The sequence below is a fragment of the Salmo trutta genome, chromosome 12 (genome assembly GCF_901001165.1).
Source record: "Salmo trutta chromosome 12, fSalTru1.1, whole genome shotgun sequence".
NCBI classification, from domain to species: Eukaryota; Metazoa; Chordata; class Actinopteri; order Salmoniformes; family Salmonidae; genus Salmo; species Salmo trutta.
The window spans coordinates 42267288-42328235 of NC_042968.1; the positions used below are offsets into that span (position 1 = coordinate 42267288).

General features: G+C 43.6%; 3 protein-coding genes across 4 annotated transcripts in view; 1 reads left to right on the forward strand and 2 right to left on the reverse strand.

Annotated features, from left to right (window-relative positions):
- Nucleotides 1-418, forward strand: part of LOC115203569 (transient receptor potential cation channel subfamily M member 1) — a 52229-nt gene extending 51811 nt beyond the window's left edge. The window contains exon 28 of the mRNA XM_029768348.1: nt 1-418. This exon is cut by the window's left edge and continues 1539 nt beyond it. The gene's annotated coding sequence lies outside the window, so the exon portion shown is untranslated.
- Nucleotides 419-26025: 25607 nt separating this feature from the next.
- On the reverse strand, nt 26026-48818 carry LOC115203570 (ras-related protein Rab-8B). Its single transcript, XM_029768349.1, has 8 exons — nt 48511-48818; nt 36550-36610; nt 34222-34282; nt 31243-31320; nt 29276-29365; nt 28293-28358; nt 28110-28160; nt 26026-27945 (listed from the first exon to the last, which is right to left on the reverse strand). The coding sequence occupies exons 1-8, from the start codon at nt 48632-48634 to the stop codon at nt 27853-27855; spliced, it is 624 nt and encodes a 207-aa protein (XP_029624209.1). The 5' UTR covers nt 48635-48818; the 3' UTR covers nt 26026-27852.
- A 441-nt stretch (nt 48819-49259) lies between these two features.
- LOC115203571 (isocitrate dehydrogenase [NAD] subunit alpha, mitochondrial) lies at nt 49260-60131 on the reverse strand. Of its 2 annotated transcripts, none has more exons than XM_029768352.1 (11): nt 60041-60131; nt 59646-59681; nt 59390-59473; nt 59095-59209; nt 57348-57535; nt 53978-54111; nt 53517-53619; nt 52155-52219; nt 51855-51939; nt 51430-51582; nt 49260-49890 (listed from the first exon to the last, which is right to left on the reverse strand). In XM_029768352.1, the coding sequence occupies exons 1-11, from the start codon at nt 60065-60067 to the stop codon at nt 49807-49809; spliced, it is 1074 nt and encodes a 357-aa protein (XP_029624212.1). In that variant the 5' UTR covers nt 60068-60131; the 3' UTR covers nt 49260-49806. The 2 variants fall into 2 exon arrangements, with proteins under 2 accessions (XP_029624212.1, XP_029624211.1); XM_029768351.1 differs by having other exon boundaries at nt 59628-59681.
- Between the last annotated feature and the right edge of the window lie 817 nt (nt 60132-60948).

Consider the following 60948-nt stretch of genomic DNA (forward strand, 5'->3'; position numbering starts at 1 on the left):
GTGTGCTGGAGCTGAGCAGTACTGAACTACTGTCTGAGACCCAGCAACGTTGCATATCTTGGTTTTTCCAATTCATTCCAGTTGATGGGGACAGCTTTGAGCGAGCGAATGGCGAAAGTGCAACGATTATTGAGTTGTTGTTAAATTTTGATTTAGATGTTTTTAAATCTTTATTGTATTAAATGTATTTCATGTAACATAACATTGCAGATACAGACAGCCATCTGATAAAGATAAGGGATATTTGTATTAATCTAAAATGGAAATCATTACACAAACAAGGTAAGAGACAAGGCATAGTTTTTCCAAACGTTTGCTTGATCCTTAAAAATGGGTAAAAAGGGACAGTTATAATGACCTCTGTGTAACACAGATTGAATAACATTGAATTCTGAAATAAAAAATGTAATTATTTGAATTACCCGTGTGTTGATTATCAGCATGTTGGTCTATCTGTGAGTTAAACTGTTGTAACAGCGCCCTCTATAGCTCAGCTGAGGAAAACAAAGGACCTTATTACGTCAACAATCCACATGGGAAGAACATACAGCAGGGATGGTCAGCTCCAGTCCTCGGGGCCTGATTTATGACACACTTTTGCCCCAGTCCAAGCTGGTGAACCAGACTCTAAGAATCTAATAATCGTGGGTCGCGTTCCCCTATCCAGGTGTTGTAATATCTGATATGTGTCAGCAATGTCTGAGCTGGGGAACACAGCCAAAGTCTGCGGTTTAGAATGCAATTAGTTGAGTCAAGGCTCAGATCCACAAAGCATCTCAGAAAAGGCCTATGAATCCTGTTAAAACCTGTTTTAAGACAACAACAACAACAAACTCCCAGCTCAGAGTAGGTTTTAGGATGTTAAGACACTGCTCAGAGTAGGTTTTAGGATGATGTTAAGACACTGCTCAGAGTAGGTTTTAGGATGTTAAGACACTGCTCAGAGTAGGTTTTAGGATGATGTTAAGACACTGCTCAGAGTAGGTTTTAGGATGTTAAGACACTGCTCAGAGTAGATTTTAGGATGTTAAGACACAGCTCAGAGTAGGTTTTAGGACGTTAAGACACAGCTCAGAGTAGGTTTTAGGATGTTAAGACACTGCTCAGGGTAGGTTTTAGGATGTTAAGACACTGCTCAGAGTAGGTTTTAGGATGTTAAGACACTGTTCAGAGTAGGTTTTAGGGTGATGTTAAGACACTGCTCAGAGTAGGTTTTAGGATGTTAAGACACTGCTCAGAGTAGGTTTTAGGATGTTAAGACACTGCTCAGAGTAGGTTTTAGGATGATAAGACACTGCTCAGAGTAGGTTTTAGGATGTTCAGACACTGCTCAGAGTAGGTTTTAGGATGTTAAGACACTGCTCAGAGTAGGTTTTAGAATGATGTTAAGACACAGCTCAGAGTAGGTTTTAGGATGTTAAGACACTGCTCAGAGTAGGTTTTAGGATGATGATAAGACACTGCTCAGAGTAGGTTTTAGGATGTTAAGACACTGTTCGGAGTAGGTTTTAGGATGTTAAGACACTGCTCAGAGTAGGTTTTAGGATGTTAAGACACTGCTCAGAGTAGGTTTTAGGATGTTAAGACACTGCTCAGAGTAGGTTTTAGGATGATGATAAGACACTGCTCAGAGTAGGTTTTAGGATGATGTTAAGACACTGCTCAGAGTAGGTTTTAGGGTGATGTTAAGACACTGCTCAGAGTAGGTTTTAGGATGTTAAGACACTGTTCAGATTAGGTTTTAGGATTTTAAGACACTGCTCAGAGTAGGTTTTACGATGTTAAGACACTGCTCAGAGTAGGTTTTAGGATGATGTTAAGACACTGCTCAGAGTAGGTTTTAGGATGTTAAGACACTTCTCAGAGTAGGTTTTAGGATGTTAAGACTGCTCAGAGTAGGTTTTAGGATGTTAAGACACTGCTCAGAGTAGGTTTTAGGATGTTAAGACACTGCTCAGAGTAGGTTTTAGGATGTTAAGACACTGCTCAGAGTAGGTTTTAGGGTGATGTTAAGACACTGCTCAGAGTAGGTTTTAGGATGTTAAGACACTGCTCAGAGTAGGTTTTAGGGTGATGTTAAGACACTGCTCAGAGTAGGTTTTAGGATGATAAGACACTGCTCAGAGTAGGTTTTAGGATGATAAGACACTGCTCAGAGTAGGTTTTAGGATGATAAGACACTGCTCAGACTCTGAGCCAGGAGTAAAATCAATTCATAAAGTTGATCGCAGCTGGTAATCACGACAGTTTGAGGTACTGCCAAGGAAAGATAGTGATGACGCTCATTGACATTGTTGCAAACGATGGGAAATAACCAATCACGATGAGGTATCGCCAGCTGTGAATTCTATTGGTGCGTTCAAGACAACTGGGAACTCTAAGGCACTGCATCTCAGTGCTAGAGCCGTCACTGCAGTACCTGGTTCAAATCCAGGCTGCATCACATCCGGCCGTGATTGGGAATCCAATTGGGTGGGGCACAATTGGCCCAGCGTCGTCCGGTTTTGGCCGGGGTAGGCCGTCATTGTAAAATAAGAATTTGTTCTTAACTGACTTTCCCTAGTTAAATAAAGGTTACACATTAAAAATGTTGGAAAGTCGGAGCTCTAGAAAGAGACCCGAGTTCCCGAGTTGGAAGTCCGCGTTGGACGACCGCTGCAACCTATTTTTCCCAGTCGGAGATCGTTTTGTCCAAGGTCAAAGTTGTTTTGAACAAGCACATTTCAGACAACAACAGTGAACGTGACTTGTAATATTTCAAGGTTTTATGTCACCTGCACAAGTACAGTGAAATGCCTTGTTTTCAAACTCAAAACCCAACAATGCAGTAATCAATAAGAATGTATTACAAGAATACTATATACAGAATCAGATAATACCATACTATATACAGGGTCAGATAATACCATACTATATACAGGGTCAGATAATACCATACTATATACAGGGTCAGTTAATACCATACTATATACAGGGTCAGTTAATACCATACTATATACAGGGTCAGTTAATACCATACTATATACAGGATCAGTTAATACCATACTATACACAGGGTCAGATAATACCATACTATATACAGGGTCAGTTAATACCATACTATACACAGGGTCAGATAATACCATACTATATACAGGATCAGATAATACCATACTATATACAGGATCAGTTAAATCCATACTATATACAGGATCAGATAATACCATACTATATACAGGATCAGTTAAATCCATACTATATACAGGATCAGTTAATACCATACTATATACAGGGTCAGTTAATACCATACTATATACAGGATCAGTTAATACCATACTATATACAGTTAATACCATACTATATACAGGATCAGTTAATACCATACTATATACAGTTAATACCATACTATATACAGTTAATACCATACTATATACAGGATCAGTTAATACCATACTATATACAGGATCAGTTAATACCATACTATATACAGTTAATACCATACTATATACAGGATCAGTTAATACCATACTATATACAGTTAATACCATACTATATACAGGATCAGTTAATACCATACTATATACAGTTAATACCATACTATATACAGGATCAGTTAATACCATACTATATACAGGGTCAGTTAATACCATACTATATACAGGATCAGTTAATACCATACTATATACAGGGTCAGATAATACCATACTATATACAGGGTCAGTTAATACCATACTATATACAGGATCAGTTAATACCATACTATATACAGGATCAGTTAATACCATACTATATACAGGGCCAGTTAATACCATACTATATACAGGATCAGTTAATACCATACTATATACAGGATCAGTTAATACCATACTATATACAGTTAATACCATACTATATACAGGATCAGTTAATACCATACTATATACAGTTAATACCATACTATATACAGGGTCAGTTAATACCATACTATATACAGGGTCAGTTAATACCATACTATATACAGTTAATACCATACTATATACAGTTAATACCATACTATATACAGATAATACCATACTATATACAGGATCAGTTAATACCATACTATACACAGGGTCAGATAATACCATACTATATACAGGATCAGATAATACCATACTATATACAGGATCAGTTAAATCCATACTATATACAGGATCAGATAATACCATACTATATACAGGATCAGTTAATACCATACTATATACAGGGTCAGTTAATACCATACTATATACAGTTAATACCATACTATATACAGATAATACCATACTATATACAGGGTCAGTTAATACCATACTATATACAGTTAATACCATACTATATACAGGGTCAGTTAATACCATACTATATACAGTTAATACCATACTATATACAGGGTCAGTTAATACCATACTATATACAGGATCAGTTACTACCATACTATATACAGTTAATACCATACTATATACAGGGTCAGTTAATACCATACTATATACAGTTAATACCATACTATATACAGGGTCAGTTAATACCATACTATATACAGTTAATACCATACTATATACAGGGTCAGTTAATACCATACTATATACAGTTAATACAATACTATATACAGGGTCAGTTAATACCATACTATATACAGTTAATACCATACTATATACAGGATCAGTTAATACCATACTATATACAGGGTCAGTTAATACCATACTATATACAGGGTCAGTTAATACCATACTATATACAGTTAATACCATACTATATACAGGGTCAGTTAATACCATACTATATACAGGGTCAGTTAATACCATACTATATACAGGATCAGTTAATACCATACTATATACAGGATCAGTTAATACCATACTATATACAGGGTCAGTTAATACCATACTATATACAGGATCAGTTAATACCATACTATATACAGGATCAGTTAATACCATACTATATACAGGATCAGTTAATACCATAATATATACAGGATCAGATAATACCATACTATATACAGGGTCAGTTAATACCATACTATATACAGTTAATACCATACTATATACAGGGTCAGTTAATACCATACTATATACAGGATCAGTTAATACTATACTATATACAGGGTCAGTTAATACCATACTATATACAGGGTCAGTTAATACCATACTATATACAGGATCAGTTAATACCATACTATATACAGGATCAGTTAATACCATACTATATACAGGATCAGTTAATACCATACTATATACAGTTAATACCATACTATATACAGGGTCAGTTAATACCATACTATATACAGGATCAGTTAATACCATACTATATACAGGATCAGTTAATACCATACTATATACAGTTAATACCATACTAGATACAGGGTCAGATAATACCATACTATATACAGGATCAGATAATACCATACTATACACAGGGTCAGTTAATACCATACTATATACAGGATCAGTTAATACCATACTATATACAGGGTCAGTTAATACCATACTATATACAGGATCAGTTAATACCATAATATATACAGGATCAGATAATACCATACTATATACAGGGTCAGTTAATACCATACTATATACAGGATCAGTTAATACCATACTATATACAGGATCAGTTAATACCATACTATATACAGGATCAGTTAATACCATACTATATACAGTTAATACCATACTATATACAGGGTCAGTTAATACCATACTATATACAGGATCAGTTAATACCATAATATATACAGGATCAGTTAATACCATACTATATACAGGATCAGTTAATACCATACTATATACAGTTAATACCATACTATATACAGTTAATACCATACTATATACAGGGTCAGTTAATACCATACTATATACAGGGTCAGTTAATACCATACTATATACAGGGTCAGATAATACCATACTATATACAGGATCAGTTAATACCATACTATATACAGGGTCAGTTAATACCATACTATATACAGGGTCAGATAATACCATACTATATACAGGATCAGTTAATACCATACTATATACAGGATCAGATAATACCATACTATATACAGGATCAGATAATACCATACTATATACAGGATCAGATAATACCATACTATATACACGATCAGATAATACCATACTATATACAGGATCAGATATCACGATACTATATACAGGGTCAGTTAATACCATACTATATACAGGGTCAGATAATACCATACTATATACAGGATCAGTTAATACCATACTATATACAGGATCAGATAATACCATACTATATACAGGATCAGTTAAATCCATACTATATACACGATCAGATAATACCATACTATATACAGGATCAGATATCACGATACTATATACAGGGTCAGTTAATACCATACTATATACAGGGTCAGATAATACCATACTATATACAGGATCAGTTAATACCATACTATATACAGGATCAGTTAATACCATACTATATACAGGATCAGTTAATACCATACTATATACAGGATCAGTTAATACCATACTATATACAGGATCAGTTAATACCATACTATATACAGGATCAGTTAATACCATACTATATACAGGATCAGTTAATACCATACTGTATACAGGATCAGTTAATACCATACTATATACAGGATCAGTTAATACCATACTATATACAGGGTCAGTTAATACCATACTATATACAGGATCAGTTAATACCATACTATATACAGGATCAGTTAATACCATACTATATACAGGGTCAGTTAATACCATAATATATACAGGATCAGTTAATACCATACTATATACAGGATCAGTTAATACCATACTATATACAGGGTCAGTTAATACCATACTATATACAGGATCAGTTAATACCATACTATATACAGGATCAGTTAATACCATACTATATACAGGGTCAGTTAATACTATATACAGGATCAGTTAATACCATACTATATACAGGATCAGTTAAATCCATACTATATACAGGATCAGTTAATACCATACTATATACAGGATCAGTTAATACCATACTATATACAGGATCAGTTAATACCATACTATATACAGGGTCAGATAATACCATACTATATACAGGATCAGTTAATACCATACTATATACAGGATCAGTTAATACCATACTATATACAGGGTCAGTTAATACTATATACAGGATCAGTTAATACCATACTATATACAGGATCAGTTAAATCCATACTATATACAGGATCAGTTAATACCATACTATATACAGGATCAGTTAATACCATACTATATACAGGGTCAGTTAATACCATACTATATACAGGGTCAGTTAATACCATACTATATACAGGATCAGATAATACCATACTATATACATGGTCAGTTAATACCATACTATATACAGTTAATACCATACTATATACAGGATCAGATAATACCATACTATATACAGGGTCAGTTAATACCATACTATATACAGTTAATACCATACTATATACAGGATCAGTTAATACCATACTATATACAGGATCAGTTAATACCATACTATATACAGTTAATACCATACTATATACAGGATCAGTTAATACCATACTATATACAGGATCAGTTAATACCATACTATATACAGGATCAGTTAATACCATACTATATACAGGGTCAGTTAATACCATACTATATACAGGATCAGTTAATACCATACTATATACAGGATCAGTTAATACCATACTATATACAGGGCCAGTTAATACCATACTATATACAGGATCAGTTAATACCATACTATATACAGGATCAGTTAATACCATACTATATACAGTTAATACCATACTATATACAGGATCAGTTAATACCATACTATATACAGTTAATACCATACTATATACAGGGTCAGTTAATACCATACTATATACAGGGTCAGTTAATACCATACTATATACAGTTAATACCATACTATATACAGTTAATACCATACTATATACAGATAATACCATACTATATACAGGATCAGTTAATACCATACTATACACAGGGTCAGATAATACCATACTATATACAGGATCAGATAATACCATACTATATACAGGATCAGTTAAATCCATACTATATACAGGATCAGATAATACCATACTATATACAGGATCAGTTAATACCATACTATATACAGGGTCAGTTAATACCATACTATATACAGTTAATACCATACTATATACAGATAATACCATACTATATACAGGGTCAGTTAATACCATACTATATACAGTTAATACCATACTATATACAGGGTCAGTTAATACCATACTATATACAGTTAATACCATACTATATACAGGGTCAGTTAATACCATACTATATACAGGATCAGTTACTACCATACTATATACAGTTAATACCATACTATATACAGGGTCAGTTAATACCATACTATATACAGTTAATACCATACTATATACAGGGTCAGTTAATACCATACTATATACAGTTAATACCATACTATATACAGGGTCAGTTAATACCATACTATATACAGTTAATACCATACTATATACAGGGTCAGTTAATACCATACTATATACAGGATCAGTTAATACTATACTATATACAGGGTCAGTTAATACCATACTATATACAGGGTCAGTTAATACCATACTATATACAGTTAATACCATACTAGATACAGGGTCAGATAATACCATAATATATACAGGATCAGATAATACCATACTATATACAGGGTCAGATAATACCATAATATATACAGGATCAGATAATACCATACTATATACAGGATCAGATAATACCATACTATACACAGGGTCAGTTAATACCATACTATATACAGGATCAGTTAATACCATACTATATACAGGGTCAGTTAATACCATACTATATACAGGATCAGTTAATACCATAATATATACAGGATCAGATAATACCATACTATATACAGGGTCAGTTAATACCATACTATATACAGGATCAGTTAATACCATACTATATACAGGATCAGTTAATACCATACTATATACAGGATCAGTTAATACCATACTATATACAGTTAATACCATACTATATACAGGGTCAGTTAATACCATACTATATACAGGATCAGTTAATACCATAATATATACAGGATCAGTTAATACCATACTATATACAGGATCAGTTAATACCATACTATATACAGTTAATACCATACTATATACAGTTAATACCATACTATATACAGGGTCAGTTAATACCATACTATATACAGGGTCAGTTAATACCATACTATATACAGGGTCAGTTAATACCATACTATATACAGGATCAGATAATACCATACTATATACAGGATCAGATAATACCATACTATATACAGGATCAGATAATACCATACTATATACACGATCAGATAATACCATACTATATACAGGATCAGATATCACGATACTATATACAGGGTCAGTTAATACCATACTATATACAGGGTCAGATAATACCATACTATATACAGGATCAGTTAATACCATACTATATACAGGATCAGATAATACCATACTATATACAGGATCAGTTAAATCCATACTATATACACGATCAGATAATACCATACTATATACAGGATCAGATATCACGATACTATATACAGGGTCAGTTAATACCATACTATATACAGGGTCAGATAATACCATACTATATACAGGATCAGTTAATACCATACTATATACAGGATCAGTTAATACCATACTATATACAGGATCAGTTAATACCATACTATATACAGGATCAGTTAATACCATACTATATACAGGATCAGTTAATACCATACTATATACAGGATCAGTTAATACCATACTATATACAGGATCAGTTAATACCATACTATATACAGGATCAGTTAATACCATACTATACAGGATCAGTTAATACCATACTATATACAGGGTCAGTTAATACCATACTATATACAGGATCAGTTAATACCATACTATATACAGGATCAGTTAATACCATACTATATACAGGGTCAGTTAATACCATAATATATACAGGATCAGTTAATACCATACTATATACAGGATCAGTTAATACCATACTATATACAGGGTCAGTTAATACCATACTATATACAGGATCAGTTAATACCATACTATATACAGGATCAGTTAATACCATACTATATACAGGGTCAGTTAATACTATATACAGGATCAGTTAATACCATACTATATACAGGATCAGTTAAATCCATACTATATACAGGATCAGTTAATACCATACTATATACAGGATCAGTTAATACCATACTATATACAGGATCAGTTAATACCATACTATATACAGGGTCAGATAATACCATACTATATACAGGATCAGTTAATACCATACTATATACAGGATCAGTTAATACCATACTATATACAGGGTCAGTTAATACTATATACAGGATCAGTTAATACCATACTATATACAGGATCAGTTAAATCCATACTATATACAGGATCAGTTAATACCATACTATATACAGGATCAGTTAATACCATACTATATACAGGGTCAGTTAATACCATACTATATACAGGGTCAGTTAATACCATACTATATACAGGATCAGTTAATACCATACTATATACAGTTAATACCATACTATATACAGGATCAGTTAATACCATACTATATACAGGGTCAGTTAATACCATACTATATACAGTTAATACCATACTATATACAGGATCAGTTAATACCATACTATATACAGGATCAGATAATACCATACTATATACATGGTCAGTTAATACCATACTATATACAGTTAATACCATACTATATACAGGATCAGATATTACCATACTATATACAGGGTCAGTTAATACCATACTATATACAGTTAATACCATACTATATACAGGATCAGTTAATACCATACTATATACAGGGTCAGATAATACCATACTATATACAGGATCAGTTAATACCATACTATATACAGGATCAGTTAATACCATACTATATACAGTTAATACCATACTATATACAGGATCAGTTAATACCATACTATATACAGGATCAGTTAATACCATACTATATACAGGATCAGTTAATACCATACTATATACAGGGTCAGATAATACCATACTATATACAGGATCAGTTAATACCATACTATATACAGGGTCAGATAATACCATACTATATACAGGGTCAGTTAATACCATACTATATACAGGATCAGTTAATACCATACTATATACAGGGTCAGATAATACCATTGTCACGTCCTGGCCAGTATAAGGGTTAATTAGTATTGTAGTTTGGTCAGGACGTGGCAGAGGGTATTCGTTTTATGGTATTCGGGGTGGTGTGTTTGTTGTAGGGGATTTGATTTGTGTATTCCGGGGTTTTTGGGCACTGTTCCTTGTTATGTATGTCTATGATTGATCTAGCCGTTGTATGTCTATGTGTGGTCATTTGGGGTTGGGACTCTCAATTGAAGGCAGGTGTTGTCCATTTGCCTTTGATTGAGAGTCCCATATATTAGGGTGTGTTTGTATGTGTCTTTTGTGGGAGATTGTTGTGTGCACTGCGTTTGTTTGAGCCTGCCACACTGTTGCCGTTGTGAGTATTGTTTATTGTTGTTGTTTTTTCAAGTGGATACCTTACATGTTTTTATCAGTAATAAACATGAGTGTCCGCATTCCCGCTGCATTTTGGTCCTCCTTTCCTCAACACGACGAAGATCGTGACAACCATACTATATACAGGGTCAGTTAATACCATACTATATACAGGGTCAGTTAATACCATACTATATACAGGATCAGTTAATACCATACTATATACAGGATCAGTTAATACCATACTATATACAGGATCAGTTAATACCTTACTATATACAGGATCAGTTAATACCATACTATATACAGGATCAGTTAATACCATACTATATACAGGATCAGTTAATACCATACTATATACAGGGTCAGTTAATACCATACTATATACAGGATCAGTTAATACCATACTATATACAGGATCAGTTAATACCATACTATATACAGGGTCAGTTAATACCAAACTATATACAGGACCAGTTAATACCATACTATATACAGGATCAGTTAATACCATACTATATACAGGATCAGTTAATACCATAATATATACAGGGTCAGTTAATACCATACTATATACAGGATCAGTTAATACCATACTATATACAGGGTCAGTTAATACCATACTACACTGCTCAAAAAAATAAAGGGAACACTTCTTGGGGCTATGTGGGACGTTAACACCATCGAGTACCGCCTGCACAAGATAGACAGACAGGTACGACACAGATAACACCATCGAGTACCGCCTGCACAAGATAGACAGACGGGTACGACACAGATAACACCATCGAGTACCGCCTGCACAAGATAGACAGACAGGTACGACACAGATAACACCATCGAGTACCGCCTGCTCAAGATAGACAGACGGGTACGACACAGATAACACCATCGAGTACCGCCTGCACAAGATAGACAGACGGGTACGACACAGATAACACCATCGAGTACCGCCTGCACAAGATAGACAGACCCGTACGACACAGATAACACCATCGAGTACCGCCTGCACAAGATAGACAGATGGGTACGACACAGGTAACACCATCGAGGACCGCCTGCACAAGATAGACAGACGGGTACGAGAGGCAGCACACCAGAGCGACTGACAGCTGATGGTCGTCCTATCGCCTCGTGTTTTGTTAATTTCCCGTGGATTCTTCATGTTTGCCGCTGTTCATTAACTTCCAGCGGGTGATGACTAACACACCGTGGCCACCAGCTGCTTTTAGACGTTCCTCTTCCTGGTGTCTTCTCTACAAGACATTATCAAGCTCTCTGCCCTGCTGCTTTTAGACGTTCCTCTTCCTGGTGTCTTCTCTACAAGACATTATCAGGCTCTCTGCCCTGCTGCTTTTAGACGTTCCTCTTCGTGGGGTCTTCTCTACAAGACATTATCAGGCTCTCTGCCCTGCTGCTTTTAGACGTTCCTCTTCGTGGGGTCTTCTCTACAAGACATTATCAGGCTCTCTGTCCTGCTGCTTTTCATTTCAGAGAAACTCAGCAGGCCTCTCCTCCACTCTGAAACTTGAGTGAGATAGATATATATATAGATATATATAGATAGATATATTGAATAATATATTGATATACACTGTTCAAAAAAATAAAGGGAACACTAAAATAACACATCCTAGATCTGAATGAATGAAATAAATAATCTTATTAAATACTTTTTTCTTTACATAGTTGAATGTGCTGACAACAAAATCACACAAAAATAATCAATGGAAATCCAATTTATCAACCCATGGAGGTCTGGATTTGGAGTCACACTCAAAATTAAAGTGGAAAACCACACTACAGGCTGATCCCACTTTGATGTAATGTCCTTAAAACAAGTCAAAATGAGGCTCAGTAGTGTGTGTGGCCTCCACATGCCTGTATGACCTCCCTACAACGCCTGGGCATGCTCCTGATGAGGTGGCGGATGGTCTCCTGAGGGATCTCCTCCCAGACCTGGACTAAAGCATCCGCCAACTCCTGGACAGTCTTTGGTGCAACGTGGCGTTGGTGGATGGAGCGAGACATGATGTCCCAGATGTGCTCAATTGGATTCAGGTCTGGGGAACGGGCGGGCCAGTCCATAGCATCAATGCCTTCCTCTTGCAGGAACTGCTGACACACTCCAGCCACATGAGGTCTAGCATTGTCTTGCATTAGGAGGAACCCAGGGCCAACCGCACCAGCATATGGTCTCACAAGGGGTCTGAGGATCTCATCTCGGTACCTAATGGCAGTCAGGCTACCTCTGGCGAGCACATGGAGGGCTGTGCGGCCCCCCAAAGAAATGCCACCCCACACCATGACTGACCCACCGCCAAACCGGTCATGCTGGAGGATGTTGCAGGCAGCAGAACGTTCTCCACGGCGTCTCCAGACTCTGTCACGTCTATCACATGTGCTCAGTGTGAACCTGCTTTCATCTGTGAAGAGCACAGGGCGCCAGTGGCGAATTTGCCAATCTTGGTGTTCTCTGGCAAATGCCAAACGTCCTGCACAGTGTTGGGCTGTAAGCACAACCCCCACCTGTGGACGTCAGGCCCTCATACCACCCTCATGGAGTCTGTTTCTGACCATTTGAGCAGACACATGCACATTTGTGGCCTGCTGGAGGTCATTTTGATTTTCCCCCACCTCTTTAAGGAATACCTGGGATAGGATAAAGTAATCCTTCTAACCCCCCCCCCCCCCAAAAGATTTAGATGCACTATTGTAAAGTGGTTGTTCCACTGGATATCATAAGGTGAATGCACCAATCTGTAAGTCGCTCTGGATAAGAGCGTCTGCTAAATGACTTAAATGTAAATGTAAATTTTGCAGGGCTCTGGCAGTGCTCCTCCTGCTCCTCCTTGCACAAAGGCGGAGGTAGCGGTCCTGCTGCTGGGTTGTTGCCCTCCTACGGCCTCCTCCACGTCTCCTGATGTACTGGCCTGTCTCCTGGTAGCGCCTCCATGCTCTGGACACTACGCTGACAGACACAGCAAACCTTCTTGCCACAGCTCGCATTGATGTGCCATCCTGGATGAGCTGCACTACCTGAGCCACTTGTGTGGGTTGTAGACTCCGTCTCATGCTACCACTAGAGTGAAAGCACCGCCAGCATTCAAAAGTGACCAAAACATCAGCCAGGAAGCATATGAACTGAGAAGTGGTCTGTGGTCACCACCTGCAGAACCACTCCTTTATTGGGGGTGTCTTGCTAATTGCCTATAATTTCCACCTGTTGTCTATTCCATTTGCACAACAGCATGTGAAATTTATTGTCAATCAGTGTTGCTTCCTAAGTGGACAGTTTGATTTCACAGAAGTGTGATTGACTTGGAGTTACATTGTGTTGTTTAAGTGTTCCCTTTATTTTTTTGAGCAGTGTATATTCAGGATCAGTTAATACCAAACTATATACAGGGTCAGTTAATACCATACTATATACAGGGTCAGTTAATACCATACTATATACAGTTAATACCATACTATATACAGGACCAGTTAATACCATACTATATACAGGGTCAGTTAATACCATACTATATACAGGGTCAGTTAATACCATACTATATACAGTTAATACCATACTATATACAGTTAATACCATACTATATACAGGGTCAGTTAATACCATACTATATACAGTTAATACCATACTATATACAGGATCAGTTAATACCATACTATATATAGGACCAGTTAATACCATACTATATACAGGGTTGGTTAATACCATACTATATACAGGGTCGGTTAATATGCAAATAGTAATGATGTAATAATGAGTAGCCATTTGATTTGACGTTCAGAAGTCTTGGGGGTAAAAGCTGTTTAGAAGCCGCTCGGATCTAGACTTGGCGCTCCAGTACTGCTTGCCGTGGGGTAGTAGAGAGGACAGTCTACAACTAGGGTGGCTGGAGTCTTTGACAATTTTTAGGGCCTTCCTCTGACACCGCCTGGTGTCAGGCCCTGTATGGCAGGAAGCTTGGCCCCGGTGATGTACTGACCGCCAGGCACTACCCTCTGTAGTGCCTGGCGGTCGGATCCCGAGCAGTTGCCATACCAGTCAGTGATGCAACCCGTCAAGATGCTCTCAATGGTGCAGCTGTAAAACCTTTTGAGGATCTGAGGACCCATGCCAAATCTTTTCAGTCTCCTGAGGGGGAATAGGTTTTGTCGTGCCCTCTTCACGACTGTCTTGGTGTGCTTGGACCATGTTAGTTTGTTAGTGATGTGGACACCAAGGAACTTGAAGCTCTCGACCTGCTCCACTACATCCCCGTCGATGAGAATGGGGGCGTGGTCGGTCCTCCTTTCCCTTTAGTCCACAATCATCTCCTTTGTCTTGATCACGTTGAGGGATAAGTTGTTATTCTGGCACCACCCGGCCAGGTCTCTGACCTCCCTCTTATAGGTTGTCTCATCGTTGTCGGTGATCAGGTCTACCGCTGTTGTGTCATCAGCAAACTTAATGATGGTGTTGGAGTTGTGCCTGGCTGTGCAGTCATGGGTGAACAGGGAGTACAGGAGACTGCTGAGAACGCACCCTTCCGTGGCCATGCACGCCTCCAACTCAATCATCAAGTTTGCAGACGACACTACAGTGGTAGGCTTGATTACCAACAACGACGAGACAGCCTACAGGGAGGAGGTGAGGGCCCTCGGAGTGTGGTGTCAGGAAAATAACCTCACACTCAATGTCAACAAAACAAAGGAGATGATTGTGGACTTCAGGAAACAGCAGAGGGAGCAGCCCCCTATCCACATCGATGGGACAGTAGTGGAGAGGGTAGAAAGTTAAGTTCCCCGGCGTACACATCACGGACAAACTGAAATGTTCCACCCACACAGACAGCGTGGTGAAGAAGGCGCAGCAGCGCCTCTTCAACCTCAGGAGGCTGTAGAAATTCGGTTTGTCACCAAAAACACTCACAAACTTTTACAGATGCACAATCGAGAGCATCTTTTGGGGCTGTATCACCGCCTGGTACGGCAACTGCTCCACCCACAACCGTAAGGCTCTCCAGAGGGTAGTAAGGTCTGCACAACAAATCACCGGGGGCAAACTACCTGCCCTCCAGGACACCTTCACCACCCGATGTCACAGGAAGGCCAAAAAGATCATCAAGGACAGCAACCACCCGAGCCACTGCCTGTTCACCCCGCTATCATCCAGAAGGCGAGGTCAGTACAGGTGCATCAATGCTGGGACCGAGAGACTGAAAAACAGCTTCTATCTCAAGGCCGTGTGGTGGTTAATTTCTTAACTATCAAATAAGGAGAGACAAACTTACCACACAAGTCAGAGTTATACTTAAACTACATCTTTAATAATAAGAGCATTGCAATTGTCACGTTCTGACCAGTATGAGGGTTATTTTGTTAGTGTAGGCTGGTCACGACGTGGCAGAGGGTATTTGGTTTATGTGGTTCGGGGTGTGTGTATTATATAGAGGGTAGTTGATTTATGTATTCCGGGGTTTTTTGGTCACTGCTCTATGTTAGTCTATTTCTATGTTCTTTCTAGTTAGTCTGTTTCTATGTTTAGTTAATTGGGGTGTGGACTCTCAATTGAAGGCAGGTGTTGTCTAGTTGCCTTTGATTGAGAGTCCTATATATTAGGGTGTGTTTGTAAATTGTGGGAGGTTGTTTCTTGTTTTGCGTGTGTGAGCCTGACAAGACTGTTTTGTTGTTCGTGAGTTCTTCATTTTTGTTATTTTGGTGTTTTCTTATTTAAAAATAAATTTACAAGATGAGCATCCACATTCCTGCTGCGTTTTGGTCCTCCATTCCCGACGACAACCGTTACAGCAATAGCAATGACTTTCAACGATTCACCATTTCAAATGATCCGTTGAGAGTGATAAAACAAAAGTACAAAAGGTCTTTTATAGCCAAGATTCACCCCTTTCAACCTATATGACAAACAACAGATACATAGAATGGTCACAAGGTTAAGATTTGAATGAAAGATATCTATAATACATAGCAGACAGCATCTGCTGTCAACAGTTTTCATTGTAGAGACCAGTGTCTGGTCCTCCTACTCCAAACTAGAACCATCTCTCCCTGGTACGGTATAGAACAGAAACATTAACTCATGTTCTCTGGAATGCTCTTTAGGTTTTATCACCCAAAGACATCGTAAATCTCCTCTGTCACCTCCTCTGTCTCATAGAGGCCCTCCTCAGTAGAACACACACACAATAGTTAACAGAATACTCTATTCTGTCGAATAAAACAACCCTTATAATGCAATACAAGCATTATAACATAATCTTGCAATTTCCCTGACAGGCATCAGACTGTTAAACAGCCATCACTAACACTGAGTGGCTGCTGCCAACATACTGACTCAACTCTAGCCACTTTAATAATGGAAAAACTTATGTAATAAATGTATCACTGGCCACTTTAAACAATGCCACTTTATATAATGTTTACATACCCTACATTACTCATCTCATATGTATATACTGTACTCTATACCATCTACTGCATCTTGCCTATGCCATTCGGCCATCACTCATTTATATATTTATATGTACATATTCATATTCATTCCTTTACACTTGTGTGTACAAGGTAGATGTTGTGGAATTGTTAGGTTAGATTAGTTGTAAGATATTACTGCATGGTCGGAACTAGAAGCATCAAGCATTTCGCTACACTCGCATTAACATCTGCTAACCATGTGTATGTGACAAATAAAATTGGATTTGATTTGATTTCTTGGGCACAGAGATTATGGTGGTCTGCTTGAAACATGTTGGTATTACAGACTCAGACAGGGAGAGGTTGAAAATGTCAGTGAAGTCACTTGCCAGTTGGTCAGCACATGCTCGGAATACACATCCTGGTAATCTGAAACTCAAAGCGGCTGCGGAGAGTGTGATCACACAGTCGTCCGGAACAGCTGATGCTCTCATGCATGTTTCAATGTTACTTGCCTCGAAGCTAGAAGTTATTTAGCTTCTGGTTGGGGTATGTACGTACAGTCACTGTGGGGACGATGTCCTCAATGGACTTATTGATAAAGCCAGTGACTGATGTGGTGTACTCCTCAATGCCATTAGAAGAATCCCGGAACATATTCCAGTCTGTGCTGCAAAACAGTCCTGTAGTTTAGCATCTTCTTCATCTGACCATTTTTTTATAGACCAAGTCACTGGTGCTTCCTGCTTTAATTATTGCTTGTAAGCAGGAATCAGGAGGATAGAGTTATGGTCAGATTTGCCAAATGGAGGGCGAGGGAGAGCTTTGTACACGTCTCTGTGTGTGGAGTGGTCTAGAATTATTTTCCCTCTGGTTGCACATTTAACATGCTGATAGAAATGAGGTAAAACTGATTTAAGTTTCCGTGCATTAAAGTCCCCGGCCACTAGGAGCGCTGCCTCTGGATGAGCGTTTTCCTTTTTGCTTATGGTGGTATACAGCACATTGAGAGTGCTTTTAGGGCCAGCATCGGGCTGTGGTGGTATGTAGAAAATGGAAACTCTCTAGGTAGATAGTGTGGTCTACAGCTTATCATGAGATACTCTACCTCAGGCGAGCAAAACCTCGAGACTTCCTTAGATATCGTGCACCAGCTGTTGTTCACATATATGTATAGGCCCCGCCCCGTGTCTTACCAGAGGCTGCTGTTCTGTCCTGCCGACGGAGTGTATAACCTGCCAGCTGTATTTTCTTAATGTCGTCGTTCAGCCACGACTCGGTGAAAGTAGGTAGGATATACGTGCTTTCAGTTCCTCCCATTTATTTTCCAGCGATTAAACATTAGCTAGCAGGACAGAAGGCAAGGGCAGATTAGCCACTTGTCGCCTGATCCTCTTTTTCCACTAAATCTCCGTTTCCTTCTCCAGCGAATCACGGAGATCTTGGCCTGGTCGGGTGTCTGTGGTAGTATATCCCTCCTGTCCGACTCATTGAAGAAGAACATCCAGTATCATATTAACAATGTGCACGGATACTGGAGTGATGGAGGTAGATATGTACAGGGGTGTGGTGACTAGGCAACAGGATGTCAGATAAACACACTAGCAGCAGCTTGTACAGTTGAAGTCGGAAGTTTACATACACCTTAGCCAAATACATTTAAACTCAGTTTTTCACAATTCCTGACATTAAATCCTAGTAAAAATTCCCTGTCTTAGGTCAGTTAGGATCACCACTTTATTTTAAGAATGTGAAATGTCAGAATAATAATAGAGAATGATTTATTTCAGCACATTCCCAGTGGGTCAGAAGTTTACATACACTCAATTAGTATTTGGTAGCACTGCCTTTAAATTGTTTCACTTGGGTCAAATGTTTCGGGTAGCCTTCCACAAGCTTCCCACAATAAGTTGGGTTAATTATGACCCATTCCTCCTGACAGAGCTGGTGTAACTGAGTCAGGTTTGTAGGCCTCCTTGCTCGCACACACTTTTTCAGTTCTGCCCACTAATTTTCTATGGGATTGAGGTCAGGGCTTTGTGATGGCCACTCCAATACCTTGACTTTGTTGTCCTTAAGCAATTTTCCCACAACTTTGGAAGTATGCTTGGGGTCATTGTCCATTTGGAAAACCCATTTGCGACCAAGCTTTAACTTCCTGACTGATGTCTTGAGATGTTGCTTCAATATATCCACATAATTTTCCTGCCTCATGATGCCATCTATATTGTGAAGGGCACCAGTCCCTCCTGCAGCAAAGCACCCCCACAACATGATGCTGCCACCCCGTGCTTCACGGTTGGGGTGGTGTTCTTCGGCTTGCAAGCTTCCCCCTTTTTCCTCCAAACATAACGATGGTCATCATGGCCAAACAGTTGTATTTTTGTTTCATCAGACCAAAGGACATTTCCCCAAAAAGTACGATCTCTGTCCCCATGTGCAGTTGCAAACCATAGTCTGGCTTTTTAATGGCGGTTTTGGAGCAGTGGCTTCTTCCTTGCTGAGCGGCCTTTCAGGTTACGTCGATATAGGACTCGTTTTACTGTGGATATTGATACTTTTGGACCTGTTTCCTCCAGCATCTTCATAAGGTCCTTTGCTGTTGTTCTGGGATTGATTTGCACTTTTCGCACCAAAGTACGTTCATCTCTAGGAGACAGAACTCGTCTCCTTCCTGAGCGGTATGATGGCTTCGTGGTCCCATGGTGTTTATACTTGCGTACTATTGTTTGTACAGATGAACGTGGTACCTTCAGGCATTTGGAAATTGCTCCCAAGGATGAAACAGACTTGTGGAGGTCTACAATGTTTTTTCTGAGGTCTTGGCTGATTTCTTTTGATTTTCCCATGATGTCAAGCAAAGAGGCACTGAGTTTGAAGGTAGGTCTTGAAATACATCCACAGGTACACCTCCAATTGACTCAAATTATGTCAATTAGCCTATCAGAAGCTTCTAAAGCCATGACATCATTTTCTGGAATTTTCCAACCTGTTTAACGGCATTCAACTTAGTGTAAGCAAACTTCTGACCCACTGGAATTGTGATAGTAAATTATAAGTGAAATAATCTGTCTGTAAACAATTGTTGGAAAATTTACTTGTGTCATGCACAAAGTAGATGTCCTAACCGACTTGCCAAAACTATAGTTTGTTAACAAGACATTTGTGAAGTGGTTAAAAAACAAGTTTTAATGACTCCAACCTAAGTGTATGTAAACTTCCCACTTCAACTGTATGTCTGATAAGGAAGGAAACAAAAAAACACCCACACTGGATAAAAAAAAAGACAAAAGTAATTTAATTTTTATACAATATCAGTTCACACTGATCAGATCGATATGTTACAGAGTTGACAAAAGTAGCCGGAAGACAAGTTAACAAGCTGCTTGTACAAAGTATGTTGATATGGAGAAAAGCCAAATTTAAACATGTCTTTCGGATCTTAAGAGAAAGAACGCCAAAACAAAATGGAGGAACGCTTTCATTGTTACACCAATGTGATAGAAAATATTCTAGAATGTCTGCATACATCTGTATTTCCAGACGTGATGCTACATGCTACATTCCCATGAGAATTCATGTCCCTCACCATCACTGCATTGCAACAACAGCTCTATCAAACATATCCACTACATGTGTAACTCAAGCCGTCACGCATCGTTCCACAAAAACAAGTGATTATTATACCGTCAGTCTCTGCCCCCGTCGTCTCAATACACAGGTTACGCTGTATGACTTTTAATTACAATTCTTCATCATTTTAAAGTAACTGTCCAGTATGTCTATGAAATATGACCTATAAAATGTATTAGTTTTCCTTAAAAAAAATGGGTAATTAAGTATGTTGAAAAGCAGCTTTTCTGTTTGGAACGGTGTGGGCGTAACCCCAACAACAGAACGGTGTGGGCGTAACCCCAACAACAGAACGGTGTGGGCGTAACCCCAACAACAGAACGGTGTGGGCGTAACCCCAACAACAGAACGGTGTGGGCGTAACCCCAACAACAGAACGGTGGACGTAACCCCAACAACAGAACGGTGGACGTAACCCCAACAACAGAACGGTGGACGTAACCCCAACAACAGAACGGTGGACGTAACCCCAACAACAGAACGGTGGACGTAACCCCAACAACAGAACGGTGGACGTAACCCCAACAACAGAACGGTGGACGTAACCCCAACAACAGAACGGTGTGGGCGTAACCCCAACAACAGAACGGTGGACGTAACCCCAACAACAGAACGGTGGACGTAACCCCAACAACAGAACGGTGGACGTAACCCCAACAACAGAACGGTGGACGTAACCCCAACAACAGAACGGTGTGCGTAACCACAACAACAGAACGGTGGGCGTAACCCCAACAACAGAACGGTGGACGTAACCCCAACAACAGAACGGTGGACGTAACCCCAACAACAGAACGGTGGACGTAACCCCAACAACAGAACGGTGGACGTAACCCCAACAACAGAACGGTGGACGTAACCCCAACAACAGAACGGTGGACGTAACCCCAACAACAGAACGGTGTGGGCGTAACCCCAACAACAGAACGGTGGACGTAACCCCAACAACAGAACGGTGGACGTAACCCCAACAACAGAACGGTGGACGTAACCCCAACAACAGAACGGTGGACGTAACCCCAACAACAGAACGGTGGACGTAACCCCAACAACAGAACGGTGGACGTAACCCCAACAACAGAACGGTGTGCGTAACCACAACAACAGAACGGTGGGCGTAACCCCAACAACAGAACGGTGGACGTAACCCCAACAACAGAACGGTGGACGTAACCCCAACAACAGAACGGTGGACGTAACCCCAACAACAGAACGGTGGACGTAACCCCAACAACAGAACGGTGGACGTAACCCCAACAACAGAACGGTGTGGGCGTAACCCCAACAACAGAACGGTGGACGTAACCCCAACAACAGAACGGTGGACGTAACCCCAACAACAGAACGGTGGACGTAACCCCAACAACAGAACGGTGGACGTAACCCCAACAACAGAACGGTGGACGTAACCCCAACAACAGAACGGTGGACGTAACCCCAACAACAGAACGGTGGACGTAACCCCAACAACAGAACGGTGGACGTAACCCCAACAACAGAACGAGTCAACATTATTTGGATATGAATTAACAGAACATGAACATTTTAAAAAGTGAGTTTTTCACTGGACAGTTACTTTAAATAAGAATGGTTTTGACCATTGAAATAAGAATGGTTTTGACCATTGAAATAAGAACGGTTTTGACCAATCAACCATGACCATCACACACACAACAGATCTGTGTTGAAAACGGATTGGAGTTGCTTTCTTCAGTCTTTACATGGAGTGGTACATTCATTTACCTTCAATACACACAATCATCATCAACTACTGACACTTCACATGAAATATGGATTTGTTAGAAGCACCTTTTATCAGAACACACACACACACACACACACACACACACACACAGAGAGAGAGAGAGAGGAGATAAAGTGCAGCAGATCAGACAGACAGACAGACAGACAGACAGACAGACAGACAGACAGACAAAGTGCAGCAGATCAGAATAATACAACCAGTAAGAACAAGAAGTAACAATAGAGAGCAGATATAAGGATATTAATATGAACTGTAAAAAGTATCCTAATCAACATGTTCTTTTGGGGGGGGGGCGATAATAAGAGCTAATATAATGAAACATGTAGAAAGTGGTATACCTTGTGGTTTCACAAAGCATGCTGGGAGTAACGCCAGTGTCCAATGTCTTATAGGACACTGTACAAAAATATAATACCATTAACAACATTTGCATGAAAAGGAACCAACGATAGAACTCAAGAGGTTTTTGCTTGTTGCTACTTTTTAAAAGCACTGGTATGAGTCAGTATCTGCTACCGTGGTGGTTGTATGAGTCAGTATCTGCTACAGTGGTGATTGTGGTGGTTGTATGAGTCAGTATCTTCTACCGTGGTGATTGTATGAGTCAGTATCTGCTACCGTGGTGGTTGTATGAGTCAGTATCTGCTACAGTGGTGATTGTGGTGGTTGTATGAGTCAGTATCTTCTACCGTGGTGATTGTATGAGTCAGTATCTGCTACTGTGGTGATTGTGGTGGTTGTATGAGTCAGTATCTGCTACTGTGGTGGTTGTATGAGTCGGTATCTGCTACCGTGGTGATTGTGGTGGTGGTATGAGTCAGTATCTTCTACCGTGGTGGTTGTGGTGGTTGTATGAGTCAGTATCTTCTACCGTGGTCGTTGTATGAGTCAGTATCTGCTACCGTGGTGGTTGTATGAGTCAGTATCCTCTACCGTGGTGGTTGTGGTCGTTGTATGAGTCAGTATCTTCTACCGTGGTGGTTGTGGTCATTGTATGAGTCAGTCTCTTCTACCGTGGTGGTTGTATGAGTCAGTATCTGCTACCGTGGTGGTTGTGGTCATTGTATGAGTCAGTATCTACTACCGTGGTGGTTGTGGTGGTTGTATGAGTCAGTCTCTGCTACCGTGGTGGTTGTGGTGGTTGTATGAGTCAATATCTTCTACCGTGGTGGTTGTGGTCGTTGTATGAGTCAGTATCTTCTACCGTGGTGGTTGTATGAGTCATTATCTGCTACCGTGGTGGTTGTATGAGTCAGTATCCTCTACCGTGGTGGTTGTATGAGTCAGTATCTGCTACCGTGGTGGTTGTGGTCATTGTATGAGTCAGTATCTTCTACCGTGGTGGTTGTATGAGTCAGTATCTGCTACCGTGGTGGTTGTGGTGGTTGTATGAGTCAGTATCTTCTACCGTGGTGGTTGTGGTCGTTGTATGAGTCAGTATCTTCTACTGTGGTCGTTGTATGAGTCAGTATCTCCTACCGTGGTGGTTGTATGAGTCAGTATCTTCTACCGTGGTGGTTGTGGTCGTTGTATGAGTCAGTATCTTCTACCGTGGTGGTTGTATGAGTCAGTATCTGCTACCGTGGTGGTTGTGGTCATTGTATGAGTCAGTATCTTCTACCGTGGTGGTTGTATGAGTCAGTATCTGCTACCGTGGTGGTTGTGGTCATTGTATGAGTCAGTATCTTCTACCGTGGTGGTTGTATGAGTCAGTATCTTCTACCATGGTGGTTGTATGAGTCAGTATCTGCTACCGTGGTGGTTGTGGTCGTTGTATGAGTCAGTATCTCCTACCGTGGTGGTTGTATGAGTCAGTATCTGCTACCGTGGTGGTTGTGGTGGTTGTATGAGTCAGTATCTTCTACCGTGGTGGTTGTATGAGTCAGTATCTGCTACCGTGGTGGTTGTGGTGGTTGTATGAGTCAGTATCTTCTACTGTGGTCGTTGTATGAGTCAGTATCTCCTACCGTGGTGGTTGTATGAGTCAGTATCTTCTACCGTGGTGGTTGTGGTCGTTGTATGAGTCAGTATCTTCTACCGTGGTGGTTGTATGAGTCAGTATCTGCTACCGTGGTGGTTGTGGTCATTGTATGAGTCAGTATCTTCTACCGTGGTGGTTGTATGAGTCAGTATCTGCTACCGTGGTGGTTGTGGTCATTGTATGAGTCAGTATCTTCTACCGTGGTGGTTGTATGAGTCAGTATCTTCTACCATGGTGGTTGTATGAGTCAGTATCTGCTACCGTGGTGGTTGTGGTCGTTGTATGAGTCAGTATCTCCTACCGTGGTGGTTGTATGAGTCAGTATCTGCTACCGTGGTGGTTGTGGTGGTCGTTGTATGAGTCAGTATCTTCTACCGTGGTGGTTGTATGAGTCAGTATCTGCTACCGTGGTGGTTGTGGTGGTGGTATGAGTCAGTATCTTCTACCGTGGTGGTTGTGGTCATTGTATGAGTCAGTATCTTCTACCGTGGTGGTTGTGGTCATTGTATGAGTCAGTATCTGCTACCATGGTGATTGTGGTCGTTGTATGAGTCAGTGGCTGCTACCATGGTGGCTGTGGTAGTTTCTTCAGAAAGGTCTGTCAACTCAAAACAGTGCTGCAAACTGAGGGCCGTTTTCAGTGAATGGAATGAAAGAAAGTCTGAACTTCAAAACACACAACAACAACAATAACATTCAAGGCTTTAAAAAGACACTTAAAGCACAGAGGCTGCTCAGTGGTTTTAAGTTGAGTAGAGGCTGCTCAGTGGTTTTAAGTTGAGTAGAGGCTGCTCAGTGGTTTTAAGTTGAGTAGAGGCTGCTCAGTGGTTTTAAGTTGAGTAGAGGCTGCTCAGTGGTTTAAATTTGGAGTAATTGAGAAACCTCCTTCTGTAAGCGCATGACTAAGTGACAACAGAAAAACTAGTCATTCATTACGTCCGATTGAGTGAAGCCAATTCTGAGACCGTCATCAGTTGAAGTGCCAAGCAATGAGCATCCTTTAACTCTTTAGAGTGGTTTTGAAGAGTGGTTTTGAAGAGTGGTGCTGGAGAGTGGATCTAAAGAGCGGTTCTGAATCTAGCCTTTAGTGCTCTGGACAAGGGATGCACCGTCGAATGACTGCAGTGTCCTTTTTGACAGAGGCGGTGTTTTAACAATCATTGAAACATCCATAACGATCTCCAGTGCGATTACATAAAGATTATATAAAACTAAAAGACAAAAAAAAAAAAAAAGACATTGGTGAAACAACCACCACAATGAAGTCATCAGCTTTGGTAGAATATTAAACAACAGTTACATTTTGCTTCCTAGTGTGGGCAGAACATACAGTACAACACTCTCGTTTCTCTTCATCTCTCCCTGCAGACATGTTCATTCATGACTTTAAAAAGTCAACGTGACGATAACCTGTGATTTTCAGTTGACGATATTCTTCTCTTAGTAGCAAACCAACCGAGATCCACGGCAAACAACTCTTCCAATCCTTCAGGTGTGTCAATCTTTTTATCGCAGAAAGATAGGTAGGTAGGTAGGTAGAAAGACAAGACACTCGACAAAAGAAAAAGTTAACTGTGCATCAAGAGAATACAGGAAAAGGCAGCTTCATCTAAATAGGAAGCTGACAAACAACGAAGCGTTTCCAGGGGTGGGTCAAAGAACACAGAAGACAGGGTTCAACTGTCAATCAGAGCTGTTGGGGGAGAAATGCACTGCATCCAAAATGCCACTCTATTCCCTATATAGTGCACTACTTTTGACCAGGGCCTGTATAATAGGGCTCTGGTGAAGAGTAGTGCACTATATGGTGAAAAGGGTTCCATTTGGGACGCATCCCTATACAATCTCCTTTGGGGAAGGGGGGGGGGCAGTTAGGACAACAATTGGGGGCATTCCTTCTTCTTTTCAGAATTGTTTTGGTTCTCTAACGTGTCATTTTTTAAATGGGATGGCGAGTCGCTTTCCTCTGTAGCCTACAGAATAGCCAGCCAGCTCAGCAGCAATAAGTAGCCTAGCCAGGCCAAGACCCAGGCCAAGACCCAGTTTTGGGTGTGGAGGAGTGCTAGGTAGGTAGCCTGGTACCAGGCCTGGTGAGGGGTGGGGGGTGTGCTAAGTAGGTAGCCTGGTACCCAGGCATGGTGAGGGGTTGGAGGAGTGCTAGGTAGGTAGCCTGGTACCAGGCCTGGTGAGGGGTTGGGGGTATGCTAGGTAGGTAGCCTGGTACCAGGCCTGGTGAGGGGTGGGGGGTGTGCTAGGTAGGTAGCCTGGTACCCAGGCATGGTGAGGGGTTGGAGGAGTGCTAGGTAGGTAGCCTGGTACCCAGGCATGGTGAGGGGTTGGAGGAGTGCTAGGTAGGTAGCCTGGTACCAGGCCTGGTGAGGGGTTGGAGGAGTGCTAGGTAGGTAGCCTGGTACCAGGCCTGGTGAGGGGTTGGGGGTGTATTCTGCTCAGCTCTGTGGGGAAGCAGCAGGGAAGGTAAAGGCTGTACCAGTCCATGGAACGGAGAGGATGGATCCACTAGAACAGTGAACACCTGAAGAAGCTGCTCTTCTTTGACCGGTTCTCTGTGATCTTGACCGGCCCACCGCCTCCTGGAGGACTGTTGTCGTTCTAAAGCGGGGGGGGGGGGGGGGGGGGGGGTTGGGTCAATGGGTCAATTACCACTCTTAACATCCCATTGCTGCCAACAACTGTTGGAACTTACATTCTGGATAAGTATGCATTGTACATCATATCATATGTGCATCATCTGCTAAACAACAACATAAACTCACTATTTTTCTGTTGAGTCTCGTCATTATGTCTCTTCCCAGTGTGAAAAAGGACTGTTTCAAAAAGAAACAAAAAATGTATACTTCAGGAACATGTTTATTAGAGAAAAATGTTCTGTTTCAATGAAAAAGACTGAGAGAAGAATTAAAAATGGGTATAAATGAATAGTATTGAACAGAACGCACCTCTTCCACATTCAGGCTGGATTTGGCGCTTGTTTCTAAGAACTTGATGCCATAATCAATCGCCAACTGTGACAAATAAAACAGAGAAACATTAGGAGAACAATTCATGTTAATAATTCATGTTACAGATGTACTTTTTTTAAATCAACAGCAGCCCCCCCCCCCATGCAACACATTCCAAGAGGCATAGCACAGAACGTAAAAGTGATGTTACCTTTCTGTTACAAAAGGAATTGTACTACATCATGAAGGGAGAACTGGGCTGGCTATGACAAACATAGATCATACTGTATATTATGAGTATTGTCAAACATACAACAGGGAATACATTTACACCAAAGATACTATGAAGAGCAGTGTGGGGGTTTCACCAAAGATACTATGAAGAGCAGTGTGGGGGTTTCACCAAAGATACTATGAAGAGCATGTGTGGGGGTTTCACCAAAGATACTATGAAGAGCAGTGTGGGGGTTTCACCAAAGATACTATGAAGAGCATGTGTGGGGGTTTCACCAAAGATACTATGAAGAGCAGTGTGGGGGTTTCACCAAAGATACTATGAAGAGCAGTGTGGGGGTTTCACCAAAGATACAATGAAGAGCAGTGTGGAGGTTTCACCAAAGATACTATGAAGAGCAGTGTGGGGGTTTCACCAAAGATACTATGAAGAGCATGTGTGGGGGTTTCACCAAAGATACTATGAAGAGCAGTGTGGGGGTTTCACCAAAGATACTATGAAGAGCAGTGTGGGGGTTTCACCAAAGATACTATGAAGAGCAGTGTGGGGGTTTCACCAAAGATACTATGAAGAGCAGTGTGGGGGTTTCACCAAAGATACTATGAAGAGCAGTGTGGGGGTTTCACTTTTCTCGGGAACGTTATCACATTGTTTCCAACGCACCCTGCAACAAGACATCTCAGACTCGCCAGTGCTTATTTGAAACACACAGAGACCTTGAAAGCCTGAACTCTGACCTCCATACCTTTTCTCCTCGTTCTTTTGACACCTGTCTTTTGTCATTCATGTCACACTTGTTTCCTAGGATCATCCTCTCCACGTCAGAGGAGGCATGCTACAGACAGAGGAGAAGAAGACTGATTATTGCTACAGACAGAATGAGAGAAGACTGATTATTGCTACAGACAGAGGAGGAGAAGACTGATTATTGCTACAGACAGAGGAGGAGGAGAAGACTGATTATTGCTACAGACAGAGGAGGAGGAGACTGATTATTGCTACAGACAGAATGAGAGAAGACTGATTATTGCTACAGACAGAGGAGGAGAAGACTGATTATTGCTACAGACAGAGGAGGAGGAGAAGACTGATTATTGCTACAGACAGAATGAGAGAAGACTGATTATTGCTACAGACAGAGGAGGAGGAGACTGATTATTGCTACAGACAGAATGAGAAGACTGATTATTGCTACAGACAGAGGAGGAGAAGACTGATTATTGCTACAGACAGAGGAGGAGGAGAAGACTGATTATTGCTACAGACAGAGGAGAAGACTGTTTATTGCTACAGACAGAGGAGGAGAAGACTGATTATTGCTACAGACAGAATGAGAAGACTGATTATTGCTACAGACAGAGGAGGAGAAGACTGATTATTGCTACAGACAGAGGAGGAGGAGAAGACTGATTATTGCTACAGACAGAGGAGAAGACTGTTTATTGCTACAGACAGAGGAGGAGAAGACTGATTATTGCTACAGACAGAATGAGAGAAGACTGATTATTGCTACAGACAGAATGAGAGAAGACTGATTATTGCTACAGACAGAGGAGGAGGAGACTGATTATTGCTACAGACAGAGGAGAAGAAGACTGATTATTGCTACAGACAGAGGAGGAGGAGAAGACTGATTATTGCTACAGACAGAGGAGAAAACTGATTATTGCTACAGACAGAGGAGGAGTAGACTGATTATTGCTACAGACAGAGGAGGAGAAGACTGATTATTGCTACAGACAGAGGATACATCACTGTCTGTTTCTTACAGTTTCTTTGATCCTTGTAGACTGTAGATCATGTTCATCATACAGTCATAAGACGCAGCAACGTGCTTTCACCAGAACATGGCAGCAAAGTTCATAGAAATGGAACGGGTGTGAAACTGTCTGTGTGCGTATTAGTGCGTGCCAGTGCATGCCAGTGCGTGCCAGTACGTGCCAGTGCGTGCCAGTACGTGTTAGTGCGTGCCAGTGCGTGCTAGTGCGTGCCAGTGTGTGCCAGTGTGTGCCAGTGTGTGCCAGTACGTGCCAGTGCGTGCCAGTACGTGCCAGTGCATGCCAGTGAGTGCCAGTGCGTGCCAGTACGTGCCAGTGCGTGCCAGTGCGTGCCAGTGCGTGCCAGTACGTGCCAGTACGTGTTAGTGCGTGCCAGTACGTGCCAGTGCGTGCCAGTGCGTGCCAGTACGTGCCAGTGCATGCCAGTGCGTGCCAGTGAGTGCCAGTGCGTGCCAGTGCGTGCCAGTGAGTGCCAGTGCGTGCCAGTGCGTGCCAGTACGTGCCAGTGCGTGCCAGTGCGTGCCAGTGCGTGCCAGTGCGTGCCAGTGCGTGCCAGTGAGTGCCAGTGCGTGCCAGTGTGTGCCAGTGCGTGCCAGTGTGTGCCAGTGCTTGCCAGTGTGTGCCAGTGCGTGCCAGTGTGTGTGAAAATGCTTGCTTAGTACTTCAGTTTAGCTCAATCATTTTGTAATGTCCCTTTAAGTCAGTTGAAATGGTTCTACCTGCTGCGGTAGCTTCATACCTGATTGTTTTTAGGCTACCTGCTGTGGTAGCTTCACACCTGATTGTTTTTAGGCTACCTGCTGCGGTAGCTTCACACCTGATTGTTTTCAGGCTACCTGCTGCGGTAGCTTCACACCTGATTGTTTTTAGGCTACCTGCTGCGGTAGCTTCACACCTGATTGTTTTCAGGCTACCTGCTGCGGTAGCTTCATACCTCTTCAATGTTCCTGATCCAGTTCTTGATGTTCTCGAAGGACTTCTCGTTAGTGATGTCATACACTAGCATGATACCCTGTTGGACAAAGGACAGGAAGTGACGTCAGAGGAAGTGACACGCCGTGACATTAACAGGAAAAGACCCAACCTAGCGCCATTCCAGTCATGACCCAGTGAAATGTCTGTGTGTCTGTGCTGTAGTCAAGTAAGGGGCATGAGTCATTACAAGCATGAAGCCCTTATAAACCCAGAATACTCTGCCTCAGTAAAATAATAATAGGTTGTTTACATACAAAGTTGACATATATAGAACCTGGTTAGTAAGCAAAACATAACAACAGTACATTTCCTAAACGGATACACAGCAATGAATAAAGTGACTATTCTACCAGAACTATGAGGCAGTGGAACTGACCACAGTATCAACTCCAAAATATAGATTTGCTACTGCTCGACTAAAGAAACATCCTGTCTACCAACATCCTGTCTACCAACAGCCTGTCTACCAACATCCTGTCTACCAACAGCCTGTCTACCAACAGCCTGTTTACCAACATCCTGTCTACCAACATCCTGTCTACCAACATCCTGTCTACCAACAGCCTGTCTACCAACAGCCTGTCTACCAACATCCTGTCTACCAACATCCTGTCTACCAACACTACCAACATCCTGTCTACCAACAGCCTGTCTACCAACATCCTGTCTACCAACATCCTGTCTACCAACAGCCTGTCTACCAACATCCTGTCACACACACACACACACACACACACACACACACACACACACACACACACGGCCCTCCATGGTAACACGCACACGGCCCTCCTTAGTAACACACACACACGGCCCTCCATAGTAACACAAACAGCCCTCCATAGTAACACACACAGCCCTCCATAGTAACACAAACAGCCCTCCATAGTAACACAAACAGCCCTCCATAGTAACACAAACAGCCCTCCATAGTAACACACACAGCCCTCCATAGTAACACACACAGCCCTCCATAGTAACACAAACAGCCCTCCATAGTAACACAAACAGCCCTCCATAGTAACACACACAGCCCTCCATAGTAACACAAACAGCCCTCCATAGTAACACAAACAGCCCTCCATAGTAACACACACAGCCCTCCATAGTAACACAAACAGCCCTCCATAGTAACACACACAGCCCTCCATATTATCACAAACAGCCCTCCATAGTAACACAAACAGCCCTCCATAGTAACACACACAGCCCTCCATAGTAACACACACAGCCCTCCATAGTAACACAAACAGCCCTCCATAGTAACACAAACAGCCCTCCATAGTAACACAAACAGCCCTCCATAGTAACACACACAGCCCTCCATAGTAACACAAACAGCCCTCCATAGTAACACACACAGCCCTCCATAGTAACACAAACAGCCCTCCATAGTAACACACACAGCCCTCCATAATAACACAAACAGCCCTCCATAGTAACACACACAGCCCTCCATAGTAACACACACAGCCCTCCATAGTAACACAAACAGCCCTCCATAGTAACACAAACAGCCCTCCATAGTAACACACACAGCCCTCCATAGTAACACAAACAGCCCTCCATAGTAACACAAACAGCCCTCCATAGTAACACACACAGCCCTCCATAGTAACACAAACAGCCCTCCATAGTAACACACACAGCCCTCCATATTATCACAAACAGCCCTCCATAGTAACACAAACAGCCCTCCATAGTAACACACACAGCCCTCCATAGTAACACACACAGCCCTCCATAGTAACACAAACAGCCCTCCATAGTAACACAAACAGCCCTCCATAGTAACACACACAGCCCTCCATAGTAACACAAACAGCCCTCCATAGTAACACACACAGCCCTCCATAGTAACACAAACAGCCCTCCATAGTAACACACACAGCCCTCCATAATAACACAAACAGCCCTCCATAGTAACACACACAGCCCTCCATAGTAACACACACAGCCCTCCATAGTAACACAAACAGCCCTCCATAGTAACACAAACAGCCCTCCATAGTAACACACACAGCCCTCCATAGTAACACAAACAGCCCTCCATAGTAACACACACAGCCCTCCATAGTAACACAAACAGCCCTCTATAGTAACACACACAGCCCTCCATAGTAACACACACATCCCTCCATAGTAACACAAACAGCCCTCCATAGTAACACAAACAGCCCTCCATAGTAACACACACAGCCCTCCATTGTAACACAAACAGCCCTCCATAGTAACACAAACAGCCCTCCATAGTAACACACACAGCCCTCCATAGTAACACACACAGCCCTCCATAGTAACACACACAGCCCTCCATAGTAACACACACAGCCCTCCATAGTAACACAAACAGCCCTCCATAGTAACACAAACAGCCCTCCATAGTAACACACACAGCCCTCCATAGTAACACAAACAGCCCTCCATAGTAACACAAACAGCCCTCCATAGTAACACACACAGCCCTCCATAGTAACACAAACAGCCCTCCATAGTAACACACACAGCCCTCCATAGTAACACAAACAGCCCTCCATAGTAACACAAACAGCCCTCCATAGTAACAACACCATCAGCCCCAGTGATTGAATGGTCCAACAGCACTAGGGATCCTATCCGATCACTATCCTTCCTGTGTAATACAGTCTCCTATCAAACTGGCCATTCCATCGTTTTCACCACTCACACAGAGCATACAAATGTATAAGATGGACCTCCGTGTCAACAAGCAGTAAACAGATACATCTAGTTCAACTAGAGAGACTGTTTGGTATGACTGGACCGGAGAAATACGCAGACAGGTAGAGAGACTAGGCTACAATTCATTATAAAAGATGACTCCCATTCTGAACACACACGATAACCTCCACGCGATTTGTTTTATCTGTGTCGTTTCAGTCTGTGACCTTTTGGAGACATGACAGTGGACGGTTCTTACCATAGCTCCTCTGTAGTAGGCTGTTGTGATGGTCCTGAACCGCTCCTGACCGGCTGTGTCCCTGGGAGAGACAACGTCAGTACAACGTCAGTACAACGTAACAACCATGTTGATAGTGCAGTAGCTACAGCATTACTACATTACCCTGGGAGAGACAGTACAATGTAACAACCATGTTGATAGTGCAGTAGCTACAGCATTACTACATTACCCTGGGAGAGACAGTACAATGTAACAACCATGTTGATAGTGCAGTAGCTACAGCATTACTACATTACCCTGGGAGAGACAGTACAACGTAACAACCATGTTGATAGTGCAGTAGCTACAGCATTACTACATTACCCTGGGAGAGACAGTACAACGTCAGTACAACGTAACAACCATGTTGATAGTGCAGTAGCTACAGCATTACTACATTACCCTGGGAGAGACAGTACAACGTCAGTACAACGTAACAACCATGTTGATAGTGCAGTAGCTGCAGCCAGTGTTACCAAACATCAGTGTAAGAGGGCCTGGGGGTTCTCCCTGTAAACCGTGTCAGACAGTGATATGACCACTGGTGCCTAGTGTGAGTGACTACCCTGGATAGGGGATGAATAAGCAGGCCAAATGTGTGCATCCAAACACGGCTGAACACTCTTACACACGCATGCACACTGTCCAAGCTATCACTGACTACAAGGCAGTTAACACTACACTTCAGATTCACTCAGGGCTGATAGAGGCTCTCCAAGCTATCACTGACTACAAGGCAGTTAAAACTACACTTCAAGTGGCCTACTGGTACTCACCATTAACCTGACGACTCACACTAAATTATTCCGCTGCTCTGTCGCCCCCTACGTACTTTAGTCTGAGGCTGCCATTATTGAAGATGTTTGTTGTGACGAGGGGCACGAGGGGCATTCTACAAAACAAAGTCGTTAGTGATTGGATCATCTCTAACCAATCAGAGTATCAAAGCCAATTACACACTTTTAAACCGCGGCTTTACCCACGTGCGTTTTGGCTCAACCCATCGGTTTCTGGACCAATCAGACGGCCCTGAATGTGTTCCCATTCAGTGAAGGGTCAAGGAGGTACTCAGATCCAGACTCATTGTGGAGAAGAAACTAACGTCTGTGGACGTGGCGTCTGGCTGGAGCAAGGAGTCTGGGTAGCCAGGCAAACTCACCATATATGGAGCTAGGAGTCTGAATAGCAAGGCAAACTCACCATCTCTGGAGCTAGGAGTCTGAATAGCAAGGCAAACTCACCATATCTGGAGCTAGGAGTCTGAAGAGCAAGGCAAACTCATCATATCTGGAGCTAGCAATCTGGGTAGCCAGGCAAACTCACCATATTTGGAGCTAGGAGTCTGGGTAGCCAGCCAAACTCACCATATATGGAGCTAGGAGTCTGAATAGCAAGGCAAACTCACCATCTCTGGAGCTAGCAATCTGGGTAGCCAGGCAAACTCACCATATTTGGAGCTAGGAGTCTGGGTAGCCAGGCAAACTCACCATCTCTGGAGCTAGCAATCTGGGTAGCCAGGGAAACTCACCATCTCTGGAGCTAGCAATCTGGGTAGCCAGGCAAACTCACCATATCTGGAGCTAGCAATCTGGGTAGCCAGGGAAACTCACCATATCTGGAGCTAGCAATCTGGGTAGCCAGGGAAACTCACCATATTTGGAGCTAGGAGTCTGGGTAGCCAGGCAAACTCACCATCTCTGGAGCTAGCAATCTGGGTAGCCAGGGAAACTCACCATGTCTGGAGCTAGCAATCTGGGTAGCCAGGCAAACTCACCATATCTGGAGCTAGCAATCTGGGTAGCCAGGGAAACTCACCATATCTGGAGCTAGCAATCTGGGTAGCCAGGGAAACTCACCATCTCTGGAGCTAGCAATCTGGGTAGCCAGGGAAACTCACCATCTCTGGAGCTAGCAATCTGGGTAGCCAGGCAAACTCACCATATCTGGAGCTAGCAATCTGGGTAGCCAGGGAAACTCACCATATCTGGAGCTAGCAATCTGGGTAGCCAGGGAAACTCACCATATTTGGAGCTAGGAGTCTGGGTAGCCAGGCAAACTCACCATCTCTGGAGCTAGCAATCTGGGTAGCCAGGGAAACTCACCATGTCTGGAGCTAGCAATCTGGGTAGCCAGGCAAACTCACCATATCTGGAGCTAGCAATCTGGGTAGCCAGGGAAACTCACCATATCTGGAGCTAGCAATCTGGGTAGCCAGGGAAACTCACCATCTCTGGAGCTAGCAATCTGGGTAGCCAGGCAAACTCACCATATCTGGAGCTAGCAATCTGGGTAGCCAGGGAAACTCACCATATCTGGAGCTTGATCTTCTTCCCGTCCAAATCTATCGTCCTGATTTTGAAGTCAATACCTGAAATCAGAGAAAAAGTTAGGGAAAACATTTCTAAAGTGTTAAACTACATTTGAGGCAGTGGGTAGGGACTAGCTGGGGGCTAGCTGGGGCTAGCTGGGGGCTAGCTGGGAGCTAACTGGGGGCTAGCTGGAGGCTAGCTGGGGGCTAGCTGGGGGCTAGCTGGGGGCTAACTGGGGGCTAGCTGGGAGCTAACTGGGGGCTAGCTGGGAGCTAACTGGGGGTTAGCTGGGAGCTAACTGGGGGCTAGCTGGGAGTTAGCTGGGAGATAACTGGGGGCTAGCTGGGGGCTGGCTGGGGACTAGCTGGGGGCTAACTGGGGGCTGGCTGGGGGCTGGCTGGGGACTAGCTGGGGGCTGGCTGGGGGCTGGCTGGGGGCTGGCTGGGGGCTAACTGGGGGCTGGCTGGGGGCTGGCTGGGGGTTAACTGTGGGTAAGCTGAAGGTAAGCATTCCTATTAACACTGTTACAGGCCTTGAGGACTGAAGGTACGCATTCCTATTAACACTGTTACAGGCCTTGAGGACTGAAGGTAAGCATTCCTATTAACACTAACTACAGGGGGATGTATCCAAGGACTTAAAGCCACAAAGCAAACCTCACAATAGAGCCAAGCAATCCAGTCATGGTGTAGAAGTCACTCTGAACATAGTAACGGTATGAGTCATGGTGTAGAAGTCACTCTGATCATAGTAAAGGTCTGAATCATGGTGTAGAAGTCACTCTGATCATAGTAAAGGTCTGAGTCATGGTGTAGAAGTCACTCTGATCATAGTAAAGGTCTGAGTCATGGTGTAGAAGTCACTCTGATCATAGTAAAGGTCTGAGTCATGGTGTAGAAGTCACTCTGAACATAGTAAAGGTCTGAGTCATGGTGTAGAAGTCACTCTGATCATAGTAAAGGTCTGAGTCATGGTGTAGAAGTCACTCTGATCATAGTAAAGGTCTGAGTCGTCCAGAAGGATCTATCGTGATCTGGGGTACGTCCCCAAAAGGCCCCTTTTCCCTGCAGTAGGTGTTATAGTGGACTACTGTTGACCAGGGGTTATAGTGGACTACTGTTGACCAGGGTTATAGTGGACTACTGTTGACCAGGGTTATAGTGGACTACTGTTGACCAGGGTTATAGTGGACTACTGTTTACCAGGGTTATAATGGACTACTGTTGACCAGGGGTTATAGTGGACTACTGTTGACCAGGGTTATAGTGGACTACTGTTGACCAGGGTTATAGTGGACTACTGTTGACCAGGGTTATAGTGGACTACTGTTGACCAGGGTTATAGTGGACTACTGTTGACCAGGGGTTATAGTGGACTACTGTTGACCAGGGGTTATAGTGGACTACTGTTGACCAGGGTTATAATGGACTAATGTTGACCAGGGTTATAGTGGACTACTGTTGACCAGGGGTTATAGTGGACTACTGTTGACCAGGGGTTATAGTGGACTACTGTTGACCAGGGTTATAGTGGACTACTGTTGACCAGGGTTATAGTGGACTACTGTTGACCAGGGTTATAGTGGACTACTGTTGACCAGGGGTTATAGTGGACTACTGTTGACCAGGGGTTATAGTAGACTACTGTTGACCAGGGCCAGGGGTTATAGTGGACTACTGTTGACCAGGGTTATAGTGGACTACTGTTAAGGTCCGCCTGGCCTGCTTCAGGTAGACCCACAGACACACTGTAGGACAGGACTGACCATTCAGGCCAAGAGTAGAACAGGACAGACCATCAGGCCCAGGGTAGAACAGGACAGACCATCAGGCCCAGGGTAGAACAGGACAGACCATTCAGGACCAGGGTAGAACAGGACAGACCATCAGGCCCAGGGTAGAACAGGACAGACCATCAGGCCCAGGGTAGAACAGGACTGACCATCAGGCCCAGGGTAGGTAACCTCACCCCCTTGGATACACTGTGGCCGCTCACAGCTAAATAAAGCCTGTCCTGAGAGCAGCTGGTGCTGTTGTCCCATACAACTGACCTGATCTTATCACTTTCATGGCCCTAGTGACGGTAATAACATATGACAGAGTGTCACGATTCCTACCGACGGTGGCGCCCCCTCCTGCTCGGGTGGCGCTCGGCGGTCGTCGTCACCGGCCTATTAGCTGCCACCGATTCCCTTTTTGTTTTTCCCTGAGTTAGTCATTAGGAGGGCTATTTAGTTCAGCTGGCCCGCTCCCTATTGTGCGGGATTGTCTTTCTGTGTGTCGACTGCAGTTTGTTCGACTGTGCTTGTTAGTTGTATTTTTCCCTGTTGTTGGGAGCCCTTTATTTTTGTACGTTGTGGTTTGATTAAAATTACCACACCGTGTTCGCTGCTTCCTGCGCTTCTTTCCGCCACACCACAGGCAAGCCGTTACACAGAGACAGAGACCGAGTGAGAGACAGACAGACAGGCAGAGAGTGAGAGACAGGCAGAGAGTGAGAGAGACAGACAGACAGACAGACAGACAGACAGACAGACAGACAGACAGACAGACAGACAGACAGACAGACAGAGAGTGAGAGACAGACAGACAGAGAGTGAGAGAGAGAGAGACAGACAGAGAGTGAGAGAGAGACAGACAGAGAGTGAGAGCGCTACAAGATAAAAACTATCCTCTAAAAGCGGCCTGTCAAACGGTTTCTCTTCTAGAAAAGTGGAGGTTCTGTGTGTATAAATCTATTGGCACGTAGTAGATTGCTATGGTGTACTTCTGTAACCTGATGACAGACGAGCTCCAATCAGAATAGTCCTTATTGAGTGCTGAGGGACAGCACACGTCACTAGCCAGTAACGTGAGAGGAACGTGGGTACCTGCTCAATTATCAGTCTGTCCCCGGAACAAGTGTTCATATTAAAACCTAATGAGCTAGCCTAGCGCTAGCTAGCTGGGGGGCTTTGATACAGGTCTGGCAACCTATTCCCTATATAGTGCACTACCTTTGACTAAATAGGGAATAGGGTGCTATTCAGGACGCAGATGCAGATGGAGGGTGATGCAGATGGAGGGTGATGCAGGTCGAGGGTGATGCAGGTCGGCAGGCTCACTGAGAGGAGAGGAAGTGGTGAGAGAACAGAGCAGCACAGCAGGATGTAGAGAGCAGTCTACCAGGAACACAGCCCCACTATTACACCAGATAATAAACAGATACTACAGCGTTTGTCCCTCAGGGGAAAACATAAAACTCAATTGAATTGAATAAAAGTTGTCTACGTAGCTAATGAGACATGTCTTCTGTTACAGTCCTCTGCTGCAGGCTAGAGTTTCAAATGCTTCCTGTAGGTTTAATAGCCTACTACTTTTAGTAAGTGCAAGACGAGGATGCCACGTTCATGATCTAGAGAAACTGGTGTGTATCCTAGGGTTTATACAGAGACTTTACAAGAGACACTTCTGGGACAGTGCTGCTCGCTAGCGAACTCTGCAGCTCCACTACACACGTTGAGTTGCTATGCCATCGGCCCTGTGTCAATGTGATGTTCTACCTGAGGAGAGGAGGGGAGGGGAGGGGAAGAGGAGAGGAGGGGAAAAGGAGAAAAGGAAAGGAGAGGAGGAGAGGAGCAAAGGAGAGGAGGAGAGGAGAAGAGGAGAGGAGGAGAGGAGAAGAGGAGAGGAGCAGAGGTGAAAAGGAGGAGAGGAGAGGAGCAGAGGAGAGGAGAGTAGGAGAGGAGGAGAGGAGAAGAGGAGAGGAGCAGAGGAGAAGAGAGGAGCAGAGGAGAGAGGAAGAGGAAAGGAGGAGAGGAGAAGAGGAGAGGAGGAGAGGAGAGGAGGAGAGGAGAGGAGAGAGGAGAGGAGGAGAGGAGAGGAGGAGAGGAGAAGAGGAGAGGAGGAGAGGAGAAAGGGAGAGAGGAAAGCATCTTTATTCTAGTCCCTCTACTGCACCATATTCATCCAGAGGTGTCTAGTGGAGGACATAACCAGAGGTGTCTAGTGGAGGACATAACCAGAGGTGTCTAGTGGAGGACATAACCAGTGGGGTCTAGTGGAGGACATAACCAGTGGGGTCTAGTGGAGGACATAACCAGTGGGGTCTAGTGGAGGACATAACCAGTGGGGTCTAGTGGAGGACATAACCAGTGGGGTCTAGTGGAGGACATAACCAGTGGGGTCTAGTGGAGGACATAACCAGTGGGGTCTAGTGGAGGACATAACCAGTGGGGTCTAGTGGAGGACATAACCAGTGGGGTCTAGTGGAGGACATAACCAGTGGGGTCTAGTGGAGGACATAACCAGTGGTGTCTAGTGGAGGACATAACCAGTGGGGTCTAGTGGAGGACATAACCAGTGGTGTCTAGTGGAGGACATAACCAGTGGTGTCTAGTGGAGGACATAACCAGTGGTGTCTAGTGGAGGACATAACCAGTGGTGTCTAGTGGAGGACATAACCAGTGGGGTCTAGTGGAGGACATAACCAGTGGTGTCTAGTGGAGGACATAACCAGTGGTGTCTAGTGGAGGACATAACCAGTGGGGTCTAGTGGAGGACATAACCAGTGGGGTCTAGTGGAGGACATAACCAGTGGTGTCTAGCGGAGGACATAACCAGTGGTGTCTAGCGGAGGACATAACCAGTGGTGTCTAGTGGAGGACATAACCAGTGGGGTCTAGTGGAGGACATAACCAGTGGTGTCTAGCGGAGGACATAACCAGTGGTGTCTAGCGGAGGACATAACCAGTGGTGTCTAGCGGAGGACATAACCAGTGGGGTCTAGTGGAGGACATAACCAGTGGTGTCTAGTGGAGGACATAACCAGTGGGGTCTAGTGGAGGACATAACCAGTGGTGTCTAGTGGAGGACATAACCAGTGGGGTCTAGTGGAGGACATAACCAGTGGTGTCTAGTGGAGGACATAACCAGTGGGGTCTAGTGGAGGACATAACCAGTGGTGTCTAGTGGAGGACATAACCAGTGGGGTCTAGTGGAGGACATAACCAGTGGTGTCTAGTGGAGGACATAACCAGTGGGGTCTAGTGGAGGACATAACCAGTGGGGTCTAGCGGAGGACATAACCAGTGGTGTCTAGTGGAGGACATAACCAGTGGTGTCTAGCGGAGGACATAACCAGTGGGGTCTAGTGGAGGACATAACCAGTGGTGTCTAGCGGAGGACATAACCAGTGGGGTCTAGTGGAGGACAGAATGAACGGGCGTCAGCCAACGAGAATTGAACCTCGCCGATTATTGAGCTTGGACGCTTCCATTGGACGTGACACAATGCGAGCACAACACAGCTAACGGTTGATGGCAATGGTCGGACGCCCGGTGGCTATACCGTAGCCGGGTCGTAACTACACAGACTTCCCTTCCTGCCTCTACAGGGAAAAAACCTCTAATCCAAGAACTTCAGGATACGGACGATACGGCAGCTGGCTTTGTTTCCTTTCCAAGCTGTCCTCTAAATACCATATAGGGGCCTTTCTTAACTATCTTCATGAAATCTTCTTCAACCATATTTACTGTAATAAAATGACTGAAACAGAAGAAAAACCGAAGTAATTATCCTCCCACCAGAAGCACTGACAGAAAAAGTCCCAACAATGAAAGAATTCTCTAGTTGGTGAATTCACTTGACAGTGGGTGAATTCCAATGGCTGTGATTGAACTTCCGTTGTTTTGAAGGAGGCTGGTTGGTGGTTGGAGCATTCTGCCGGGGCCTGCCGAGAAATGGAAGGAGATGCATCGGTGGCTCTGTGCTGCGTGGGGTTACTGGCAGTCAGTCAGTACGTCAGAGTGAGAGAGAGGAGACTTTTCCTTTCCCCCCCCCTCTGTGCTGGCTCCAACACGGCCCTTCCCCTCTCAGCCAGTCACTTGTGTCCAGGAAGAGGAACCAGAGCCTGGCCAGCGGGGGCTGGTTAGTGGTGGTGATTAGGGAAGCCTGCAGCGGGGCCCACCCTCAGTTCACTGACCTCTCTGCTCAGGCCTCACACACAGGAAGAGATGTGAGGGACACACGGACGGAAGATACACACACACACACACACACACACACACACACACACGCCCCACCCTTGAATACAACAGCTGGTCAGCTGATGGCTCACGAGACAGAGGAGGGTTATGACAGTGCTGCGTCTGTTACTACAGATCATTGTATACAGGCTGAGCTACTCATTTCACATTCACCCTTTAAATTCCCAACACCAATACAGTACTGTACAGTAGGGGTCTCATTAGAAATTCACCATCTTAGTTATACAGTTCCCAGCATTCATACTGTACAATAACATCACAGAACTGTACTGAGTGAGAGAACTGTGCTGCTTCACACACACAACATCATGTCACCTATGTCTCGGTGTCCACTTCAGACAGCAGAATTGAAACAGGATAGACCAGGTCACCTGATGTTAAACTAGACTACTGCTGCTGTGTCTGTAGAATAGAGTAGAGCTGGCCTGTACGTGCTTCTTCTCTGCTCTCTGAGCGAGTGTCTTCCTGTTCAGAGAAAAAACATATACACTTCTCACTTCCTGTTTCATTCAGGAAGATTCTCCTCGCCGCTTCGCGCGACGCTCCCACCAACCAGACTGAAACAATTCAACAACCTTGTCCTCCGTGACGCACAGGAAACACAGGAGGGCAATCCAAATGGCCCCCTACTCCCTAGCGCACTACTTTTAACCAGAGTCCTATAGGTCCTGGTCAAAAGTAGTGCACTATATGGGAAATAGGGTGCCATTTGGAACGCAGACAGGCAGGCAGGTCTGAGAGTGGTGGACTAGTGACAGGCTGAAGGGATGCAGACAGGCAGGCAGGTCTGAGAGTGGTGGACGAGTGACAGGCTGAAGGGATGCAGACAGGCAGGCAGGTCTGAGAGTGGTGGACGAGTGACAGGCTGAAGGGATGCAGACAGGCAGGCAGGTCTGAGAGTGGTGGACGAGTGACAGGCTGAAGGGATGCAGACAGACAGGAGGTCTGAGAGTGATGGACTAGTGACAGGCTGATAGAGGGATGCAGACAGACAGGCAGGTCTGAGAGTGGTGGACGAGTGACAGGCTGAAGGGATGCAGACAGACAGGAGGTCTGAGAGTGGTGGACGAGTGACAGGCTGAAGGGATGCAGACAGGCAGGCAGGTCTGAGAGTGGTGGACGAGTGACAGGCTGAAGGGATGCAGACAGACAGGAGGTCTGAGAGTGATGGACTAGTGACAGGCTGAAGGGATGCAGACAGGCAGGCAGGTCTGAGAGTGGTGGACGAGTGACAGGCTGAAGGGATGCAGACAGACAGGAGGTCTGAGAGTGATGGACTAGTGACAGGCTGAAGGGATGCAGACAGGCAGGCAGGTCTGAGAGTGGTGGACGAGTGACAGGCTGAAGGGATGCAGACAGACAGGAGGTCTGAGAGTGATGGACTAGTGACAGGCTGAAGGGATGCAGACAGACAGGTGGTCTGAGAGTGGTGGACTAGTGACAGGCTGAAGGGATGCAGACAGACAGGAGAGTGGTGGACGGGTGACAGGCTGAAGGGATGCAGACAGACAGACAGGAGAGTGGTGGAAGAGTGACAGGCTGAAGGGATGCAGACAGACAGGAGAGTGGTGGAAGAGTGACAGGCTGAAGGGATGCAGACAGACAGGAGAGTGGTGGAAGAGTGACAGGCTGAAGGGATGCAGACAGACAGGAGAGTGGTGGAAGAGTGACAGGCTGAAGGGATGCAGACAGACAGGAGAGTGGTGGAAGAGTGACAGGCTGAAGGGATGCAGACAGACAGGAGAGTGGTGGAAGAGTGACAGGCTGAAGGGATGCAGACAGACAGGAGAGTGGTGGAAGAGTGACAGGCTGAAGGGATGCAGACAGACAGACAGACAGACAGACAGACAGACAGACAGACAGACAGACAGACAGACAGACAGACAGACAGGAGAGTGGTGGAAGAGTGACAGGCTGAAGGGATGCAGACAGACAGGAGAGTGGTGGACGAGTGACAGGCTGAAGGGATGCAGACAGACAGGAGAGTGGTGGAAGAGTGACAGGCTGAAGGGATGCAGACAGACAGGAGAGTGGTGGAAGAGTGACAGGCTGAAGGGATGCAGACAGACAGACAGACAGACAGACAGACAGGAGAGTGGTGGAAGAGTGACAGGTTGAAGAGGTTGTTATGTTGGGAACTGTGGAGGTGAAAAACACAGGTCTTGTCTGAAATGGCACCCTATTCCCTATATAGTGCACTACTTTTGACCAGGGCCCTACGGCACCCTATTCCCTAAATTGTGCACTACTTTTGACCAGGGCCCACAGGGCTGTCAATTCAGACACAGACTAACCTAGTCCTAGCAGTAGATTCTAGCCATCTAGTTCTGTCACTCAGTAGCCCGAATCAATTAAGGCACTTGTAACTTCTGAACTTTCTCTCTTGAACTGGCTTAGGGGGGAGTAGGGGAACAGGCCAACTTTGGCAAATATGTTGCCATGACAGACTAAACAGCAAACTGGCTGAAGTGTCTTAGCTACACTATATGACTAAAAGTATGTGGACAGCTGTTCGTCCAACATCTCATTCTAAAATCATGGGCATTAAAATGGAGTTGGTCCCCCCTTTGATGCTATAACAGCCTCCACTCTTCTGGGAAGGCTTCCCACTAGATGTTGGAACATTACTGCGGGGACTTGCTTCCATTCAGCGATAAGAGCATTAGTGAGATCGGGGCACTGATATTGGGCGATTAGGCCTGGCTCGCAGTCGGCGTTCCAATTCATCTGAAAGGTGTTCGTTGGGGTTGAGTTCAGGCCCTTGTGCAGGCCACTCAAGTTCTTCCACACCGATTTCGACAAACCATTTCGAGATACCTCGCTGTATACCTCACTTTATGCACGGGGACATTATCATGCTGAAACAGGAAAGGGCCTTCCCTAAATTGTTGCCACAAAGTTGGAAGCACAGAATCGTCTACAATGTCATTGTATGCTGTAGTGTTACGATTTCCCTTCACTGGAACTAACGAGGCTCGATTTTATACACGTCAGCAATGGATGTGGCTGAAATAGACAAACTCACTAATTTGAAGGGGTGTCCACATACGTGTTTGTATATATAGTGTATTCCAGGGGTAGTGCAACTTTCTATATTAGTCTGTGACAGACAGTAGGGATTGATGAGAAAAGCTGAATAATATATCTATATGACTCTACAAAATGTATAGAATTTAAAACAAAACAAAACTCTACAGAATTTAAAACATTTAATCAAGCAATCTTAAACAGATCGCCTCCCTAAATTCTAATTTGGGACCTAACAACAGTTAAAAAGCTGTTGTTTCTATTCAACAGAGTCTCAAAGCTCCATGTTGATGTTGTTTCTATTCAACAGAGTCTCAAAGCTCCATGTTGATGATGTTTCTATTCAACAGAGTCCCAAAGCTCCATGTTGATGATGTTTCTATTCAACAGAGTCCCAAAGCTCCATGTTGATGTTGTTTCTATTCAACAGAGTCCCAAAGCTCCATGTTGATGTTGTTTCTATTCAACAGAGTCTCAAAGCTCCATGTTGATGTTGTTTCTATTCAACAGAGTCTCAAAGCTCCATGTTGATGTTGTTTCTATTCAACAGAGTCTCAAAGCTCCATGTTGATGTTGTTTCTATTCAAACAGAGTCCCAAAGCTCCATGTTGATGTTGTTTCTATTCAACAGAGTCTCAAAGCTCCATGTTGATGTTGTTTCTATTCAGTCTCAAAGCTCCATGTTGATGTTGTTTCTATTCAACAGAGTCCCAAAGCTCCATGTTGATGTTGTTTCTATTCAACAGAGTCTCAAAGCTCCATGTTGATGTTGTTTCTATTCAACAGAGTCCCAAAGCTCCATGTTGATGATGTTTCTATTCAACAGAGTCTCAAAGCTCCATGTTGATGTTGTTTCTATTCAACAGAGTCTCAAAGCTCCATGTTGATGATGTTTCTATTCTATTCAACAGAGTTCCAGGGTGAGCCTTAGAGCAGACCCAGGCTGCGTCCCAAATGGCATACACATTGCACTACTTTTGACCAGAGCCATACAGTACTCCAGTCAGAAGTAGTGCACTATAAAAAGGGAATAGGGCGTCATTTGGGACGCAGACCCAGTGTGAAGTAATGAACACCTTCCTGGCATTCTATTCTACTCCCAGGAATGACCTCAGAGCTGGTAACGTTCACTTCATTAACGACGAGAGTGAGACCAAACAACTGCTGCTTTCTTTCTGTTGGCCTAGTTCACAAACAATACAGACTAACGTTTTGATGAGTGACGACGACCAATGAGGATCAGTTGTTTGGGAGTAATGGTGACTTAGTTTTCAAAACAGAGTAGAAAGTGATGTCGAACGTTCATAAAAGTGTTGTTCCACACTTACAGGGGTTTGTGCGTGTGTGGCACATGGGGATGTGTGAAACCTACTACTCAGTCTGAAGTGTCTCCACTTGTGCCAGAGAATAGCTCGCTTTTTACGTGGCGCCGAACGGTAAGACGCTTCCCGAGTTCTCGCCAGGTATGGGCCGAATCGGGAGAAAGTGGTACTCGCTTAGCAAGCAGCATGTGTCCTTTACGTGTGTGTGTGTGTGTGTGTGTGTGTGTGTGTGTGTGTGTGTGTGTGTGTGTGTCATGTACACTCAGATTATTTACGAGGGGGAAAGTATAAAATGTGGTCTATCTCTGAACCTGTGGGTCATAAACATAACCTGGGTGCTTTTCCAATTGATCATCGTTGAGATGTAAGTACATATGATGAACACTCCACCCACCCAAAGGTAACTGAACGTCAAGGAGCAGTGAAGGGGTTTCCCATTTCACACTCAAACTGAAAGTCTGTCATGTCAAATGAGGATTTCTAATAACACAAGAACCCCCCCAACATAACCATAGTGGTCTGTCTCTCTCTGTGGAGAAATACACCTGGTAAACCCACCTAGTCAAACTACTCCTGGGGTAAAAATACATACCCCAGTTTAGGGTCCATTTACACCCCCAGAATACAGACACGTCTAAAACACATGGACATGTAGGACAGACAATAACTACAGGTAACTGCCAAAATACAGGAAACACCAACATTAAGTGTGTTAATGGGGCGTTGGGTCTCCACCAGTCAGAACGGCACCTTGTCATAGATTCTACAAGTGTCTGGAACTCTATTGGAGGGATGTGACACCAGTCTTCCACAAGAAACTCCATAATTTGGTGTTTTGTTGTTGGTGGTGGAAAACGCTGTCTCAGGCTCCACTCCAGAATCTCCCAGAAGTGCTCAGTTGGGTTGAGATCTGGTGACTGAAACGGCCATGGCATATGGTATATGGTTTACATCGTTTTCATACTCATCGAACCATCCAGTGACCACTCCTGCCCTGTGGATGGGGGCATTGTCATCCTATAGGGGCATAGCCATGGTAGCCAAAATAATGGTCTGCCCAGCATTATCATACATGACCCTATGCATGATGAATAGTTAATTGCTTAATTAACGCCGGAAACACACCTGTGTTTCAATATACTTTGTATCCCTCATTTACTCAAGTGTTTCCATTATTTCGGCAGTTACCTGTATAACGTTATGTTCTTTGTCTGATAAAACTAAAGCCCTGGTCAGAAATACTGTCATTGTCATGCATGAGCCCCCTTACAGCTGCCAATCAAACTGTCTGACAGCCAACAGGTCACAAATATGAGCCCATGAAAATAGATGGCAGCTTAGCTTACAAATACAGAGTTAGCAGGGTGATACAACCAGGCCTACAGTATAAAACATGACAGAGATCTTCAATGTAACAAAACCATTTACTAGATCTGAATTGGCACACGATGTGATGCTTCTAGGCCCGTTTCCTGTCGCGAATTCGTTCCACTAAGTGTACAGTAGAGAATCATATGTAATGTAGCATTTTCAACAGCATGCTGAACATCCTCAAACCCACTCAATTTCAGAAAGAGAAACGGACCTATTGTTGATATGAAGGTAGTGTTGAACGCATCTTCGCTGAATCGGAAGAGGAGACATGTCTTGCCGACACCGCTGTCCCCGATGAGTAGCAATTTAAAAAGGTAATCATAGGTTTTCGCCATCTCTCCACCCTCGCTTCTTTCTTCCCGAAATGTGATTGAATGTCTGGAGCGTAGCAAACAGTTTTGTAGGTATCCGCTGCTGACTACACCTCTCCGTTACACTAACTAAGCATACAGTAACAGTACAGGGACAACGAGAAGGCGTTAGTTTAATGACGCTACACAGAATAGGCGGAACAGACGCTAGGAACCTAGTCACTGGTTACCACAGCCACAAAGTCTGAATTATTGTTAAACCCTGGACTATTTCTCAAAATGTCTCTTAAAAAATCTGATTTTAAACCTAACCCACACGAAAAACCTTATGCTTAACCATAAATTAAGACCAAACCGCTACTTTTTGTTTCCATATTTTACATAGCCTATTTTGTCTTTGGCAACGAGTGACAACCGGAAGCGTCCTCTCATCTGGGTTGCCAGATTGGTTGTAATACTGCCACACTGAGGATGCAGGCTGAATCAGCTGACAAATGTTTAACGCTATTATGTAGGTCAAAGTGACCCTTCCATAAACACAAATGGCTGATTTAGATAATAAATAATCTAATCCCGGTGAAAATGAATCCAACTTGCTCTACAATAACAATACACTGTTAACAGGAAGAATGAGACGTCAGGCTTTAAGTCATGTTATCAAGTTTTTACTTATGGATCTCGAAACAGAAAAGAGAGACATGATACACTGGTACAATCCATTCATGCACAGGAACCCGACTGGTAACAATAAATAGAATACATTGAAGCTGTTAGCATTACATTTACCGTTACAAAAAAACTAGCAATGATCAGAACCACTGCAGGACAACACAGGTGGAGCGCCACGCAGTATAGAGGCAAGTATAACTTTGGGGAAGTTTGCCCCATGAAATGATCATGTGAGTAAAATTGTGCTTAAATACACCTTAAGAGTGAATACCCATTCATGTAGGGCGCGTTCCAGGTCGTGATTTATTGCAGTCACACTGCACAAATTATCACATTTCTATTTCAAGAAAAGGGACAATTCTCCAGGTTCTCAGGAACCTACATAAATATAATATAGTAATCTAAGATATGCAGCTGCATCGTAACTGCAGTACTGACAACCTGGAACGCCCCCAGAGTCTTTAGGAGTAAGTTCAAAGCAGCGGTTGAAATATTATGAAGTCTTCAGAAATTAACAGTCGTCGTTTTCAGTCCATGTCTCGCACTCTACGGCAGATGTCCTCTGTAAACTCTGAGCACTTCGACTTCCCACCAAGGTCCCCGGTCAGCACCTGGGAGAGGATAGAAAAACAGCCCAATCAATTCATTGAAAAGCCAAAGCAGATTTTGCATACAATGACCAACTGAACAAAAATCTGTCATGTTAAAATCTACAGAATAATACATAAGAGCATTGGCACCCGGAAGGAGGTGTGGTGTCCAGGGGAGCCAACATATTATAAACCAACTAGCCCAACATCCAGCATATAATCTGGCATCGGATAGAAGAGAGCAGACTCTCTGAGCGGTCCTCCAAGAACAAGGAAGTACTACTACTTCTCCCCGGGCACCTCCACTTCGTAATGTATTCCGGCACCGATATGCAAGAGCCACAATAATCACTATTGGGGGTAATAAAAACCCAACTAGCCCCCTTCTAGTCTCTGATGGTTATTGGGGGGGTAATAAAAACCCAACTAGCCCCCTTCTAGTCTCTGATGGTTATTGGGGGGTAATAAAAACCCAACTAGCCCCCTTCTAGTCTCTGATGGTTATTGGGGGGGTAATAAAAACCCAACTAGCCCCCTTCTAGTCTCTGATGGTTATTGGGGGGGTAATAAAAACCCAACTAGCCCCCTTCTAGTCTCTGATGGTTATTGGGGGGGGGTAATAAAAACCCAACTAGCCCCCTTCTAGTCTCTGATGGTTATTGGGGGGTAATAAAAACCCAACTAGCCCCCTTCTAGTCTCTGATGGTTATTGGGGGGGGTAATAAAAACCCAACTAGCCCCCTTCTAGTCTCTGATGGTTATTGGGGGGTAATAAAAACCCAACTAGCCCCCTTCTAGTCTCTGATGGTTATTGGGGGGTAATAAAAACCCAACTAGCCACCTTCTAGTCTCTGATGGTTATTGGGGGTAATAAAAACCCAACTAGCCCCCTTCTAGTCTCTGATGGTTATTGGGGGGGGTAATAAAAACCCAACTAGCCCCCTTCTAGTCTCTGATGGTTATTGGGGGTAATAAAACCCAACTAGCCCCCTTCTAGTCTCTGATGGTTATTGGGGGGGTAATAAAAACCCAACTAGCCCCCTTCTAGTCTCTGATGGTTATTGGGGGGGTAATAAAAACCCAACTAGCCACCTTCTAGTCTCTGATGGTTATTGGGGGGGTAATAAAAACCCAACTAGCCCCCTTCTAGTCTCTGATGGTTATTGGGGGGGTAATAAAAACCCAACTAGCCACCTTCTAGTCTCTGATGGTTATTGGGGGGGGTAATAAAAACCCAACTAGCCCCCTTCTAGTCTCTGATGGTTATTGGGGGGTAATAAAAACCCAACTAGCCACCTTCTAGTCTCTGATGGTTATTGGGGGGGGTAATAAAAACCCAACTAGCCCCCTTCTAGTCTCTGATGGTTATTGGGGGTAATAAAAACCCAACTAGCCCCCTTCTAGTCTCTGATGGTTATTGGGGGGGGTAATAAAAACCCAACTAGCCCCCTTCTAGTCTCTGATGGTTATTGGGGGGTAATAAAAACCCAACTAGCCACCTTCTAGTCTCTGATGGTTATTGGGGGGGGGGGGGGGGGTAATAAAAACCCAACTAGCCACCTTCTTGTCTCTGATGGTGTCGAAGCAGGCGGTCTCGATCTTCTTGCCGTAGTCGTGCATGCCCATGTGACGCAGCATCATCACAGCACTGAGCAGCAGAGCTGTAGGGTTGGCCATGTCCAGACCGGCTATGTCGGGGGCCGTCCCATGGACCTGGATACCACAGGGGTAGAGGGACAACGTTAAAACGTCTACTACTCTCAACACTGGAACAAGCTTCCGTACATCCATTAGAAATGGACAACTTATTGAAATATATGACGTCTTGTATTATTGTTTTGTTGAAAGAGTGGGAAGTCTTTAACAAAACAAACATGTTTAGTTATTGCACAATAGACTGTTTACTGGACAAGAAGCCTTGCGTTTTATCAAACAGTTGAGAGAGTAGCTAAACATATTCCGATTATAAAAACAGCAAGACAAACCGATTCAAAAATGGCGACTCCATTGGCACCAATGTTTCCACTAGGAGTGACTCCCAGACCTCCGATAAGTCCAGCACACAGATCACTGCAATACATGACACACACCTATCTGTAGTAGTAGCCACAGCCTTTAGTTAGCAGAATCATCTAGTCACATTAGCGCAACACAAATTAAAGCCAGTATTAGGCCCAATAAGACCAAACTCTGCTAAGCTATTAATGTTTGAATTAATAGCTTAAACAAATTGCATTCAATAGCGATGAATTAATATGGATACATGCAAATAAATAGTAACTGACCTGAGAATGTCACCATACAGGTTGGGCATCACCAGGACGTCAAACTGGGTGGGATCTTGCACCATCTGAAACATTCACCATGACAACCTGATTAAGCCCCGTTTCCATCTACCGCACCAACATGAGACCCCGATTAAGCCCCGTTTCCATCTACCGCTCCAACATGAGACCCCGATTAAGCCCCGTTTCCATTTACCGCTCCAACATGAGACCCCGATTAAGCCCCGTTTCCATTTACCGCTCCAACATGAGACCCCGATTAAGCCCCGTTTCCATTTACCGCTCCAACAAGAGACCCCGATTAGGCCCCGTTTCCATTTACCGCTCCAACATGAGACCCCGATTAAGCCCCGTTTCCATTTACCGCTCCAACATGAGACCCCGATTAGGCCCCGTTTCCATTTACCGCTCCAACAAGAGACCCCGATTAGGCCCCGTTTCCATTTACCGCTCCAACATGAGACCCCGATTAAGCCCCGTTTCCATTTACCGCTCCAACATGAGACCCCGATTAAGCCCCGTTTCCATTTACCGCTCCAACATGAGACCCCGATTAAGCCCCGTTTCCATTTACCGCTCCAACATGAGACCCCGATTAAGCCCCGTTTCCATTTACCGCTCCAACATGAGACCCCGATTAAGCCCCGCTTCCATCTACCGCTCCAACATGAGACCCCGATTAAGCCCCGTTTACATCTCCAACATGAGACCCCGATTAAGCCCCGTTTCCATTTACCGCTCCAACATGAGACCCCGATTAAGCCCCGTTTCCATTTACCGCTCCAACATGAGACCCCGATTAAGCCCCGTTTCCATCTACCGCGCCAACATGAGACCCGATTAAGCCCCGTTTCCATCTCCAACAAGAGACCCGATTAAGCCCCGTTTCCATCTCCAACAAGAGACCCGATTAAGCCCCGTTTCCATCTCCAACATGAGACCCTGATTAAGCCCCGTTTCCATCTCCAACATGAGACCCTGATTAAGCCCCGTTTCCATCTACCGCTCCAACATGAGAACCTGATTAATCCCCGTTTCCATCTCCAACATGAGAACCCGATTAAGCCCCGTTTCCATCTCCAACATGAGAACCCGACTAAGCCTAATTTCTACCTTCTGCTTCCAGGTAATCTGCTTGGTCTGCGCCAACGGAATGATGCGATATCCAACTTCCCCTCCCGTCGGCGTGGTCAAATCTCTGCATCCGCAAGGTCACCTTTCAAAGGGAGGTGCGCGGAAACACGCAGACGGGAGCGGTCTTTCGACTGAAGCGGTAGTTGGGAAATTAGACTTTAGACAGAGAATGCGATTTGCATCAAAACAGCGTCACGTAGGAAGAACAGCGTAAAGGAGCGTACATACGTTGAGACACACTGTGTCCAGGTACATCTCAGTAAACTTGATGTCCTTGAAGTTTTCAGCCACCTCTCTGCATTTCCTCAGGAACAGCCCATCGGACATCCTCCTGGTCACATCAAAACACCAGGCACGTTAGTTTAATGCCTGAATATTGGTGTCATTGATGTGCTCATTCTGATATGTTATTTCTTTCTTAAATACATGTTTATTTGTGCGTATCGTTTTGTATTGCTAGGTATTACTGCACTGGTAGAACATAAGCATTTCACTCCACCTGCGATAACATCTGTTAAATATGTGTACGTGACCAATAACATTTAATATCTTATTCTGTTTTGACTTGTAATTGATGATACATTTAGTCGATATTTGCTTCTCATTTTGAAATGATCCACAACTGCCCAATAAAAATGTACAATTTCTAAGATTCCACAGCCTATTTGATTGTGGAGCTCTAGACTTACATGATGTTGGCTTTGTGAACGGCTGTGACACTGTTTCTTTGGTTGTTTCTTGCATACTCAAAGGCATACTCAGCGATACGTCGACTGGCGTCTTCTGTGATGAGTTTGATGCTCTGAACTACGCCATCAACAATCTACAAGAGAAGAGGACAATCGCCTTAGCCTAAATCAAACAATAGATGACTTAATTAATCATACGGAATAAAATATTTTGAATCAGTGATCTATTCACTTATGTCCTTCTTTAGGTCATAAAATGTTGAGGGACAGTAACAACTGGGAAAGACAACTGAGCGACTTTAAAAAAACAATTGAACTGGAACAATGAAACTGGAAGAGAAGACGCATGAAAAGGTATTCATAACATAACCGTGAGTGGAGGAACAAAAAGTACTCTCAGCCTGAGGTGACAACTACATACAATAGGATTTCACCGTAAAGGAAGTGACATCAAGAAATTCCAGATGTGCCATCTTAATTTGACCACTTTCACAACAGGAAAGTAATCCTGCAGCAACAAGAAATGTGGATTATTATTAATAAAATGGAAATGTTTAAGTTAAGATACATTTTTCATTTGGGCAAATCAAGTCTGAAATTGGAAATGACAAACTTTAGAAGCCTTTTTAAAAACATTTAATACACTACAAGTTAGCAGTGCCTGCTTAAAATTCTATGCGACAGAGTGATCAAATTAAGATAGCAGATATGTAGGAATAACATACAATACATTTAGTTGAAAAAAAACTAAGTGAACAAAGAAGGAGAACTGGAGAGAGAAGTTGATGAACATACACTACCGTTCAAAAGTTTGGAGTCACTTAGAAATGTCCTTGTTTTTTTCCATGAAAACATACATGAAATTAGTTGCAAAATGAATAGGAAATATAGTCAAGATGTTGACAAATAATACTTGTGTCTTTCAAACTATGCTTTTGTCAAAGAATCCTCCATTTGCAGCAATTGCAGCCTTTGCAGACCTTCTAGTTGTCAATTTGAAGAGGTAATCTGAAGAGATCTCAGCCCATGCATCCTGAAGCACCTCCCACAAGTTGGATTGGCTTGATGGGCACTTCTTACGTACCATACGGTCAAGCTGCTCCCACAACAGCTCAATAGGGTTGATATCCGGTGGCTGTGCTGGCCACTCCATTATAGACAGAATACCAGCTGACTGCTTCTTCCCTAAATAGCTCTTACATAGTTTGGAGCTGTGCTTTGGGTCATTGTCCTGTTGTAGGAGGAAACTGGCTCCAATGAAGTGCCGCTCACAGGGTATGGCATGTCGATGCAAAATGGGGTGATATCCTACCTTCTTCAAGATCCCTTTTACTCTGTACAAATCTCCCACTTTACCACTACCAAAGCACCCCCACACCATCACATTGCCTCCACCATGCTTGACAGATGGCGTCAAGCACTCCTCCAGAATCTTTTCATTTTTTCTGCGTCTCACGAATGTTCTTCTTTGTGATCCGAACACCTCAAACTTAGATTTGTCTGTTCATAACACTTTGTTTCAATCTTCCTCTGTCCAGTGTCTGTGTTCTTTTGCCCATCTTAATCTTTTATTGGCCAGTCTGAGATATGGCTTTTTCTTTGCAACTCTACTTAGAAGGCCAGCATCCTGGAGTCGCCTCTTCACTGCTGACGTTGAGACTGGTGTTTTGAGGGTACTATTTAATGAAGCTGCCAGTTGAGGACTTGTGAAGCGTCTGTTTGTCAAACTAAACACTAATGTACTTGTCCTCTTGCTCAGTTGTGCACCGGGGCCTCTCACTTCTCTTTCTATTCCAGTTAGAGCCAGTTTGCACTGTTCTATGAAGGGAGTAGTACACAGCGTTGTACGAGATCTTCAGTTTCTTGGCAATTTCTCACATGGAATAGCCTTCATTTCTCAGAACAAGAATAGACTGACGAGTTACAGAAGAAAGTTTTGTTTCTGGCCATTTTGAGCATGTAATCGAACCCACAAATGCTGACGCTCCAGATACTCAACTAGTCTAAAGAAGGCCAGTTTTATTGCTTCTTTAAATCAGGACAACAGTTTTCAGCTGTGCTAACATAATTGCAAAAGGGTTTTCTAATGATCAATTAGCCTTTTAAAATGATAAAACTTGGATTAGCTAACACAACGTGCCATTGGAACACAGGAGTGATGGTTGCTGATAATGGGCCTCTGTGCGCCTATGTAGATATTCCATTTAAAAAAATATATATAAATATCAGCCGTTTCCAGCTACAATAGTCATTTGCAACATTAACAATGTCTGTACTGCATTTCTGATCAATTATGTTATTTTAAATGGACTAAAAATGTTTGCTTTTCTTTCAAAATCAAGGACATTTCTAAGTGAGCCCAAACTTTTGAACGGGAATGTACATTGGGGCACGCTAGGGTTAGAGACTGAGGTGGTGGTCTGGTTAGTGAAGCTGCTGTTCCTCTGGCTTACCTAAGGAACACCTGGAGAATAACCAATCACCTGTGTGTGATGTGCCCTGTCCAACCCAGATAAAACAGTTTCAATAACCGAGGACACGGATTCCACACAACACCACAGTGAAAATACGGACTGCTCAGCTCTCAGCCTTGAACAGCTGCTTATCAAGAGCTGAAAACCACGGACCGGAGTAGTCACATCACAGTTAACGTGACTTTTCAGTCACTGTCAAACCAAACAAACCATTCGCAACCATTTTAGTGCTGACATTTGCTCTGAAATCTACACCAGATGCCCTAATGGAGGACCCAGTCAAGTGTTGAAACACTGGGTCATGTTCAGCAGGGCACAACGTAGCCATTAAAAACATAATAACCTGAACATTCTTCTTGGACATGTTCAGGGAGGACTTCTTGTTTTGTTTCACCTCCATTTCAAAACATTCCCTAGCGTTTCGTACCATTTGATACCGAATGAACACATCCCTGCATGTTGTTGTAGTAAGACTATTCCATTGAGGGGCTGACTGCAAAGCAGGATCAAGGAGTTCGCTAGCTAACTCGACAATTAACATTTTTTATTTAGAAAGATAAGTTTGAAATGGACATGGACTAAATGATTCAACAACCAAAAACACAGAAGTTCAGCTTTCTTTAACCCCCCCAAAAATCCATTGTTATTTCTGGTTGTTTCTCAAAGTTAGCTGGCTAACTCACTGATCCTGCTTTGTAGTGTACCCCTCTGGTCAGTAGGAGGGATCAGCCAATTAAATTATTATCCTGAACAAACATACGAGGTAGCTACTGCTGTGTTCTATCCCTCTGTAGTCAGTGTTAGCTGCAGCCATTTTAACATACGAGGTAGCTCCTGGGACGTTCTGTCCCATTTCTCTCCTACTGAACGTCACCTTGGTAACCATAGCTACTTACTATGTGCTCGATTCCGCTGTACTCTCCCTCGGTGTTCTCTCTGATGGTGACCAGGTCCACGTCGGTGTAGGGGGTCTTGTAGCCCTCGATGGACACACAGGGACGCACGTTGGCGTACAGGTCAAAGGTCTTCCTGAGTAGCAGGTTCATGGAGGGGTGGCCGGCTGCGATGGGTGTCTTCAGGGGGCCTACACACAAAGGAGGGGGGGAGGTTAAAAGTCCAATGCAGACCTTTTTATCTCAATATCAAATCATTTCATTGTGATCATTTTCAACGTAAAAAAAAAAAATTGCTTCTTAGCAAAGAATAATTTCTCAGGACTGTTTTGAGTGGTCTGAGTGGTGAGGGGAAAACTGAAAACTAGCTGTTATTGGCAGAGAGGTGACGTCACCAGGTAGACTAAACTCCACCCCACCAGGTAGACTAAACTCCACCCCACCAGGTAGACTAATTTCCACCCCACCAGGTAGACTAAACTCCACCCCACCAGGTAGACTAAACTCCACCCCACCAGGTAGACTAAACTCCACCCCACCAGGTAGACTAAACTCCACCCCACCACAACATGTCACCAGGTAGACTAAACTCCACCCCACCACAACATTGCAGGCAGTCATTTAATACAGCTCTTACACTAAAAGGGCATTATCCTCATGTTCAAAACATCACAGTATTGTTCCAACCTCCGTGTGGATATATATATAAAAAACACAGAAAAGTGTAATTTGACAGCACTGGGCCTTTAACACCAGTTTACTGTTCAGTAGGAACCAAATGGAAGTAAACAGACAAACAGGGAAAGGACTACCTGTACATACAACAAAATACTTTTTACAATTTTCCATTGCAAAACGTTTTCTGTTTGAGTCTACTGAATACGGGGATGTACTGGCACATAGACATGTAAACCTCTAGACGGGCTTTCACACCAGCCACCTGACCTCTAGACGGGCTTTCACACCAGCCACCTGACCTCTAGACGGGCTTTCTGCATCGTTTACCTACCAATCACGTTACCACTACATCTGTCATCAAGGCCGTGTCCCATTCAATCCCTACTATCCCCATAGGCTACTATCCCCCATGAACCCTACATACAACTATTCCCCATGAGCCCACAGGCTACCATCTCCCCCCGTGAACCCTCCATACTCTCCCCCCGTGAACCCTCCATACTCTCCCCCCGTGAACCCTCCATACTCTCCCCCCGTGAACCCTCCATACTCTCCCCCCGTGAACCCTCCATACTCTCCCCCCGTGAACCCTCCATACTCTCCCCCCGTGAACCCTCCATACTCTCCCCCCGTGAACCCTCCATACTCTCCCCCCGTGAACCCTCCATACTCTCCCCCGTGAACCCTCCATACTCTCCCCCGTGAACCCTCCATACTCTCCCCCGTGAACCCTCCATACTCTCCCCCGTGAACCCTCCATACTCTCGCCCGTGAACCCTACATACTCTCGCCCGTGAACCCTACATACTCTCCCCTGTGAACCCTACATACTCTCCCCTGTGAACCCTACATACTCTCCCCTATGAACCCTACATACTCTCGCCTATGAACCCTACATACTCTCCCCTATGAACCCTACATACTCTCCCCTATGAACCCTACATACTCTCCCCTATGATGCCGCCTGCATGACGTTCTTTATTCCAGCTGACTTCAATACATTATGTCCATCATGACCATGACCAATCATAGTACCATAGATTTCCATAGAATCTCTGTGGCTGCTACCTACCTTTTAACCCGATCAGGGTCCTGTCCATAGACTCCTTACAGTCTGGAGGGATCATCCATCTACCTCCTGGGCCCTGGATAGCTGTCACATTCCTCTCCTCCCACTGGATGGGAACCTAACAGTGGTAGAGAGAGGACACAGAATGGTACAGAAAGGACTCGGGTTCAATGTTCTGTCAAACTTTCCACGCAAATGGCATGTTCTGCTGTTAACCCTACAATGTGCTGTGTGTGTGTGTGTGTGTGTGTGTGTGTGTGTGTGTGTGTGTGTGTGTGTGACAGCTTTTCCAGCTTACCTTAGCAGCCTCAAAAATCTTCATGACAGCCACGGATATTTCTGGACCGATTCCATCACCAGGAATTAATGTAACCGTTTGCAGCTGTAAAGAGAAAACAAACCCCTTTTAAATCTGTTTTAGAGGGATTACATATGAGCACTAAACACTGGCTCATAAATTACATCATTTCAGCCAATGAGGGAGAAGTTGATAAAAGACAGGTGTAGACTTGTCTATTTGTCAGTCCATGACTTACCCCCCTTCTGAAACATACCGTCGGTCTCTTTGCCGCCCCCACGACGTGAGAGAGCTGAAGGAGGAAAATAAACGGAAGGTTAAATTACTACCGCGCAGATACAACGTATCACAACAACATCCACACACTGTATCTCTAGTCTAGTGTGACTGAATCAGAAAACATAATGACAAAACACGAAATGTCACTTGTCAAGCATTAGGCAGATAAAAGTCGGTTGGTTAATAGCATAGCTCGCTACGGTAGTAGCAGGACAAGGACACACAGTAAAGGCCTCACAGAAAACCCATGGAAACAACAGTATACAACCAACAAAGTTATTCGAGCAGGAACTTACACTACACGAACATAAATCCAATACATGGCCAAGTTACATTGGATTATGTTTCCGCTGACAAACGGAATTTCCTTACCATTGACCTCCACACGTTGCTAGCCATACTCCTGTGTTAATGTGGTGCTACACCGCTCTGTCGCTAACGGGACTTCCGGGGTGGGAAACCGTGACGTCATCACGCAGGAAACTTGGACCATAAGCAACGTAATGTCTGTTTATCTTCTAGTTCACATTTACATTTTAGTCATTTTAGCAGACGCTCTTATCCAGAGCGACTTACAGTAGTGAATGCATACATTTCACACATTTTTTCCCCCCGTGGGAATCGACCCCACAACCCTGGCATTGCGAACACCATGCTCTACCAACTGAGCCACAGGGCGCAGTAATATCTAACAAATTCACAACTACCTTATGCACACAAATGTAAAGGGATGAATAAGAATATGTACATATAAATATATGGATGAGCGATGGCCGCGCGGCATAGGCAAGATGCAGTAGATGGTATAGAATACAGTATATACATATGAGATGAGTAATGTAGGATATGTAAACATTATTAAGTGAAGTTATTTAAAGTGACTAGTGATACCTATATTAAGTCCATTAATTTAAGTGGCCAGAGATTTGAGTCTGTATGTTGGCAGCAGCCTCTCTATGTTAGTGATGGCTGTTTAACAGTCTGATGGCCTTGAGATTAATACTACAACGTGAAACAAATCCGCGATGAAAACATTTCAATAAAATTATACACGTTGAAGATTTAATATGTCTACTTTGCAGTGGTGTAAAGTATTTAAGTAAAAATACTTTAAAGTAATAGTTTTGGGTATCTCTACTTTAGTATTTATATTTTTGCCTACTTTTACTTCACTAAATTCCTAAAGAAAATAAAGTGATTTTTACTCAATACGTTTCCCTGACACCCAAAAGTACTAGTTACGTTTTGAATACTTGGCAGGACATAAAAATGGTCCAATT

Coding starts and splice junctions, on each gene's coding strand:
- LOC115203571 (XM_029768351.1), bottom strand. CDS start 60,067: ATGGCTAGCAACGTGTGGAGGTCAATG. Junction 52,220..53,516: donor TGGACACAGTGTGTCTCAAC/GTATGTACGCTC, acceptor TGAATGTTTCAG/ATGGTGCAAGATCCCACCCA. Junction 49,891..51,429: donor ACACCATCAGAGACAAGAAG/GTGGCTAGTTGG, acceptor ATCCTCTCCCAG/GTGCTGACCGGGGACCTTGG.
- LOC115203570 (XM_029768349.1), bottom strand. CDS start 48,634: ATGGCGAAAACCTATGATTACCTTTTTAAATTGCTACTCATCGGGGAC. Junction 36,611..48,510: donor TACCTTCATATCAACAATAG/GTCCGTTTCTCT, acceptor CTCTGATTTCAG/GTATTGACTTCAAAATCAGG. Junction 28,359..29,275: donor CAAAAGAACGAGGAGAAAAG/GTATGGAGGTCA, acceptor TATTTGTCACAG/TTGGCGATTGATTATGGCAT.